Consider the following 72,089-nt stretch of genomic DNA (forward strand, 5'->3'; position numbering starts at 1 on the left):
GGAGGCATTACACTCGGTTTTGCCTTCCATTATTTGCTGGCATATTTGGTTGGCACGGAATTTGGCAATTTTTGATGGGCAGCTCCTGCGGCGACAAACCATTTGTGATCGTATCTTGGCAGATGTCGTAGGGCTATTTTCCAGAAAGTTTGCAGGTGAGTTTACTGGGGTTGGCTCCTGGCCGGCGGTCTACTCCAACATATTTGGGTGGAGGCCTCGATATACCCATAGAGTTGTTTGTTGGGAATTTCCAGCCCAGGGGGTCTTCAAGTTAAATACCGATGGGTGTTCGCTTGGCAACCCGGGCGTTAGTGGCGGGGGTGGTGTGCTTAGGGACTCTTCTAGTGCTTTGTTGTTTGGATTTTCTGTTCCGTTTGGGGAGCTGACTTGTCTTCAAACGGAGATAAAGGCTTTGGTGTTTGGGATTCAGCAATGCTGTCTTCGGGGATTCTCGCGGATTCGGGTGGAGGTGGACTCTCTTGTGTTAGTCAACCTACTGGTAAGACGATGGAGGTGTCCGTGGTTAGTGCGGTCAGATCTGGATGCGTTACTGGCAATGCAGGGTGTGGAGTGGACGGTGGGGCATTGTTATCGGGAAATGAATCAAGTGGCGGATGCCTTAGCCAAGGTGGGGGCACAGTCTGAGGGGATTATTTTGTATACGTCACAGTCTGAGTTGCCAAGATTGGCAAGGGGGGCCTTAGGGTTAGATAGGTCGCAGACTCCTGCTATTCGTTCTCGAGCTGTTTCTCACTGAAGTCTGTGTTCTTTGGTTTTCTTGTTTTTAATAAAAAAAAGTAGCCACATTGGTTGAAAAAAAAAAGAGATATATTAATAATTTTTAACAATTTAAAGGTCAAAACATAATATTAAAAATATTTTGACCTTTCAAAAAAAAAAGAAAAAAAAAAGAGAGTGAATCGGTGCCAAGTTTGGCGGATAAAAAGAAAGTCTATGAGTTAAATGGAGAAGTCGAGGTTGATATAGTCTGTGTCTACGTGTTTTCTTCCATCATTACGTGAAAGAGATCACGGACCACCACCTTGGGGCCCATTTTTGTGGAACACAAGGAGCGTCTTAATAGTCTATGGCTTTTGACATGATGATTCTGCAAGTTTGTCCTTTCCGGACTTTCATTTTTATTCTCTGCTCTGCACGTGGCCCAAAACTTTCCAACCAAACCAAGCAAAAGGCTTTCAACCGACTTCTCCCGATTCTTATTTTTTCGATTTTTGATATGATTTAACTGAATTTTAATATTTCAATTTTTAAGGTTAACTCGAACCAAACAATTGATCGGTTCTTGATTCGATCGATCGAACTGGCCAATCCGATCCGAGTTGAAAAACAGAGATCAGGATAAGATCAACAGTTTTCTTCTTATTATTTTTGTTTCATATATGATAAGGAAATATCGTTTCATGTTAAAAACTTTTATGCCCACAATAGAAAAAAAAAATGCTCATATATGTATATAAATATATATCTGCATGACTCTGACAATAACGCCAGCCAATAGCAAAAGGTCGTAGAAACATACGCTAAGATAAACATATGATAATATCTCCTTGCAAGTAGAAAAAGACTCGTGAAGTCATTGCGGTAGCGGGGCTCCAATGCAGCTCCATGTTTCAAACTTGGCTCACACTTAATTTATCAAAAGGAAAATGAAACAGGATATTTATTTAGAGTAGGGCTCCCCAAGGCATACTCTTTTTTCTTTTTCTTTTTTTCTAAGTTCGGCCACCAAGGCATACTCTTTTTCTTTTTTTCTTTTTTCTTTTTCTTTTACTCTCAAGCCGATTGAGCTTAATCTCAAGGAGACCAAGCTCTGATACCAATTGTAAGGATCGAATACAACCTAAGAGGGGGGTGAATTAGGTTATATAAAAACAAGCCAAGATATGAGTCACTTTTTTCTTTTCGACCTTGCTTTCTTTTTCAAGGGGACCTCACTGAGAAGCAATTGATGGACTAGCACAAGTAATCTGTGAGTAAAAGAGATAATGCAATATATATATATAACAAGACAGTAAATGAAGGGATGGAATTGCAAACCAAGTTTCAAACTTGACTAAGTTTGAATATCACTTTATATATCAAGCTATTTCAATATGATCAACTTTCAACTAATCTCTTGTGTATAAAGGAAGGATCACTTCCTCCTTACCTCAAGTCTCACTTGATCAAGCAAGGAAGTTTTACACTCTCACGGATAACCCTCACAAAGCTACACTATTGAAGAAATTGAATCACACTTGAAAAGCTTAAAGGAGATTACACAACTAAGAGTACAAATCTTCTTTTTGGAGTATTCGTACACTTGAATCACTCAAGATCTGATGTAGACTTAATGTGTAAAAATTGTCTTGAAGAGTTGACTCATCCCAATTTATAGGGGATCAAAAAATTCTTCAATTAATGCTGTCAACGGACAGAAGGCAGCTGAAAAGTCAACTAGCCGTTGGTAGTGTCGGACGTCCGGTATTCTGATTTTCAGCGTCCGAACGAAGACAGTGAGTTCAAAATAATTTCTTGCAATTCTTAGGACGTCCGGTCCCTCCACAGTATACATCCGAAAGTAAACTTGCAAATCCTTCTTCATTTCTTTCGGCCGTCCGATGCTCCAGTGTTTTGCGTCCGAAGTACAGCAACGTTTGTCGGACGTCCGGTATAGAGGTATTGTGTATCCGAACGAGGTCAGTGATGATAGATGTTTTGACACATTACCTTCGGACGTCCGAGTGTGAGTTCTTCATGCGTCCAAAGTTACTCAATGGTTGTCGGCCGTCCGATATGGTCCTTTTGTGCATCCGACAGCAATTTCAGTAATTTGTCAAACCTTGATCCAATTTTGGCTTCAAGTCTTTGGTCTGGTTTTTGTTCCAAATCCTGAAATGAACTCTTCAAAGTATGTTAGTAGCATCTAATTGTTTTGTAATCATCAAAAGTTATGAACTGAGATATACACCAGTTTACTTAGAGTTTTAACTGACTAGTAGAGTAGTTTTAGATTAGGTAGCTTAATCTAAATAGGCAAATTTCATCTTATCCTTTGCTAAATCCAGTTCAAGAGTCCAAGGTTTAGGGAATAACATTTTACTCGTAAATGGCCATGGAGCTTGATCCAACACCTTAGTCTTAGCTTCTTCTGATTCAAAGTGAAATATAAACAGTCCAGAATTCAGAAGAGTACAATCCATCTTACCAAATTGTTGGGGTTTTGATTCAACAAATTTTCGGATAATTTAATAAGGAGGAGTTAATCCCAAAACAAATCCCAATACTGCGCCTTTCCACTTCATGATCTCTTCTTCTACACCAACCATGTCAATTTGGGCATTCATAATTGGTTCCTTTAAAGGAGGAAAGTATGCTAAACCTAATCCATCATGAACATTTGCATGATCACGAAACACTTGTGCCCATGATTTAGCTTTAACATCCGATCCAATGCCATTCTGAAAGCAATCAGCCCATGAAACTTGTTTCGCAGATCCGTCCTGTAATTCCATACTCCTCGAAGTAGATCCAGTCAAGGAATTAGATAAGCCAGCCATAGCTGAGCTTAATCTTGAGAGAACTTAAAAATCTAAGCTCTTGTGAAGGCGTAGGAAGCAATAGAAGTCATCTCTTGAGGATAGAAATTCTGCTACGCCTAAACCCAAGCCAAGCTTTAGCTGAACCAAGTCGAGCTACGAGAACAAGGAAAAAACTTGTGGGATTTCTTTATCTGCTAAGGTATCTTCTATTATTGTTGGTGGCCAGTGGCACGGCCTACTGGGAGGAGGAGAAATATATTAAGAGACTGATTGAAGCCACTCCATCTTCGTTTCTTCCCAAAAGTTCTTATGTTAGATCACGTGCTATGCGTTGCTTCTGGTTCCTTTATTGTGAAACAAGTCTTTAGTGAGCTTCAAATCAAAGGGCCAGAAGTTGTGTGGTCTAATCTAGTATGGGGTGAGCGATCAGTTCCAAGATTTTCTTTTGCTTTGTGATTAGCCTGCAAAGGCAGATCTCTTACAAAGACTAGACTCCTAAATTGGGGGATAATCATTGATAGTAGTTGTGTATTATGTAAGCAGGCACCAGAAACTATTAATCATTATTTTTTGCATGTACATATGCTGCAAATACTTGGAGAGAAGTGCAAACATTTGGCTTAGCTTTTGTGGGGGATAGATTTGTTGATTAATTTTAGCAGCATCTTTGATAAGTTGTTATATCAAGTTATTTGATTTTTAGTTTGATGATAAGTTTTTATCTTTTATAGCTATTATCTTTGTAGGCTAATTCTATATAAACACTCGCAAATATCAATGATATTGGAACACCATGAATAATAGAACTCATTTCTAAATTTTATCGTCTCCGTCCAAGATAACTTCTTTTTATGTGTCTGGGCTTTTCTCTTAACTTTTGGAGTCAAAGTTCGTTCAATTTTTTGATCAATTTTGTCCATTCAAGTTAGTCTTGGCTCAATGATTGAGGCTCAATGATTGACGGTACAATACATTTTTGAAACGTTCAAACTAATATTAATCTTCAACAACCGCTCCTTAAATGTTGATTTTGACAGTCAAATTGTAGGGACCGATGGTGGGCTTTATGAGAGAAGGGTATTTCATTCAAAAAATTTTAACTGCATTCAACATCTATAGATTTAAATAATACCATTTTTGGTGACTGTCATAAATATATGCGACCACTCATAAGCCCACGATGTGACAATCAAGCAAATTTATGAGTGTGACAATCACCTAATATAGTTTGGATGTAGTTATGAGTGATTGTCCACCATTTTCATTGTACGGACTTAATTAATGCATGGAATAATTTTTCATCTACTTCAAAAAATTGATGATAAGCTTGTGCTGAGCCTACACACCCTTGGCCACCTCTTCACCACGTGGTTCCCTTTTTCTTTTTTTGGTTCGGGTCTGTGAAATTGGATTTACAAGTTTGTTTTGATTGGTAACCATTTTTGTCTCACAACCTACAAGCTAAAACCAACATGATTTTACTTGCTTTTATATGCATCATAATTTCATTATAAATTTATTAATTAATACTAGTTTGAAAAGACATAAACTTAAATATCAACTCACAAAAATAGGGGAACACTTAGAGAGAAGCAGTCAATGAGTCTTTAATTAGATTTAGATCACAAAAATAAATAAAATCTAGTAATTGGTACGGTTGATTTTGGCCAGAGCCGATTTTACAACATTAAGAGATTTATTATAGTCATTGAACATGAGTTAATTAATCAAGATTAAAAAATTTTTAAGATTTAGATCACAAAAATAAATAAAATCTAGTAATTGGTACGGTTGATTTTGGCCAGAGCTGATTTTACAACATTAAGAGATTTATTATAGTCATTGAACATGAGTTAATTAATCAAGATAAAAATTTTTTTTAAGATTTAGATCACAAAAATAAATAAAATCTAGCAATTGGTACGGTTGATTTTGGCCAGAGCCGATTTTACAACATTAAGAGATTTATTATAGTCATTGAACATGAGTTAATTAATCAAGATAAAAAAAAATTTTAGGATAATTGAGAAAATCTAAGCTCCGAATCGTTTGTCTTTAATTATTTTTTTGGGCGAGAATTTGGACTTTTATTAATAATTAGCAATTAGCATCCACTTAGCATTAATCCTTTGCACTATACAGCATCCAATATCCATTTCTTTATACATCGGTGAACTATTAGATCTGTACTATTCAGATTTTCGATTTTTAACTTCAATTTTATCAAGGGCATCCTAACCAGCTATAGGCTTGTCAGTGTATAATAGTTTATCAATAAAGCTAGCCAGTTGTAAGGATCGAATACAACCTAAGAGGGGGGTGAATTAGGTTATATAAAAACAAGCCAACATATGAATCATTTTTTTCTTTTCGACCTTGCTTTCTTTTTCAAGGGGACCTCACTGAGAAGCAATTGATGGACTAGCACAAGTAATCTGTGAGTAAAAGAGATAATGCAATATATATATATAACAAGACAGTAAATGAAGGGATGGAATTGCAAACCAAGTTTCAAACTTGACTAAGTTTGAATATCACTTTATATATCAAGCTATTTCAATATGATCAACTTTCAACTAATCTCTTGTGTATAAAGGAAGGATCACTTCCTCCTTACCTCAAGTCTCACTTGATCAAGCAAGGAAGTTTTACACTCTCACGGATAACCCTCACAAAGCTACACTATTGAAGAAATTGAATCACACTTGAAAAGCTTAAAGGAGATTACACAACTAAGAGTACAAATCTTCTTTTTGGAGTATTCGTACACTTGAATCACTCAAGATCTGATGTAGACTTAATGTGTAAAAATTGTCTTGAAGAGTTGACTCATCCCAATTTATAGGGGATCAAAAAATTCTTCAATTAATGCTGTCAACGGACAGAAGGCAGCTGAAAAGTCAACTAGCCGTTGGTAGTGTCGGACGTCCGGTATTCTGATTTTCAGCGTCCGAACGAAGACAGTGAGTTCAAAATAATTTCTTGCAATTCTTAGGACGTCCGGTCCCTCCACAGTATATGTCCGAAAGTAAACTTGCAAATCCTTCTTTATTTCTTTCGGCCGTCCGATGCTCCAGTGTTTTGCGTCCGAAGTACAGCAACGTTTGTCGGACGTCCGGTATAGAGGTATTGTGTGTCCGAACGAGGTCAGTGATGATAGATGTTTTGACATATTACCTTCGGACGTCCGAATGTGAGTTCTTCATGCGTCCGAAGTTACTCAATGGTTGTCGGCTGTCCGATATGGTCCTTTTGTGCGTTCGACAGCAATTTCAGTAATTTGTCAAACCTTGATCCAGTTTTGGCTTCAAGTCTTTGGTCTGATTTTTGTTCCAAATCCTGAAATGAACTCTTCAAAGTATGTTAGTAGCATCCAATTATTTTGTAATCATCAAAAGTTATGAACTGAGATATACAATCTCCTCTTTTTTTATGATGACAAAACATTGGATGGATCAAAAAGAATTCAACTCCCCCTCAACTCGACTCCCCCTTCCTTATAGATTCCGTGACCAGAGTATATACGCAACTCCCCTCACTTATACGATCCATATCCATTTTACAACTCCCCCTCACTTATATGATCCATATTCATTTTCTCCCCCTTTTTGTCATCGTAAAGCAGCCATACCAATTAATTTGTTAGCATTCAATAGACATTATCAATTTGACAAACCAGATCAATATATCAACATTATCAGCAAAGGATAAAGACATTCATTCACAGCAAATGATAAAAGCATCCATTCATAGAAAAAAATATCAGTTAACAGAATAATATCAGTTTTACGGACCAAAAAAGGATTATGATCCTCAATTCATAGCATAACAAAAGTTTTTTAATGCAAAAGATGAACTATTGTCCTAATGATGAAATGCAAAGTCCTAGTAGCGCTTAGATGGTGATTTTCAATGATCCAGGCCTTCTCTTGGTTAGACGAAACTGCTCAGGATACACTTCATCCTCAGTTTCATCATCAACATCTCCAGTTGTCTCCACAGTTACAGGAGCCTTGCCTTTATCTTTGGGCTGAGAGCTGGAAGCATGTGCCTCTGGAGTGGCTTCAATACTAGGAGTATGCTCTGTGGGCTGAGGTCGTGGCTCTTTTTGATGAGCACTTTCATTGAATTCAGGGATTGGAGGCACGAGGAGATTCCTTTTTTCAATAAAGGTGGACTGCTGGGCAGGAGACATGGTCATCATGAGACCATCTTCAATGAGCAGAACATGTTGTTTGAGGTTCTCGAGCAAGAAGATGACCTCAGAATTGGAAAAGGATGACTTGCTAGCTGATTTTCTAGGGTGGATGGTGAATGGAGAGACATACATGGACTGATCACGAGGAGTTCTAGGAGTGACAGGGGTTTCGTGAAGATTTTTTCTCCTAGTTTCTGCAACAGTCTCCTTATAACACCAATGGCCCTCAAAAAATTTCAGATTCTTTCTTTCAAAATACGCTTGTGAGAAAACTGTTGAGGCACTGTCTTTGGGTGATTTTCCAATAAAAGAAATTTTAAAATGGGCAAAGATAGGAGTCAGAAATTTTTCATAAGAGAGCTTCCTACGACTATCAGTGCTAATCTTGAGCAGAAATTTGCACATCACAAAACCAAAGTCAATTCTGACTTTTTCAATAAAACAGTAAAAGAGATAAAGTTCCATTTTGTTTGCATCAGTTCTGTGGCCATCAGTGGGCACCAACAGATTTGAAATGATGGTAAAAATTATCAAGTTCCGAGGGCTAAGATCTTCTAATCTTGCCTCAGCAGGAGTGTTGAAATGTGATCGAAAATAGGTCATGAGTTTAGCAATGTGAAAATGATGATAAGCAGAGGGATATTCTTCATATGAAAAGAAATTTGTAACTTTTCCTTTAAAATCAGATTCAATGCTTGTTTTCAGAATGGAATTCACAATGTCAGGAGTTAACGTGATGTCTACAGAGTTGACCCTAGAGATGAGTTCAGTGTGTGAGTTACCCTTTCTGAGATTTGCAAAGAACTGATAAAGCATATCAAGATAAAAAGTATTGGGAATGGACAGAAGATGAATCCATTTTTGGAACTCAAAGAGCTTAATGATGGGTTCGAGGTCAAGCTTACGAAATTTAGGAAGGGAAATGGTCCTTTGAGTGATGAACCCCTTTTGTGAGACCAACTCAAATCTGTCTCTGGCCTCATCATCAATGAATTTTGGCAGAGGAGAAGGTTCCTTAGCAGGCTGAGTTACTGGTTCCTTTCCAGACCGTTTCCTTTTTGCAGTTTGCTTGGCAGATAACTCAGTACTCTGGACCTCAGGCCTTGTCCGTGGAAATTTTCTGGTAGATGGTTCAGGGGTGTGCTGAACTTCAGCATTTTTCTCTGCATTTGATTGATCAGTGCTTCCCTTTTGGGCAGACATTTTTCTTTTTTCAGGTGATTTTGAGACAATCACTTCAGCATGGGTGGGTTACTCCATTTCTTCTGCATTCCTACCACCTAGATTTTCTTCAGAGTGATGCTCTTCCATCTGCTCATTAGATGGCTCAACAGTTGGAGCATCTCGCTTTTTTTGAGCAGTTTGCTTCACTTTTCCACCTCTACTTGTAGTTTTCTTTTTGGACACTTTGGCAGACGGTTCCACAATTTTAATGTCCTCATCCCTAAGTCTAAAAGAGTGTTCGACCCCCGCAGAACCACCTCTAATCCTAACCATGATGTAATGTAGTTGGATGTTGATGTAGGGAGTAATGCAAAGTGTATAAGATAGATGAAGAGTGTAGTATGAATTAATGGTGATGCACGAACCAACCACAAGGAGTCAGATTTGAAAACTTAGGGTTTCGAATATAATTAGGGAAATATGAGGCAGTTGGAAGAGGTTATTATGTTCAGACAACGGGCAATAGGGATGTAATGGTGTTGATTGAATCAATTTCTTGGAACTTGATTAGAGGAGAGAGTAATTTGAAATTTGAACTTTGAGAGAGAACTGAAAGGTTGTGTCCGAGACAAAGAAAGTAAATGAACTTAATGAGATAGGTGGCTTCCTTATATGAAACAATTTTTGAGTGTCGGAAAGCCGAACGAAGTGATGCGTCCGACGCAATCGTCCGAACCAGAATTTTTCCAGAAAAGAATGAAGAACATTGTCGGACGTCCATTTTAATCTATCGAACGTCCGATAAGAGGTGACCAAAGAGAAATTTAGAGAATTTTTTCTGAGACGCCCAGTTTTGTTCTCAGATACACAAATTGATCCAGTGGAAGGATTTTTGTGAGGATATCAGCAATTTGATCTTTAGAACAAACATATTGAACACAAATTTCTCCCTTGTGGACAAGATCGTGAATGAAGTGATGCTTAATGTCTATATGCTTTGTCCTAGAATGTTGAATGAGATTTTTTGTCAAATTGATGGCACTAGTGTTGTCACAAAACATAGGTACAGAATTATACACTAAACCAAAATCATTCAATGTATTTTTCATCCACAACAATTGAGCACAGCAAGCACCAGCAGCAACATATTCTGTTTCGATTATAGATAATGAAATGGCATTCTGTTTCTTGCTGAACCAGGACACTAAGCAATTTCCAAGAAAATTACATATACCAGTTGTACTTTTTCTATCTACTCTACAGCCACCAAAATCAGCATCAGAGAATCCACACAAGGGAAGTTTATGACACTTAGGATACCAAAGGCCAAAATTCACAGTTCCTTTTAAGTATCTAAAGATTCTTTTTACCGCAGTTAAATGTGATTCCTTTGGACAAGATTGAAAACGAGCACATAAGCACACAACAAACATGATATCAGGTCTACTAACGGTTAAGTAAAGCAAGCTACCAATCATACATCTATACTTTTTTTCATCAACTTTTCTACCTTCTTCATTTTTGTCAAGTTTGGCAGATGTGCACATGGGTGTTCCAACTTGCTTTGAGTCCTCCATTCCAAATCTTTTCAGCAGTTCTTTGGTGTATTTGGTTTGATTGATAAATGTTCCATCTTTGGTTTGTGTCACTTGGAGTCCAAGGAAGAAATTCAGTTCTCCTATCATGCTCATTTCAAACTCTTTTTGCATGATTTTGGAGAAATCCTTGCACAGTCTCTCATTAGTAGCACCAAATATAATATCATCCACATAAATTTGTACAATTAGAAGATCATGCAAACTTTGTTTAGTGAAAAGGGTAGTATCCACTATACCTCTTTTGAAACCATTTTCAATCAAAAAATCACTCAAACGTTCATACCATGCTCTTGGAGCTTGTTTTAAACCATATAGAACTTTTGAGAGTTTAAAAACATGATTTGGATAATTTTCATTTTCAAAACCAGGAGGTTGATCAATATAAATTTCTTGATCTATAAAACCATTTAAAACAGCACTTTTAACATCCATTTGAAATAATTTAAAATTTTTGAAACATGCAAAAGTTAAAAACATTCTAATAGATTCTAGCCTAGCTACGGGTGCAAATGATTCATCAAAATCTATTCATTTTTCTTGAGTGTAACCCTTAACTACCAATCTGGCCTTGTTTCTAACTACTTCACCTTTGTCATTTATTTTGTTTCTAAAAATTCATTTAGTGCCAATAATAGGATGATCTTGTGGTCTAACAACTAATGTCCAAACCTTATTTCTTTCAAATTGATTTAACTCCTCTTCCATGGACAAAATCCAGCTCTCATCATTCAATGCATCAACAACATTTTTGGGCTCAAAATGTGAGACCAATACAAAGTTATCAATTAATTGTCTAGAGGAGGAGCGTGTTCTGACCTTTTCAGATGGATCCCCAATGATAAGTTCCTTAGGATGATTTTGGACAAATTTCCAGACTCTTGGAAGATTATTAGAAATCGCAGTGTCACTATCATTGTCTTCTCTAGCAGGACTGTTTTGATTTTCATCTTCCTTTGAATCATTTTCTGATGGAGCTGTGCCTTGATTGCTGATTGTTAGCTTCTTTAATTCTTCTCGAACACCTGCATCATCATCTTCACCATAACTCATGGAAGTATCACCATTAGATTCATCAAAAGTGATACGTATGGCTTCTTCTATAGAGTTTTACGATTATAAACTCTAAAACCTCTCTTATTTTCACAATATCCCAAGAAGATCCCCTCATCAGATTTTTTTATCAAACTTACCAAGATGTTCCCTAATATTCAGAATGAAACATTTGCAACCAAAAACTTTAAAATAATCAACTACAGGTTTTTTATCAAACAACAACTCATATGAAGTCTTGTTCAAGATTGGTCTTAAGAGAACTCTGTTCATGGTGTACCATGCAGTGTTTATAGTTTCAACCCAAAAGTACTTTGGTAAATTACATTCACTAAGCATGGTTCTAGTAGCTTCTTGAAGAGTTCTATTTTTCCTTTCAACCACTCCATTTTGCTGAGGTATTCTAACAATAGAAAACTCATGTGTAATGCCATTGTTGTCATAAAATTCTGGAAATCCACAAAAATAAAATTTTGTGCCATTGTCACTTCTTATTTTTATGATTTTCAAACCAATCAGATTTTGAACCTTGGCAAACAAGGAAATAAAGTTTTTGAAAGCATCATCTTTATGTGCAAGAAACATCACCCAAGTGTATCTAGAATAATCATCAACAACAACAAAACAGAATCTCTTACCACCAAGGCTTGTGGTTTGAGTTGGACCAAAAAGATCAAGATGTAGGAGTTCTAAGGGCTTTGAGGTAAAAACACATTTCTTTGGTTTAAAAGATACCTTGACTTGTTTTCCAAATTGGCAAGCATCACAGATGCGATCTTTACAAAAATTGAGTTTTGGAAGCCCTCTAACTAGGTCCTTTTTGGAAATTTCTTTTAGCAAATCCATATTGAAGTGACAAAGGCTTCTGTGCCACAACCAGGGATCCTCATTTGCTACTTTGAGACAACTGAGGCTAGAAGTATCAACTTTTTCAAGAATCACCACATAAATGTCATTAACTCTTTTTTCTTTGAAAACAATGTTAAACTTTGAGTCAAGAACAAGGCATTGAAGTTTCTTAAATAACACAAGCAAGTTTCTATCACATAATTAACTAACACTCAGCAAATTGTAACTCAGGTTGTCGACTAAAAGAACATTATGAACAAAAGTCTGAACATTCTTACAAACATCACCAATTCCAATAGTTTTGACTTTATTATCATCTCCAAAAGTAACCTTTCCGCTTGTTTTTTGCTTGAGCTTGATGAACTGTGATGCATCACCAGTCATATGTCTTGAGCATCCACTATTTATGAACCATTTTGATTCTTTAACAGTGTTCACTAGGTTCACCTACACAGTAGTCCACAATATAATGTTTGGTACCCATTACTTTTTGAGTCCTTCATGGTTAGTATTATGTCTAATAACCCACATGCATCTCATTCCATTTCTCATATTTTTCTTAACATAACAGTTGCTATTCATGTGACCAAATTGACAACAAAAGTTGCATACTGTCATTGGATCAATCAAATGAACAGGTTTAATGAATCTGACTTGCCTTCTCTTATGGATAGCAAACTCATTTGCATTTTGATTCAGTCTTATCTGATGAGTGTTAAGGTGAGGTTCAGTGTCATTCTTTTGAAGGCGGTTCTGTTTCATATGATGTAACAATTGACATAAATCATCCATCCTTTTTTTTAGGCTGCATTGTTCACTTCTGAGCATGTCACAGAAATTTGTCTTTTTGTTAAGTTCAGCAAGCACATCAGTTTCAATCCTTTTCAGGTTTTCATTTTCATGCTTAAGACACTTGTTTTGTCGAAAAAGATTTGCATTATCTTGTATTAGAAAGCTAATTTTCTGCTTTAATTCCTTGTTTCTAACATAGGATTTTTTTAAGTTGTTATGCATTTTTTCTAGAAAAGAATTAATATCAACATCAGACTCACAATCACTATCAGTTTGAGAGTCACATTGGGTTACCTCTTCATCTCCAATGGCCATGAAAGTCACTTGGACAGATTTCTCTTCTTCCTCTACTTCTCCTTCTGAATTGCAGTCATTCCAAGTGATCTGAAAATTGTTGAATTTTGATTTTCGTTCACTCTTGTTTTCCTTCTTTTTCTTCATTGGACATTCATTTGCATAGTGACCAGGTTGGCCGCATTCAAAGCACTTATCAGTTTGCTTTTTGTTGAATTCCAGCTTTCCTTTATTTTTGAAGTTGTTGGACTAATTTGGAAGGAATTGCTATGTCCTCCTTTTCTGAATCTTCTCTTATTGAGTATCCTTTTGAATCCTCGTGTGATGAGTGCAATGTCACTATCATTACCTTCCATGTCATCTTCATCCAGAGAGATTGTATCATTTTCTTCTTGTGAAGTCTTCAGAGCAATGCTTTTTCTAACTCTTGTGTCTTCTTCTTCTTGCACCTTAGATTTGAGTTTTAGCTCATAAGACGTTAGTGAATTTATAAGGGATTCAATAGATAAAGTGTTCAGATTTTTGGCTTCCTCAATGGCAGTTACTTTGCTCTCCCAATCTTTTGATACAGCATTCAGAATTTTTCTGTTTTTCTCACCAAGAGAGTAATCTTTCTCAAGAACTTCTAGATCCTTAATAAGATCATTGAATCTGCAATACATCTTGTCGATATTTTCGTGAGGTTCCATTTTAAAGGATTCATACTTTGTGACCAGAATGAACTTCTTCTGTTCTCTCACATTTTCACTACCTTCGTGTATTTCTCGAAGTTTGTCCCAGATTTCTTTTGCAGATTTGCAGCCCTTGACTCTAACAGATTCGTTTGAATCTAAAGCACTGTACAGTACATTCATTGCCTTGGCATTCAGAGTGAGATGAGTTCTATCTTCAGCAGTTAGTTCCCTTCTTGTTTTTGGTCTCGGCCTGTTTGTCTCTGCATCAATAGTAGAGGCATCAAACGGACCTTCATTAACAATAAACCATAACTCAATATCGATAGATTGTAAGAAAATGATCATCCTCTCCTTCCAACTCACATAGTTTGACTCATTGAACATAGGAGGTCTAGTGACAGATTGTCCCTCAAAGAACATGGCATTGTTGGTTGTCATTTTTACTCCCAAGCCGATTGAATTTAATCTCAAGGAGACCAAGTTCTGATACCAATTGTAAGGATCGAATACAACCTAAGAGGGGGGTGAATTAGGTTATATAAAAACAAGCCAAGATATGAGTCACTTTTTTCTTTTCGACCTTGCTTTCTTTTTCAAGGGGACCTCACTGAGAAGCAATTGATGGACTAGTACAAGTAATCTGTGAGTAAAAGAGATAATGCAATATATATATATATAACAAGACAGTAAATGAAGGGATGGAATTGCAAACCAAGTTTCAAAACTTGACTAAGTTTGAATATCACTTTATATATCAAGCTACTTCAATATGATCAACTTTCAACCAATCTCTTGTGTATAAAGGAAGGATCACTTCCTCCTTGCCTCAAGTCTCACTTGATCAAGCAAGGAAGTTTTACACTCGCACGGATAACCCTCACAAAGCTACACTATTGAAGAAATTGAATCACACTTGAAAAGCATAAAGGAGATTACACAACTAAGAGTACAAATCTTCTTTTTGGAGTATTCGTACACTTGAATCACTCAAGATCTGATGTAGACTTAATGTGTAAAAGTTGTCTTGAAGAGTTGACTCATCCCAATTTATAGGGGACCAAAAAATTCTTCAATTAATGCTGTCAACGGATAGAAGGCAGCTGAAAAGTCAACTAGCCGTTGGTAGTGTCGGACGTCCAGTATTCTGATTTTCAGCGTCCGAACGAAGACAGTGAGTTCAAAATAATTTCTTGCAATTCTTAGGACGTCCGGTCCCTCCACAGTATACGTCCGAAAGTAAACTTGCAAATCCTTCTTCATTTCTTTTGGCCGTCTGATGCTCCAGTGTTTTGCGTCCGAAGTACAGCAACGTTTGTCGGACGTCCGGTATAGAGGTATTGTGTATCCGAACGAGGTCAGTGATGATAGATGTTTTGACACATTACCTTCGGACGTCCGAGTGTGAGTTCTTCATGCGTCCAAAGTTACTCAATGGTTGTCGGCCGTCCGATATGGTCCTTTTGTGCATCCGACAGCAATTTCAGTAATTTGTCAAACCTTGATCCAATTTTGGCTTCAAGTCTTTGGTCTGGTTTTTGTTCCAAATCCTGAAATGAACTCTTCAAAGTATGTTAGTAGCATCTAATTGTTTTGTAATCATCAAAAGTTATGAACTGAGATATACACCAGTTTACTTAGAGTTTTAACTGACTAGTAGAGTAGTTTTAGATTAGGTAGCTTAATCTAAATAGGCAAATTTCATCTTATCCTTTGCTAAATCCAGTTCAAGAGTCCAAGGTTTAGGGAATAACATTTTACTCGTAAATGGCCATGGAGCTTGATCCAACACCTTAGTCTTAGCTTCTTCTGATTCAAAGTGAAATATAAACAGTCCAGATTTCAGAAGAGTACAATCCATCTTACCAAATTGTTGGGGTTTTGATTCAACAAATTTTCGGATAATTTAATAAGGAGGAGTTAATCCCAAAACAAATCCCAATACTGCGCCTTTCCACTTCATGATCTCTTCTTCTACACCAACCATGTCAATTTGGGCATTCATAATTGGTTCCTTTAAAGGAGGAAAGTATGCTAAACCTAATCCATCATGAACATTTGCATGATCACGAAACACTTGTGCCCATGATTTAGCTTTAACATCCGATCCAATGCCATTCTGAAAGCAATCAGCCCATGAAACTTGTTTCGCAGATCCGTCCTGTAATTCCATACTCCTCGAAGTAGATCCAGTCAAGGAATTAGATAAGCCAGCCATAGCTGAGCTTAATCTTGAGAGAACTTAAAAATCTAAGCTCTTGTGAAGGCGTAGGAAGCAATAGAAGTCATCTCTTGAGGATAGAAATTCTGCTACGCCTAAACCCAAGCCAAGCTTTAGCTGAACCAAGTCGAGCTACGAGAACAAGGAAAAAACTTGTGGGATTTCTTTATCTGCTAAGGTATCTTCTATTATTGTTGGTGGCCAGTGGCACGGCCTACTGGGAGGAGGAGAAATATATTAAGAGACTGATTGAAGCCACTCCATCTTCGTTTCTTCCCAAAAGTTCTTATGTTAGATCACGTGCTATGCGTTGCTTCTGGTTCCTTTATTGTGAAACAAGTCTTTAGTGAGCTTCAAATCAAAGGGCCAGAAGTTGTGTGGTCTAATCTAGTATGGGGTGAGCGATCAGTTCCAAGATTTTCTTTTGCTTTGTGATTAGCCTGCAAAGGCAGATCTCTTACAAAGACTAGACTCCTAAATTGGGGGATAATCATTGATAGTAGTTGTGTATTATGTAAGCAGGCACCAGAAACTATTAATCATTATTTTTTGCATGTACATATGCTGCAAATACTTGGAGAGAAGTGCAAACATTTGGCTTAGCTTTTGTGGGGGATAGATTTGTTGATTAATTTTAGCAGCATCTTTGATAAGTTGTTATATCAAGTTATTTGATTTTTAGTTTGATGATAAGTTTTTATCTTTTATAGCTATTATCTTTGTAGGCTAATTCTATATAAACACTCGCAAATATCAATGATATTGGAACACCATGAATAATAGAACTCATTTCTAAATTTTATCGTCTCCGTCCAAGATAACTTCTTTTTATGTGTCTGGGCTTTTCTCTTAACTTTTGGAGTCAAAGTTCGTTCAATTTTTTGATCAATTTTGTCCATTCAAGTTAGTCTTGGCTCAATGATTGAGGCTCAATGATTGACGGTACAATACATTTTTGAAACGTTCAAACTAATATTAATCTTCAACAACCGCTCCTTAAATGTTGATTTTGACAGTCAAATTGTAGGGACCGATGGTGGGCTTTATGAGAGAAGGGTATTTCATTCAAAAAATTTTAACTGCATTCAACATCTATAGATTTAAATAATACCATTTTTGGTGACTGTCATAAATATATGCGACCACTCATAAGCCCACGATGTGACAATCAAGCAAATTTATGAGTGTGACAATCACCTAATATAGTTTGGATGTAGTTATGAGTGATTGTCCACCATTTTCATTGTACGGACTTAATTAATGCATGGAATAATTTTTCATCTACTTCAAAAAATTGATGATAAGCTTGTGCTGAGCCTACACACCCTTGGCCACCTCTTCACCACGTGGTTCCCTTTTTCTTTTTTTGGTTCGGGTCTGTGAAATTGGATTTACAAGTTTGTTTTGATTGGTAACCATTTTTGTCTCACAACCTACAAGCTAAAACCAACATGATTTTACTTGCTTTTATATGCATCATAATTTCATTATAAATTTATTAATTAATACTAGTTTGAAAAGACATAAACTTAAATATCAACTCACAAAAATAGGGGAACACTTAGAGAGAAGCAGTCAATGAGTCTTTAATTAGATTTAGATCACAAAAATAAATAAAATCTAGTAATTGGTACGGTTGATTTTGGCCAGAGCCGATTTTACAACATTAAGAGATTTATTATAGTCATTGAACATGAGTTAATTAATCAAGATTAAAAAATTTTTAAGATTTAGATCACAAAAATAAATAAAATCTAGTAATTGGTACGGTTGATTTTGGCCAGAGCTGATTTTACAACATTAAGAGATTTATTATAGTCATTGAACATGAGTTAATTAATCAAGATAAAAATTTTTTTTAAGATTTAGATCACAAAAATAAATAAAATCTAGCAATTGGTACGGTTGATTTTGGCCAGAGCCGATTTTACAACATTAAGAGATTTATTATAGTCATTGAACATGAGTTAATTAATCAAGATAAAAAAAAATTTTAGGATAATTGAGAAAATCTAAGCTCTGAATCGTTTGTCTTTAATTATTTTTTTGGGCGAGAATTTGGACTTTTATTAAAAATTAGCAATTAGCATCCACTTAGCAATAATCCTTTGCACTATACAGCATCCAATATCCATTTCTTTATACATCGGTGAACTATTAGATCTGTACTATTCAGATTTTAGATTTTTAACTTCAATTTTATCAAGCGCATCCTAACCAGCTATAGGCTTGTCAGTGTATAATTGTTTATCAATAAAGCTAGCCAGTTGTAAGGATCGAATACAACCTAAGAGGGGGGGTGAATTAGGTTATATAAAAACAAGCCAAAATATGAATCACTTTTTTCTTTTCGACCTTGCTTTCTTTTTCAAGGGGACCTCACTGAGAAGCAATTGATGGACTAGCACAAGTAATCTGTGAGTAAAAGAGATAATGCAATATATATATATATAACAAGACAGTAAATGAAGGGATGGAATTGCAAACCAAGTTTCAAACTTGACTAAGTTTGAATATCACTTTATATATCAAGCTACTTCAATATGATCAACTTTCAACCAATCTCTTGTGTATAAAGGAAGGATCACTTCCTCCTTGCCTTAAGTCTCACTTGATCAAGTAAGGAAGTTTTACACTTGCACGGATAACCCTCACAAAGCTACACTATTGAAGAAATTGAATTACACTTGAAAAGCTTAAAGGAGATTACACAACTAAGAGTACAAATCTTCTTTTTGGAGTATTCGTACACTTGAATCACTCAAGATCTGATGTAGACTTAATGTGTAAAATTTGTCTTGAAGAGTTGACTCATCCCAATTTATAGGGGACCAAAAAATTCTTCAATTAATGCTATCAACGGATAGAAGGCAGCTGAAAAGTCAACTAGCCGTTGGTAGTGTTGGACGTCCAGTATTCTGATTTTCAGCATTCGAACGAAGACAGTGAGTTCAAAATAATTTCTTGCAATTCTTAGGACGTCCGGTCCCTCCACAGTATACATCCGAAAGTAAACTTGCAAATCCTTCTTCATTTCTTTCGGCCGTCCGATGCTCCAGTGTTTTGCGTCCGAAGTACAGCAACGTTTGTCGGACGTCCGGTATAGAGGTATTGTGTATCCGAACGAGGTCAGTGATGATAGATGTTTTGACACATTACCTTCGGACGTCCGAGTGTGAGTTCTTCATGCGTCCAAAGTTACTCAATGGTTGTCGGCCGTCCGATATGGTCCTTTTGTGCATCCGACAGCAATTTCAGTAATTTGTCAAACCTTGATCCAATTTTGGCTTCAAGTCTTTGGTCTGGTTTTTGTTCCAAATCCTGAAATGAACTCTTCAAAGTATGTTAGTAGCATCTAATTGTTTTGTAATCATCAAAAGTTATGAACTGAGATATACACCAGTTTACTTAGAGTTTTAACTGACTAGTAGAGTAGTTTTAGATTAGGTAGCTTAATCTAAATAGGCAAATTTCATCTTATCCTTTGCTAAATCCAGTTCAAGAGTCCAAGGTTTAGGGAATAACATTTTACTCGTAAATGGCCATGGAGTTTGATCCAACACCTTAGTCTTAGCTTCTTCTGATTCAAAGTGAAATATAAACAGTCCAGATTTCAGAAGAGTACAATCCATCTTACCAAATTGTTGGGGTTTTGATTCAACAAATTTTCGGATAATTTAATAAGGAGGAGTTAATCCCAAAACAAATCCCAATACTGCGCCTTTCCACTTCATGATCTCTTCTTCTACACCAACCATGTCAATTTGGGCATTCATAATTGGTTCCTTTAAAGGAGGAAAGTATGCTAAACCTAATCCATCATGAACATTTGCATGATCACGAAACACTTGTGCCCATGATTTAGCTTTAACATCCGATCCAATGCCATTCTGAAAGCAGTCAGCCCATGAAACTTGTTTCGCAGATCCGTCCTGTAATTCCATACTCCTCGAAGTAGATCCAGTCAAGGAATTAGATAAGCCAGCCATAGCTGAGCTTAATCTTGAGAGAACTTAAAAATCTAAGCTCTTGTGAAGGCGTAGGAAGCAATAGAAGTCATCTCTTGAGGATAGAAATTCTGCTACGCCTAAACCCAAGCCAAGCTTTAGCTGAACCAAGTCGAGCTACGAGAACAAGGAAAAAACTTGTGGGATTTCTTTATCTGCTAAGGTATCTTCTATTATTGTTGGTGGCCAGTGGCACGGCCTACTGGGAGGAGGAGAAATATATTAAGAGACTGATTGAAGCCACTCCATCTTCGTTTCTTCCCAAAAGTTCTTATGTTAGATCACGTGCTATGCGTTGCTTCTGGTTCCTTTATTGTGAAACAAGTCTTTAGTGAGCTTCAAATCAAAGGGCCAGAAGTTGTGTGGTCTAATCTAGTATGGGGTGAGCGATCAGTTCCAAGATTTTCTTTTGCTTTGTGATTAGCCTGCAAAGGCAGATCTCTTACAAAGACTAGACTCCTAAATTGGGGGATAATCATTGATAGTAGTTGTGTATTATGTAAGCAGGCACCAGAAACTATTAATCATTATTTTTTGCATGTACATATGCTGCAAATACTTGGAGAGAAGTGCAAACATTTGGCTTAGCTTTTGTGGGGGATAGATTTGTTGATTAATTTTAGCAGCATCTTTGATAAGTTGTTATATCAAGTTATTTGATTTTTAGTTTGATGATAAGTTTTTATCTTTTATAGCTATTATCTTTGTAGGCTAATTCTATATAAACACTCGCAAATATCAATGATATTGGAACACCATGAATAATAGAACTCATTTCTAAATTTTATCGTCTCCGTCCAAGATAACTTCTTTTTATGTGTCTGGGCTTTTCTCTTAACTTTTGGAGTCAAAGTTCGTTCAATTTTTTGATCAATTTTGTCCATTCAAGTTAGTCTTGGCTCAATGATTGAGGCTCAATGATTGACGGTACAATACATTTTTGAAACGTTCAAACTAATATTAATCTTCAACAACCGCTCCTTAAATGTTGATTTTGACAGTCAAATTGTAGGGACCGATGGTGGGCTTTATGAGAGAAGGGTATTTCATTCAAAAAATTTTAACTGCATTCAACATCTATAGATTTAAATAATACCATTTTTGGTGACTGTCATAAATATATGCGACCACTCATAAGCCCACGATGTGACAATCAAGCAAATTTATGAGTGTGACAATCACCTAATATAGTTTGGATGTAGTTATGAGTGATTGTCCACCATTTTCATTGTACGGACTTAATTAATGCATGGAATAATTTTTCATCTACTTCAAAAAATTGATGATAAGCTTGTGCTGAGCCTACACACCCTTGGCCACCTCTTCACCACGTGGTTCCCTTTTTCTTTTTTTGGTTCGGGTCTGTGAAATTGGATTTACAAGTTTGTTTTGATTGGTAACCATTTTTGTCTCACAACCTACAAGCTAAAACCAACATGATTTTACTTGCTTTTATATGCATCATAATTTCATTATAAATTTATTAATTAATACTAGTTTGAAAAGACATAAACTTAAATATCAACTCACAAAAATAGGGGAACACTTAGAGAGAAGCAGTCAATGAGTCTTTAATTAGATTTAGATCACAAAAATAAATAAAATCTAGTAATTGGTACGGTTGATTTTGGCCAGAGCCGATTTTACAACATTAAGAGATTTATTATAGTCATTGAACATGAGTTAATTAATCAAGATTAAAAAATTTTTAAGATTTAGATCACAAAAATAAATAAAATCTAGTAATTGGTACGGTTGATTTTGGCCAGAGCTGATTTTACAACATTAAGAGATTTATTATAGTCATTGAACATGAGTTAATTAATCAAGATAAAAATTTTTTTTAAGATTTAGATCACAAAAATAAATAAAATCTAGCAATTGGTACGGTTGATTTTGGCCAGAGCCGATTTTACAACATTAAGAGATTTATTATAGTCATTGAACATGAGTTAATTAATCAAGATAAAAAAAAATTTTAGGATAATTGAGAAAATCTAAGCTCTGAATCGTTTGTCTTTAATTATTTTTTTGGGCGAGAATTTGGACTTTTATTAAAAATTAGCAATTAGCATCCACTTAGCAATAATCCTTTGCACTATACAGCATCCAATATCCATTTCTTTATACATCGGTGAACTATTAGATCTGTACTATTCAGATTTTAGATTTTTAACTTCAATTTTATCAAGCGCATCCTAACCAGCTATAGGCTTGTCAGTGTATAATTGTTTATCAATAAAGCTAGCCAGTTGTAAGGATCGAATACAACCTAAGAGGGGGGGGGGTGAATTAGGTTATATAAAAACAAGCCAAAATATGAATCACTTTTTTCTTTTCGACCTTGCTTTCTTTTTCAAGGGGACCTCACTGAGAAGCAATTGATGGACTAGCACAAGTAATCTGTGAGTAAAAGAGATAATGCAATATATATATATATAACAAGACAGTAAATGAAGGGATGGAATTGCAAACCAAGTTTCAAACTTGACTAAGTTTGAATATCACTTTATATATCAAGCTACTTCAATATGATCAACTTTCAACCAATCTCTTGTGTATAAAGGAAGGATCACTTCCTCCTTGCCTTAAGTCTCACTTGATCAAGTAAGGAAGTTTTACACTTGCACGGATAACCCTCACAAAGCTACACTATTGAAGAAATTGAATTACACTTGAAAAGCTTAAAGGAGATTACACAACTAAGAGTACAAATCTTCTTTTTGGAGTATTCGTACACTTGAATCACTCAAGATCTGATGTAGACTTAATGTGTAAAATTTGTCTTGAAGAGTTGACTCATCCCAATTTATAGGGGACCAAAAAATTCTTCAATTAATGCTATCAACGGATAGAAGGCAGCTGAAAAGTCAACTAGCCGTTGGTAGTGTTGGACGTCCAGTATTCTGATTTTCAGCATCCGAACGAAGACAGTGAGTTCAAAATAATTTCTTGCAATTCTTAGGACGTCCGGTCCCTCCACAGTATACATCCGAAAGTAAACTTGCAAATCCTTCTTCATTTCTTTCGGCCGTCCGATGCTCCAGTGTTTTGCGTCCGAAGTACAGCAACGTTTGTCGGACGTCCGGTATAGAGGTATTGTGTATCCGAACGAGGTCAGTGATGATAGATGTTTTGACACATTACCTTCGGACGTCCGAGTGTGAGTTCTTCATGCGTCCAAAGTTACTCAATGGTTGTCGGCCGTCCGATATGGTCCTTTTGTGCATCCGACAGCAATTTCAGTAATTTGTCAAACCTTGATCCAATTTTGGCTTCAAGTCTTTGGTCTGGTTTTTGTTCCAAATCCTGAAATGAACTCTTCAAAGTATGTTAGTAGCATCTAATTGTTTTGTAATCATCAAAAGTTATGAACTGAGATATACACCAGTTTACTTAGAGTTTTAACTGACTAGTAGAGTAGTTTTAGATTAGGTAGCTTAATCTAAATAGGCAAATTTCATCTTATCCTTTGCTAAATCCAGTTCAAGAGTCCAAGGTTTAGGGAATAACATTTTACTCGTAAATGGCCATGGAGCTTGATCCAACACCTTAGTCTTAGCTTCTTCTGATTCAAAGTGAAATATAAACAGTCCAGATTTCAGAAGAGTACAATCCATCTTACCAAATTGTTGGGGTTTTGATTCAACAAATTTTCGGATAATTTAATAAGGAGGAGTTAATCCCAAAACAAATCCCAATACTGCGCCTTTCCACTTCATGATCTCTTCTTCTACACCAACCATGTCAATTTGGGCATTCATAATTGGTTCCTTTAAAGGAGGAAAGTATGCTAAACCTAATCCATCATGAACATTTGCATGATCACGAAACACTTGTGCCCATGATTTAGCTTTAACATCCGATCCAATGCCATTCTGAAAGCAATCAGCCCATGAAACTTGTTTCGCAGATCCGTCCTGTAATTCCATACTCCTCGAAGTAGATCCAGTCAAGGAATTAGATAAGCCAGCCATAGCTGAGCTTAATCTTGAGAGAACTTAAAAATCTAAGCTCTTGTGAAGGCGTAGGAAGCAATAGAAGTCATCTCTTGAGGATAGAAATTCTGCTACGCCTAAACCCAAGCCAAGCTTTAGCTGAACCAAGTCGAGCTACGAGAACAAGGAAAAAACTTGTGGGATTTCTTTATCTGCTAAGGTATCTTCTATTATTGTTGGTGGCCAGTGGCACGGCCTACTGGGAGGAGGAGAAATATATTAAGAGACTGATTGAAGCCACTCCATCTTCGTTTCTTCCCAAAAGTTCTTATGTTAGATCACGTGCTATGCGTTGCTTCTGGTTCCTTTATTGTGAAACAAGTCTTTAGTGAGCTTCAAATCAAAGGGCCAGAAGTTGTGTGGTCTAATCTAGTATGGGGTGAGCGATCAGTTCCAAGATTTTCTTTTGCTTTGTGATTAGCCTGCAAAGGCAGATCTCTTACAAAGACTAGACTCCTAAATTGGGGGATAATCATTGATAGTAGTTGTGTATTATGTAAGCAGGCACCAGAAACTATTAATCATTATTTTTTGCATGTACATATGCTGCAAATACTTGGAGAGAAGTGCAAACATTTGGCTTAGCTTTTGTGGGGGATAGATTTGTTGATTAATTTTAGCAGCATCTTTGATAAGTTGTTATATCAAGTTATTTGATTTTTAGTTTGATGATAAGTTTTTATCTTTTATAGCTATTATCTTTGTAGGCTAATTCTATATAAACACTCGCAAATATCAATGATATTGGAACACCATGAATAATAGAACTCATTTCTAAATTTTATCGTCTCCGTCCAAGATAACTTCTTTTTATGTGTCTGGGCTTTTCTCTTAACTTTTGGAGTCAAAGTTCGTTCAATTTTTTGATCAATTTTGTCCATTCAAGTTAGTCTTGGCTCAATGATTGAGGCTCAATGATTGACGGTACAATACATTTTTGAAACGTTCAAACTAATATTAATCTTCAACAACCGCTCCTTAAATGTTGATTTTGACAGTCAAATTGTAGGGACCGATGGTGGGCTTTATGAGAGAAGGGTATTTCATTCAAAAAATTTTAACTGCATTCAACATCTATAGATTTAAATAATACCATTTTTGGTGACTGTCATAAATATATGCGACCACTCATAAGCCCACGATGTGACAATCAAGCAAATTTATGAGTGTGACAATCACCTAATATAGTTTGGATGTAGTTATGAGTGATTGTCCACCATTTTCATTGTACGGACTTAATTAATGCATGGAATAATTTTTCATCTACTTCAAAAAATTGATGATAAGCTTGTGCTGAGCCTACACACCCTTGGCCACCTCTTCACCACGTGGTTCCCTTTTTCTTTTTTTGGTTCGGGTCTGTGAAATTGGATTTACAAGTTTGTTTTGATTGGTAACCATTTTTGTCTCACAACCTACAAGCTAAAACCAACATGATTTTACTTGCTTTTATATGCATCATAATTTCATTATAAATTTATTAATTAATACTAGTTTGAAAAGACATAAACTTAAATATCAACTCACAAAAATAGGGGAACACTTAGAGAGAAGCAGTCAATGAGTCTTTAATTAGATTTAGATCACAAAAATAAATAAAATCTAGTAATTGGTACGGTTGATTTTGGCCAGAGCCGATTTTACAACATTAAGAGATTTATTATAGTCATTGAACATGAGTTAATTAATCAAGATTAAAAAATTTTTAAGATTTAGATCACAAAAATAAATAAAATCTAGTAATTGGTACGGTTGATTTTGGCCAGAGCTGATTTTACAACATTAAGAGATTTATTATAGTCATTGAACATGAGTTAATTAATCAAGATAAAAATTTTTTTTAAGATTTAGATCACAAAAATAAATAAAATCTAGCAATTGGTACGGTTGATTTTGGCCAGAGCCGATTTTACAACATTAAGAGATTTATTATAGTCATTGAACATGAGTTAATTAATCAAGATAAAAAAAAATTTTAGGATAATTGAGAAAATCTAAGCTCTGAATCGTTTGTCTTTAATTATTTTTTTGGGCGAGAATTTGGACTTTTATTAAAAATTAGCAATTAGCATCCACTTAGCAATAATCCTTTGCACTATACAGCATCCAATATCCATTTCTTTATACATCGGTGAACTATTAGATCTGTACTATTCAGATTTTAGATTTTTAACTTCAATTTTATCAAGCGCATCCTAACCAGCTATAGGCTTGTCAGTGTATAATTGTTTATCAATAAAGCTAGCCAGTTGTAAGGATCGAATACAACCTAAGAGGGGGGGTGAATTAGGTTATATAAAAACAAGCCAAAATATGAATCACTTTTTTCTTTTCGACCTTGCTTTCTTTTTCAAGGGGACCTCACTGAGAAGCAATTGATGGACTAGCACAAGTAATCTGTGAGTAAAAGAGATAATGCAATATATATATATATAACAAGACAGTAAATGAAGGGATGGAATTGCAAACCAAGTTTCAAACTTGACTAAGTTTGAATATCACTTTATATATCAAGCTACTTCAATATGATCAACTTTCAACCAATCTCTTGTGTATAAAGGAAGGATCACTTCCTCCTTGCCTTAAGTCTCACTTGATCAAGTAAGGAAGTTTTACACTTGCACGGATAACCCTCACAAAGCTACACTATTGAAGAAATTGAATTACACTTGAAAAGCTTAAAGGAGATTACACAACTAAGAGTACAAATCTTCTTTTTGGAGTATTCGTACACTTGAATCACTCAAGATCTGATGTAGACTTAATGTGTAAAATTTGTCTTGAAGAGTTGACTCATCCCAATTTATAGGGGACCAAAAAATTCTTCAATTAATGCTATCAACGGATAGAAGGCAGCTGAAAAGTCAACTAGCCGTTGGTAGTGTTGGACGTCCAGTATTCTGATTTTCAGCATCCGAACGAAGACAGTGAGTTCAAAATAATTTCTTGCAATTCTTAGGACGTCCGGTCCCTCCACAGTATACATCCGAAAGTAAACTTGCAAATCCTTCTTCATTTCTTTCGGCCGTCCGATGCTCCAGTGTTTTGCGTCCGAAGTACAGCAACGTTTGTCGGACGTCCGGTATAGAGGTATTGTGTATCCGAACGAGGTCAGTGATGATAGATGTTTTGACACATTACCTTCGGACGTCCGAGTGTGAGTTCTTCATGCGTCCAAAGTTACTCAATGGTTGTCGGCCGTCCGATATGGTCCTTTTGTGCATCCGACAGCAATTTCAGTAATTTGTCAAACCTTGATCCAATTTTGGCTTCAAGTCTTTGGTCTGGTTTTTGTTCCAAATCCTGAAATGAACTCTTCAAAGTATGTTAGTAGCATCTAATTGTTTTGTAATCATCAAAAGTTATGAACTGAGATATACACCAGTTTACTTAGAGTTTTAACTGACTAGTAGAGTAGTTTTAGATTAGGTAGCTTAATCTAAATAGGCAAATTTCATCTTATCCTTTGCTAAATCCAGTTCAAGAGTCCAAGGTTTAGGGAATAACATTTTACTCGTAAATGGCCATGGAGCTTGATCCAACACCTTAGTCTTAGCTTCTTCTGATTCAAAGTGAAATATAAACAGTCCAGATTTCAGAAGAGTACAATCCATCTTACCAAATTGTTGGGGTTTTGATTCAACAAATTTTCGGATAATTTAATAAGGAGGAGTTAATCCCAAAACAAATCCCAATACTGCGCCTTTCCACTTCATGATCTCTTCTTCTACACCAACCATGTCAATTTGGGCATTCATAATTGGTTCCTTTAAAGGAGGAAAGTATGCTAAACCTAATCCATCATGAACATTTGCATGATCACGAAACACTTGTGCCCATGATTTAGCTTTAACATCCGATCCAATGCCATTCTGAAAGCAATCAGCCCATGAAACTTGTTTCGCAGATCCATCCTGTAATTCCACACTCCTCGAAGTTGGTCCAGTCAAGGAATTAGATAAACCAGCCATAGCTGAACTTAATCTTGAGAGAACTTAAAAATCTAAGCTCTTGTGAAGGCGTAGGAAGCAATAGAAGTAATCTCGAGGATAGAAATTCTGCTACGCCTAAACCCAAGCCAAGCTTTAGCTGAACCAAGTCGAGCTACGAGAACAAGGAAAAAACTAAAGGAACAAAAGAGAAAAGCATAAAAACTACTAGATATCTACTGGAGAGCTGTTACACTATATTTACTTGTCATTGGGCTGATCAATTTCAAGTAATTTCCTCCACAGATCTCACAATCTGCATCTATGGAGAAAAAGAAGAAAAGCGCACATTAACTCCCAGATTCTCTCGGTGCACATTAGCACAAGTAACGAGCTCCCCTCCAATATTCTGAAAAACCCGCTTGTCTTTAATTATTTTAGTTTTAATTGAATTCTGTTTATTATTTTAAATTGTTGAATTAATTTATAATCTAAATAATAGAGAAGTTCAATAAACATTAATAGTTGCTTAATCTTCTCTGTGGGATACGGCACTTGAATACTCGTTATATCTGCTTATGATCCATACGTAAAAATAGGATTTAATTTAACTTCACATCAAAGTTATTCCAAAATTTCAATCCTGCTGCATATCTGCCGTGGGGCACATCTTTAAATCGTAGTATGGCGAAACATCAAATGCTGATGCAGAAACCACCAATGCTGTCAACAAACTTTTGCAGGTGTGGTGCTGGGGAAAGATGAAGCTGGGGATGCTACAGAAACCACCAATGCTGTCAAAACTATTGCATCAAGAAAATGCTGCCAATTGGAGGACAGATTATAAAAACGCTTGGGGTTGGAGTTGATGATGGTCTAGAAGAGAGATGTCTACATGTCGGCAAATCCTGCTTGGACAGTCTGCTGAGCTGCTGTCGTGACTGTATCTGTGTATGGCCTTCGTTCAAGTGTCTTGTGACGGGATTTTAATATACGTACAAGTTAAAAAATCCGAAATACATCAGTATACAGGTTAATTAATAGTTTAGGGTATATATCGAGTCGATTTCACGAGAAAGATTGAACAATTACCGATGTTACTAAAGCTTCTCTATTATTTAGACTATCAATGAATTATAAGAAATTAAACCGACTGAACTTATATAAAATAATAAATGAAAACTCCTTAGATTATGGTATCCCTAACTACTCATGCAAGTGTTATATTTAAATCATTGAATACTACTATCTAGGCTAGTTATTGTGTACTTTCCTTATGCATTTGAATCCTACCTTCGTAGTGAATTAATTATACTCATAACTAATAAATACATATTCTCATGGTTATGAAATTAGCTACAAGTTCATTTTTTCAATGAAATTACATGAAATTAATCACCAAAACCACATAGGTGCACCTCTACTCTCGTAATTGTACTTCCTATGTTTAGCACTTCTTGAACCAATATTAAATCTCAATTTTCATTGCAGAAATAATACCTTAGATAATCACAATTAATAGTACCAGATTAATTATGATTTAAAGAGCCAAAGTGCTAAATAACTTGTTCAAATAATAGCAATCAAATAGCCAAATAATATACATTAACAATCATAGAGAGTTCAACCAAACCCAAGACATAAACTTTAAAGACACATAATAAACACAAAATCCAGAACTTGCATATTAATCATACTTAAAAATCCAATACAAAAGATAAAGAGTTGGAGAAGAGATAACCCATGTCACTTGAGTTTCAACTTCTCTTTCTTCATCTCTATCTTCATCCTAATCTAACCATTATACCAGAATGGATGAACTAACTAGCTAAACTATCCTACACTAAGGAAATGGAAGAACTACATTTCTGCACTCCAAGCTTTCCTTTGTATGATTCTCAGACCTCCCAAATGTCTTTGCATATAAACTGATGAAAAGCTCCTCTCCTTACCAGTCCAAATTTGCTACTATGATTCTCCAATCTCCTTTTGTTAAGATAGCCAAAAACAAAGGTTTTTGACTTGACAATAAGCCATATTTTCTACCCTTTTGTCTTCTAAAGCATGTGCACCGAATTCCCTTGCAAACTTATAGCTGGAAACTAGTATGAACACAAGAGAAATGGCTGAGCAAATTGCAGAATTTCAGCTACAAAACACGAAACACAAAATGCGACATCAACTCGCGTTTTCAACTTGGCTTCATTTCAACTGCGATTTTCTTTATTATGGAGGCCGAACTAGCTTTTGTACAAAACACAAAGGTTGTAGCTCTTTGAGTTAGTTTTACAGTGCTTCAAGAATCATCTAAATCGAAGTTTTGTAGACTGAGATATGACCAAAATACCAAAACCTGGTCAAACCCATGTTTTCAACTTCGTCCATAGAGTGCAGCTTCTGTATTTCGACTTTTTGTCCATGAAAACAGTAGAATTGAATTTCGATGTCTTCATACCAAATATACATCTGTCTCTTAGCTTCTAAAATGTATAAAGATCACCTCAATCTGATATGTGTAGCTCCAGATATAATTGAAATACAACAATATGTTAGAATTGTTTTCACTTGCATTTCTTCAATTCACTTCATTTCTTCTTTATCACTTAAATTCATCACCAATTATCCACTTTTCTCCTCAATTGACATCCTTTGGTGATTGAATCATTAATCCTGCATGAAAATGAAGTTTTTACGATTAAAATCAATAGAAATGCAATGTTAGCCCCTTTAACATAAAATGTAGATTTTTACCAAAACTTTAGTTATTTTAGTTATAAAACTAAATAATCAAACCAAAATTAACTAATAAGAAGTACTTAAAAATACGTAAACTAAACCCTTATCATCTTGGAGGCTGCAGAATCATGCTAAAATGCTGCTAGCATCTAAGGAAACAAACAGCAAATTGTTCTAGCTGTTACATAAATAAATGGAAGCGTAATTCTAGTGTAGTATGCTATCTCCTGCTATTGAATAAATTATGGTAAATGGATTTTCAGTTGGAAATCCATTGCTGTTTGGACTTTTCGTGGTAATGGATTTTGAGTTCAAACTCCCTGGAGCTTGGAATTCCTTGCAAACGGCATGTATTTTGTCTATAATATATTAATTTTGCTGTATATAATTGCCATGAAAGGAGAAATTACCTTCTTGTCATATTTTGGCACGTTCAATAGTCATGTTTTATCACGAGGTTTCTGAGAAATACGTGTGAGTGTGTATATTTACTAGGCTGTGCTGCCGTGCCATGGCCCATGATATATAATTCACATGTTTTTGCATAGTTGTTTTAAGAGGTAAAATGTAGATAGATAAATACATACTAAAAAGTCATAACTGTATGTTAAAGTGTCAATTCTTTACAAACCAATCAGGAAACCAAACTGGCAAGCCATAGGAGACTTTTAGAAATATGTGGAAAAGTCTCAAGAGTCCGGTATTATCAAGATGGCAAAACAGAAGGAAAATGTAATTAGGTTAGGTTACACTCAGTTTTCATTACCTAAAAGCAATATTAGCATGCCAACGTATAAAGTTTAAATAAGACAATTAGTTACTTCAATGCTAAAAAAAAAAGAAAATACTGAAAAAAGGGAGAAGACCCTAAAGTTAACGTAAGCTTGGAAAGTTAGCAGTGAATTCAGTGCAAAGAAGTTGAAGAACCTGGACAGCAAGTTGAGTGACAATGTTGAACCACTTAGGTCTAGAATATATCAAAGGGTCAAAATTTGAATTATAATAAAGCTAATTTATTAGTTTTAGATATCAATAGAAACAATAATGAGCAATTCTTTTGTTCAAAGAACCTTCCCAAAAGATCCCGAAAGCACCATTTAGATTTAATGTAGCATTTGCAATCAACCTAAGAACTCAATATCCCAAGTTTTACATAGTCATTTCATCAAACACTTGATAGCCATTGGTCTATGACATTTCACAAATTCAACCCTCTTCTTATCAGTCTTATAAATCGAGGGCAATGTCACACTAAAACCATGTTTCAGGATAATGAAGCAAACATAGCAATTACTGTAAGGGATCATGAGAAACTTGAAATATGTTATAAGTAGTGTTTTAAAAGGTGAAGGTGTTGGACAGGGCATTTTGTGTTCGTCCAGATAGGCAAAAGCCCCAGGATGTGGGATGTAAGCCCCACAAATTTTTATTTTTTAGATATTTTAAAAATATAAAAATACAAAAATATTGTATTATATGTGTGTGTGTGTGTTTGTATATATAATATTAAAAATACCAAAAATGGATTAGATAAAATAAAGAAAAATTATAACCTTATGTCTGCATAAGAAAAGTAAAACTTGTTTGTGTAACTAAAGTAAAACCTACTTGTGTGACTAATGCTATGCTATAAGTAGAAACCCAACAAACTACTGTAAACTTTAATGACTATTTGCAAAAAAAACTTGATGTCATCCTGCAAATTAATGATCACAGTTGCAATAATTCTTTTCCTGGGCACTATCAAATGATATTTATTATATTAATCTAATCGACCAAAAACTTTTCCATAATCATGTGTAGGTTGCATGTTGGTTTTAAAATTTGCACCAATTTCACTATTCTTATTATTACTGGTAAAAGTACTCCTAATTAAAACACAATAAAATCAAGTTTTTTTTTCTTTTTTGATGTAATAGTTATATTTACTGGAAAATTAGTAAACCATTTTACAATACAAAGTTTCTTCTAAAAGTATTAAAATTTTGTAAATAAATTGGAATAATTTTGTAAGAGATTTATGCAATTTCACTAATACAATCAAAAGAACTTTGCATCCTTAAAATATAAATAGAAAGAAAGGACAATGGCAAGAGTACAAAGGTGACCAAATGCAATACTTATGACATCATGAATTTAGGTACGATTTGTTTAGGTAATCAGTAATTTAGTCCTAATCAATATACGATGCATATTGATTTCCTACAAATGAAAATAAAATTTAGCAATTATGCATTAACGGAATTCATAGTTTGAACATAATCAATTGAGCACCTATTTTCATTTTTTAAGTAGTTATTGTTTATTTTGTTACTTAGGTTAAATATTTATATGTAAAATAACAGTAATAGCATGCTAATTCTCGAACCAACAAAACTTCAATTGTGTTAATCACACTAATTTTACATTGATAAAAATTAGTCTGAAATATGAAATGTCAATGGAAACTATTGCTAAAAAATAACAATACTTTAATTTTGGAAAAATCAAAAACCAGTTCCCAAAATATTTCACATTTTTTTAAAAAAAATCTCAACTTGTTAATTAAATTCAAAGTAGTTCTATGATAAAAAATATTCTTTCTCAAATATGGGGAAAAAAAGATTCAAATATGGTAAAAATATCTCTCATACATGTGTTAGGGATATTTGAGACTTTCGGATAAAAAAATTTTGTTGTTAAAAAAAATGGTATTATAGTGTGCTAATTATTTTTTGATCATTTTATACATGAACTGAATTTAATTTAAATTATACAATAGATTATATGCGCATGTGATTTTCGTTTAGTGGTTGAATCTCATTTTTATGAACAATTTCCTAAACAAATTCCAGATTATATTAATTTTGTTCTACTAATCCTGTCATTTTTATTATTATATTAATTGTTGTAATATTTCTCTCATTTTTAGGTATATATTAATACAAGTTTAACTCTTATTAATTTTTGTATCCTAGACAATAAATTTATTAAAACTTTATCATATTATTATATTCATAGGTATTAAATTATAGAAATTATATAGACAAGTGATATGCTGTATATAACTAGGAAGAAATGTTGTTATTGTTATCCAAACGTTCAAAATTTTCAAAATTTGAAAATAATTAAAAAATTATAACATGACAAAATTTTGTTGCATATTTTATAATGTTATATGAAAAATCAAAATATTTTTCTTGGTATTTTAAAATATATAAATATAAAATATTTTTAAATTATATATACAATTATGTATTATACAGGTGTATTACGAGTACTTACTAATTAGAATACTAAGTTTCAATCATTAATCAAAAATATTATTATTATTTCAAAAAAAACTTTCTAATACTGGTTTGATATAATTTTGTAACAAAAATAGTACATTTGTGCCATAAATTAGTAAGTTTCGATCATTAATCAAATTTATTCTCTTATCAATAAGAATTACTCTTTATGTATAAAACTTACTTTTTCTTGAACTAAACTTACTCTCTAAAAAGTAAGTTTGGGATATAAAGCAGTAATTTATTCTTTTATAAAAGAAGTTTCATATTTATGCCAATTTATCTTTTGAAGCATAAAATTTACTAATTTATTATGTTAACTTACTATTTCAAACGAGAAATTTACTTACTTGTTTTCAGACATTATCCTATTTAGGTGGATAGATTCAACAGATAATCAAATAGTTGCTAAAAGTTTGATAATATATTATATCGGAAAAAAACTGTTTCATTATCGTGACTATCATTACTGTAGCATTTTCCTAGAATGATTTAGCAACAAAAAGTCCGCTGAGCCTTAGAGTAATAGGATCGGATAGAGTTTGGGCCTAATTATATGCCCAAATTCAATATGAGCCAAGTCTGGGTTTTACTAGGCTAGAGGAGCATGATTAAGAATAGACTACTAAGCAACTCCCAATATTAACCTCTTTAAAAAAAAAAAGTAAACTATGCGCCCATTGGAACATACATAATATAACTGGTGTATGTATCCAAGTTCTGCACATCTACATAATGTATTTTGCAATGCAGTCGTCCACGTTCTCTTAAGAGGCTTATAGTTTGCTAAATTTTACGAATACTTTTCAATAAATTTATCCTTCCAAAGGCAAAGGCTTAATTTCAAGGGGGAAAGAGTAAAGAATGCCATAAGAGAAAATGAAGATAGGTACTATTCCAACTGAAAAAGGTTCAAAAAATAGACATGTAAAGAAGCACATAAGAAGTCCATTGCATTAGTATGGATCAACTTAACGTGCAATTGATTCTAGAGCTAACAAATATTAATTACAAGGCATTCAAGCAATGCATGAAAAATTCATCCCAATTGAGGCATCTAAAAAGCTTAGCTTAATTTTAATTCATTCTAGGTATTAGAGGTTCTGGGTTCAAATCCCCTTGTCCCCTCACTACTTCTTAAGTCTCACCCCTCTCCTGCTGGAAAATTTTTTTTTTTTTTTTTAAAAAGTAGATGCTCACGTTAATATCAGCTAAGAAGCTGGTAGTTGGAGAACAATACTTATTTTGTGCTCACGTAACATGTGGTGTTAATTTATAAATTCTACTCATATTTGGTGTTTATTGCTATTTTTAGGAATTTTGAAAATAAAAGAAGTTTAAAAGCTGAATATCCAGAAGACTACACTTTGTTTGGCTTGGGCATGCTCTAAGAAACTTGCGAGTGATGTGGGATTGCTTCTGCCTTCTCTTGGTTGTCTACATTAGTCAGGGATTTGGAAATCTACACATATATATATATATACATATAATATTAAAGTGTTTCTCACTCCTATATGGTATGCTTAATTGAAGAGAATTAATGGATTATGGGTCATTGAATTTTACCTATATTGAATATTATATTATATGTTTAAAAATTATTCCTAATTTAAAATAAATTTAAAAAATAGCTAATCTTATCGTAATGATATCTGCTTTCTATCAAATTACATAGAACTATAGTAAAACCTTTTTTAAATCACAATTATTAAAATCTTACGTATTCCATAAATTACTTTCTTCCACCACCATATTGTTGATTAATATTCAAATTGTTCATCATCTCTTCCCTTAATTTTGAATTAACTTAGTACAGAAAAAGAAAATTAACTGTTACACCGACAGAATTACCAATATTGTTAGAAACTAAATATTTATTGATGAGAAAAGTGGATTGCTGGATCTTTTCTACTTAATTAAATGTGAATATATAGTTCTAGGTTTGTGGTCATTATAAAAATTTAAATTATCTAAAAGAATATTTATAAAAAAAATATCTACCAAATTTTTGATATGGGATACGTTATTTGATATATACTATCATATTATAGTGAAAAGTATGTAAACAAATTTTTAAAAATTAGTAAATAATTGAGCATTTAGAATACATTAATTTTTAAAATTAATATGAATGAACATGTAGGATTGTTGTTAATTTTTGTATTTAAATTATTCATATTTGTATAAATTCACAATATATAAAAATAGACCGTGCTAAGGCACTGGCAAAATTCTAGTACTTATTGGTCATTACTTGATGTAATTTTATTTGGAAACCAATTGATATTGTGTATTTTTTTTGATAGAAAAGATCATTTCATTCAAATAAATCTGTATTAATGACAGAAAATACATCAAACAAATATGACGTTGGAAATCAATAGATATATTAGATCTAAGAAGACAATATAAATAAAGATAACATTGATGCATATATATCTTCCATCCAGATGAATCACTATAACTCAATACATCAGTGCATGTCTGTTGACAATCAGGTCTGATTAAAATTGGTTCAAGTCCAAAGAGAAATTTAGATCTAACAATAATGGAGAAATTGCATATCTAAAAACCTTGATTCTAAATTTACAAACTTTCAAATTTCACAAAGATAAAAACCTAAAAAACTCTCATAAGAAAAATCCAAAAGAGAATAAAATTCTCCCTAAAACAATTTCGGAGAGAAGAAACTCTCACTATGAGATCTTAGGAGAGAAGAATCTCTCATTAGAAAATCTAAGAAGAAAATTTATTCAAATAAGGGAAATGAAAAACTATAAAGGATACTTCTTCCTACGGGGAAAGACCAGATTTGGGCTCTCTTCCATGGGAGAGACGAAGAAGATCTTGATTGAAAGAGTTCTAAAGAAAAGGGAGAGAAGAGTTTTAGTTTTTTAAAGAGAAGGAAGAGAAAACTAAATTAAAGTTGGGTTAAATTGCTAAAATGTGGAAGTCAAATCGGAAAGGAAATATTTTCCTTCGGAGATTTTGGAAAGCCACATGTTTAGAAGGAAAAGAGTATTCCTTCTCACGAGTGAACAAAAGGGACGGACAACTCGTTAATTGTTCTCTTAGGTTTTTTCTTTCTTTTCTTTTTCTCTTTTCTCCTAGCAATCCCTAGTTTTCAGCAACGGATCTTTTGTTCCGTTCCTAAACTATTTTCTGTTCCACTTTTTATTATATATATATGTGTGTGTGTGTGTGTGTGTGTATGTGTATATTATATCTCCTTCATAAATATCGTATTTCAATTCCTTTTCGTTGTGACTCAGTAACAACGGAACTTGTTATGATTATAGATACAGCGAGGAGTTGTTAGAACATATTGACAATCATAACTAATTTATTTATAAATGGATAAATTTTATCATTGTATTAATGATTAGTTAAGTGAATTAAAATATAGATTAATCCTAGAAGCTTGTCTCTTGTTGAATTATTTGTATTTAATTTATTGTCTTTATTTAATTGAGCTGTTTAAGTTAATTTCTCACAACCCCATCTTATTTATTATTTTCTTTCAAGAAAATAAATCCTCCAGTCCCTATAAATATGATCCTACTCACTACTACACTCAATTTTATACTTTTAGAGTAGGAATTTATTTTTGGTGGTCTTGACGTAATCAAATTTTGATATTAGTATTAGGGACCGGTGCCTAATTGATTTATTTGCTTTACCTTAGTATCTTTTCTTTCTTTTTTTTTTCTTTTTATTACTTTTTTTACCCCCTCTTATTTATTGTTTCCTTTCAAGAAAATACATCCTTCAATCCTTATGGATACGACTCTACTTCCACTATATTTTAATTTATCCTTTTAGGATTCATTTGGTTTAGGGACTGAATGAGATGGGATGACTCATTTTTTAATTATTAATCTTGAGTTAAGTCATCATCGGATTAATAATCCAAATGATCTAGTATTTGGTTGGTTCTAATTTGGATAGAATGTATTGGAAAATAATCCTATCCAGTGTTTGGCTAGAAATTGGATGAGATAGGATTACTATTTTAATGTCTAAAGTACTCCTTAATTTGTAGGGTTATTTTAAAAAATAATTTAATAATTTATAACATTTATTGAAATAAAGTAATTTGAAATTTTAGAATTATAAAGTAAATTAAGGGTTTTGATATACAAAAATTTGCATTCGCTCAAACTCAACCCATTCAGGCCCTTAAAAATAAGTTTTAACCTCATTTTTAATCTAAATTTGAAATTCAATTAAATATGGATCAAATTTTGGTTAAATTGAATAAAATCCAACCCATTTAAGAGTTTAACTGATCCAAGTTCAAGGCAATATAGAAGATTTTTCTTTAGGCCGACCTTGATGATAAGTGACTAATTTACATAATAATTGTATGGCATTTTATGTTATTTTTAGTCACTTTGGTTATATTATTGAAAGAAAAAGAATCATTTTGGCTATAATTGGTGAAAAATACTTTTAAGTGATTCAATGAGATTTTTATCACTTTTTACTTGAATTTTGTGCATTTTGACAGTTTTGATATATTTTCGTATTTTGGCTATAACTTGAGTTACAGTGATCGGATTGAGATGATTCTTAAGTTAATTTGAAGATAAGAGATAGATCTACAATTTGGTGGAGACATCTAGATCCAGTTTGAAGGTTTTTCAAGTAAAAAAGCCGAATTACAGTGGCTAATTTTCTATGGTCAAAGCTGAAATAGGGTAGTGAGTAGGCAAGGGTATTTTGGTCATTTATCAGCCTACACAAATCCAAATGAGGTAATTCTTGATGCATTGGAAATTAACTCAAAGGGCTACAATTTTTATATTTTGGTCAAGAGTTATTTCAGTCTCCATCATCAAGAAAAGTTTGGTTGAAGTTGAGGCAAAATCGAAGCAGAGCTAGAAATTGAACAAAAGTGCACAAAAGTGTCACTGTAGCAATTCGGCCAGAACTTGGCCGGATTTGTGGCCGGATTGTGGTCAGAGAAGGCTGCTCTTTATGCGAAAAATTCAATTTCACCTCCACTAAGTCACATGCAATGCTAGACTTGTGAGAAACATCACCAGCTGTAAAAGAAAGGTGGAGGTCTCATTTCTTGACCACCTTTCATCTTTATATAGTCAAAATTTGCAAGATTGAAAAAAATATAGAGAGACATATGGGAGAATTTGGAGAGTGCAGAAATGTAGCTCTTTCATCTTCTGAGTGTTAGATTAGTTTAGGTTTAGCTAGTTAGTTCATCCTTCTTGTTTATTAGCTAGATAAAGAAGAGGTTGGAGGATGAAGAAGGCAAGGAGATGAACTCATGGGACAAGGGTTACATTCTTTTCTAACTCTTTATCTTTTGTACTTGATTCCCAGTTTAGTTAATATACAAGTTCTGGATTTTGTTTTTATGATGTGTTTCTAAAGGTTATGCCTTGGGTTTGGTTGAACTTCCTGTGATTGTTAGTGTTTATTATTTGGCTATTTGATTGCTATTATTTGAGCAACTTATTTAGCACTTTAACTCTTTAAATTATGATTAATCTGGTACCATTAATTGTGATTATCTAAGGTGTTGTTTCTGCATTGAAAATTGAGATTTAACACTGGTTCAAGAAGTGCTAAACATAGGGAGTACACTCATGAAAATAGAGGTGCACTTATGTGATTTTAGTGATTAATTTCATGTAATTTCATTGAAGAAATGAACTTGTAGCTAATTTCATAACCATGAGAATAGGTATGAATTAGTTATGAGTATAGGTTATTCACTACGAAAGTAGGATTCATATGCATAAGGAAATTACACCATACTAGCCAAAATAGTGGTAATCAATGATCCAAAAATAGCATTTGCAAGAAGAGTTAGGGATACCACAACCTAAGTAGCTTTCATTTGTTATTTTCTTATATAAGTTCAGTAGGTTTTACTTGTTATAATTCATTGATAGTGTAAATAATAGAGAAGATTTAGTAGTGCCGATAATTGCAATCTTTCTCGTGGGATCGACCTGATATATACCCTAAACTACTAGTTGACCTGTATACTTGCAGTGAAACGAGTATATTTTGATTTTTTTTAACTTGTACATATAGCAAAAACTCGTCATATTTTTGGCGCCATTACCGGGGATCGAACCCGGGTCGTCCGCATGACAGACAAAAATACTTACCACTATACTACAACGACCCTTAATATCCTAAACTTACTCACAATTCATATACTTGCAATAAATCGCACGTGGGGGTATTGAGAAATTTATAAGTGTAAAACTTGATTGTGAATCAGCTAAATTGATATGTATACCCTGCGCACGTCAAGTTTTTGGTGCCGTAGCCGGGGAAGATTTGGCAATATCGTTGTGAAAAATAATTTTATTAGTTTAGGCATTATATGAGTTATAATGTGAATGTTATTTTTTGTTATTTTTGTGTTCTATATTTATTTGTGTTTTATCATCTATTCTTCTTACTAATCTTTCTCTTAAGTTATTTAAAAGAAAATTTAGGTGATGAGGAGAACAGGTCAATTTGGAGGACAATGCTTGAGAAGTGGAAGATTGGCAATGGATGGTTACCAAGTGCAAAGCTCCTTCAATAGAGGTAACCAAGAATTTACTGAATGTATGTCTTTTGAAGATGGTTTAAGATGCTTAAAGGCTAAAATTGATGTTATGATGCTACAAGTTCAAATGGACACAATTATGCATGAAATTGAGCAAGGGAGGAATATTAATGTTTTTAATTCTTACCATGTAATTTGTGACTTGTGTGGAGGATATCATGCTACTAATTCATGTATGCAAGCACAAAATATGGATTATTATGATGAATTAGAGCATTACAATCCTTATTTTGATCGATATAGTGCTAATTGGAGCAATTCTCCGGCTTATGGTTGAGATAATGAATGTGCATATAGTGATTATCCGTATTTTTATGATTACCAATCTGAAAGTGTCCAATGTGAATCAAAACCATCTTGGGAGTTGGCAATAGAGAAGTTAGCTAATATACCTCTACCTTGGGAGTTAGAAAGTGAACCATTAGCTAATGATTCTAATGCATCTTGGGAGCTAGTTGCAGAAAATTTTTCTAATCAATTTGATTTAGCAATAGAAAAGCTATCAAATGCAACTTTCTATCGTTTTGATAGGATTGAGGAAAGAATAGATGAATTAACTTCTCACTTTGATAGAATACATGAGCAATTGAATGCATTGTGTGAAGTTATTTCTTCTAATAATTTGTAAAATGATCCTAACATGAATGGTGGGAATGTTATATGTGAAAATGGATTGTATTTGGATGAAAATGATTAATCTCAATTGTATTTTAATGAGCAACTATCCATTTCATATGATAATACCTTTGGAGCTAACTTTGAACCTCAAGAGGTGAGTTGTAATGATTCATTTTTCACTTTTCTTGAGGAATGTATAAAAAGTATAGGTTTTAAAGGTATTCCTGCCCAAGATACTCTCATGGCATTTCTTTTGGTGAATTCTCAAGTGGTGCTTATTTAAGATAATATTTATGAAACACTTGGGATAGGTAAGTCATTTTCATCTCTCACATCATTAGATCATGTGACTTTGGCTATAAAGTCACCATTTAATGATCCACCACTACCTATAATGGTGGATTATTCGTTAACTAAACCTCCTTGAAAAATGAAGTGAAATAGTCAAGCTAATGACTATAAAGAAGTGCTAGTTGGGAGGCAACCCAACGATTTCTTAGTTTTAGTAAGTTTTAGTTATTTAACTAGTGTTTTTGTGTGTTTCATAGGTGGCAATGGGAATGGTTTATCCAAATTGTCCAAGTGCAAAAGAGATTTGAGGAAAGCAAAAAGGGAGTTTTTATATTCATTTGATGCAATTCATGTATTTAAGGTGCTTTACTCTAAAGATATATTGATGCATGAGTTCATGTTTCAAAGTGCAATTGATTGAGAAACACATTTTTCTTGAAAAAAATGAAAAATGTTTGAAAATTAGATGAGTTAAGAGCTTGATTAAATGGAAAACGGAAGGAAAAAGTGCAGAAATAAAAAATTTTCTGCACTAAATCTGGCCTAATATCTGGCCATAAAACGGCCGGATACATGGCCGGATTAACAGGGGAAGAAAACGAAAATTTTTCAAGCTACTAGCGTGAATCCGGCCGAAACTCCGACCATATTTCGGCCGGATATGCAGAAAAAAAATCTATCTGGCCAGAAATCCGGCCGAAATCCGGACTGATTATCGGCCGGATTGATCTGCAAATTTGAAAAAATTTTCTTGGCTCATTGGCCAGAATCCGGCCTATAATTCGGCTGGAAACCGGCCGGATTTTGGCCAGTTTTACGTAACAAAGTGGAATTCGCGCACGGATTCCCCAATTTCCTCCTTCCTTTCTTCTTCAATACACACACTCACACCTAAAACACACACTACTCCTAAAATCCATCTTTTCACTATCTAATCTCCAAACTAAACAAACCAAAACATTCTCCTTTCCCTTGTGAGTTGATTTTATAGCTTAAAATCCTTCAAAAATAAGTTTTAATTCGGATTTGAGTTTGAAAAGAACAAGGTTTCAAATTTTTGAACTCTTAATTTGGGGCCAAATTGGAGTGAAATTTTTGGGGGGTTCTTCACCATTTGCATCCATAATCATCAAAAAATAAGTTTGAGGTATCAAATCTTCATCAAATGTTGTCATTTGAATTTTGCCAATTTTCACTTTTTTCTAATTTTTGGGCAATTTTGAATTTTTTTCATTTTGTGAAGTTTGATGCTTTTTATTGAGCTTATTGATGATTATTGGTGAAGTTTAACTCATGAGTTTGTGATTATTTGGTGAATTTAGCAATTTTTACCTAATTTTGAGTATTAATTTGACTTGATAATTATTAATTAAATTCTTGAGCTAATTGGATTAAAGAAAAGTGTAAAAGATTGATGGATTGCTCTAGGATATTTACATGCTAAATTTAGGTTTAATTGGCCTATTTTTTTAATTTTGGCATGTTTATTCCAGAAATTTTGGTGAAAAGAAGAATTAATGACCTTTTAAATTTAAAATTCATGATTAAGGTGTTATTAACACTTAATTATGCTTATTTAGGTCATTCGGAAGTAAGTTGTGCATTTGTTTAATTGCTTCCTCTAATGGGTTTTATATACTTAAATGTTTAATTGAAAAAAAAATGGAGCATCTGTTGTTGATTGTGATTCTTACTTATGGTGTTAATTGCACTTATTATGTAAGTAAGTTGATAAGTTTGTCTCTTTAAAGATAAAAATAAACGTGAACAAGTGTTCGTTTTCTTTATTTAGCAATGTAGCTATTAAATGAAATTAACGTCTAATAATTTTTAGGTACAATGGCTCGCACTAAGAAAGTTGGGGTGAAATCTCCCCCTCCCAATAGGAGAGGAGAAGCTTCGACGGCTAGACCACCACGTATATATGAAAAGGAAAGCAAATAGACATCTTGTGCTTCGAGATGAACCATCATCCGAAGAGGAGACTCAACAACAAATGGAGCAAGAAGAGGAACAAGAAAAGGAAGTTCCTTATGATAAGTTGCGCTTCACCTCCGCCGAAAATGAAGTTTGGTACAATGCTAGAAAAGGAGCTAAGGTATTGGTGGAGAAAGATGTCACTCCGGATGTTGAGGAGGTCTACCATCTCAAGGCCTCCTTTGCCAAATTGGAATGGAAAAACTTCTTTAACATCCCAAACTTCTATTATGAGGAGCTTGTCCGAGAATTTTATGCAAATGTGGAGGACAAGAAAGTTTTTCACTACAACACGGAAGTCATTACCAGTACAGTGCGAAGGAGAAAAGTTCAAGTCCATAGAGCTGATTTGGAGAGCTATCTTCATTTTTCGGATATGGGGTATAAGGTAGATTTGAAAAAAGCTTTCAAACCCTGTGATTTGGACTCTTGGAACATGCTAGAGGCACTTGTACGTTTGGGGGTTGAGTACAAGGCTACTCAGAAGATTGGGAGATATTTTGTATTGACCTCATCCTTTCTGGAGTCGCAATGTCTTCTTATTTACCTGTTTGCCTCCAACATTATTCCGAGGGCAAGTGGAACCAATGAAGCGCGCACAAGTGACATCTATTTCTTGAATAAAATGGAGCATGGTCTAGGCAACATTCGAGACATTCCTTTGGGAAGCATTATCACCAACCACGTGCAGACAGTGTTTCGCAGTAACGACATTAAACATGCTTTCCCATATCCTCGCTTCTTGACCTTGGAGTTTCAAAGGGTTGGAGTGGATTTTTCTAACGCTATCCCTACAGGTCTCAAGAAGAAGGATGTCTTTACACTAGATTTTTGCAGGTTTATTTTGAAAAGTAAATATGCAGGTGGTTCTTCGACTCAAGAAGGTGCTCAAGGAGACATTAGACAAGAGGAAGAAACTGAAATTGAACGAATTGAAAAACCTCAAGGGGTTGGACAACTACCTCACCGGTCTCAAATGACCCGTCTTCCTCCCGTCATCCAACCTCACCTCAAGACACTCAGTCGTTTCTGAAAAAGATAATGGATAAGCTGCTTTGTGTCGAGACTAAGGTGAAGAAAAGTCGACAAGAGAACAAACGGAACTCCGAGCGTCTTCGTTGCATTGAGACCAAGTTGGGTATTGAAACTCCTCCAACTTCACCCTCTTCACCTGACCAAGCGACTACTTGAGGGAGTGCTCGTCACCATTTGACATTGCCGCTAGCTTTTCTTTTATTTTCTATAGCATTTAGGATGTTGACTTTTAAGTGGTTTTCTTTATTTCTTTTGTGAGAACTAATCCAAGTGATCTACGTCTCTATTGTGGTTTTAATGATTTCAGAGATTTAAGATTGGAAATTCATCACTCGGCCATGGATTTGGATAGCGCAAGTTCATATGAGTAATATTTTCTTTACTCTTTATTTATTTTCCTTTTTCCACATTGAGGACAGTGTGAAGTTTAAGTGTGGGGGAGGAAATATTTGAACTTGCATTTAATGCTATATGATAATATTTTGTGGATTTAAATGTTTAGAAATGTTGGAATTGTGTTTGAAATACTTGCCATGTGAATAATTTACTTGAAATTAGGTTTATTGGCAGAGAGTTTCGTCCATTTATAAGGAGAAACTCTGTCAAAATTTTTCTCCACATCCTTTCCAATATTTCATTATGGCCCAAAAACTCTTCAAATTTTTGCATTTTTATTCAAAAAGGGCTAATTTGTTCCAACTTTAAATGTCTAATTCTTCCATTTGTTGAAACGTTATATGTATTTTGGAAAGCTTAGTCCTCATTTAACTTGGAAATAGTTATTATCCAATTAGGATTTTTACATTTTAGAAAGTATATTCGGTAAAGTGAGGAAAATTATGCCTATAATTTTGCATTTTGAATGAGATTTCTCCTCTTTACTTAATTTTCCAAGTAAGTGATTGATATAGTCGATAAAGGCTATACTCCTCCTTTGATTATTCTTATATATTTTCAATGAGGAAAAATTTATTGTCTTAAAAAAAGAAAAAAAAGAAAAAAAGGAAAGTAAATAAAAATTATTCTACGCCAATGATTCTCGTATCAAATAATCGGAGGTTGGCATCTACAAATATCGACTTTCGCGTAAAAAGGTATTTGAATTAAGAGTATGCATGGCAACTTGAATAGTGAAATGTTGAGTAACTGAGGATTTTCATCTAAAAGTGTCGATTTTCACGAAAAAAAACATTTTCACTATTTAAGTAAAATTAGCGTGAATAAGTCCCTCTTAGTTGTAAAAAAAAAGATGAAGATAGGAGGAGTAATGCTATAAATTGACTATATCATTTCCTTATTTGTGAAATTAGATTAGGGTGAGAGATTAAGTTTAACTTGTTAAAATTAGGATATAATTATCTTTCCTTTACTTGATATTATAAGTATTTAGTGTAATTTGAATAATTGTATAATGATTATTTTTCAAATCTTGAGGAATTAAATTTGACAAAAGTGCATATATTGTTTCACCTATTGAAACATTATAGTTGATTATGTGTGAACTACTTGAGGACAAGCAATGATTTAAGTGTGGGGGAATTTGATAAGTGATTAATTTACGCAATAATTGTATGACTTTTTATGTTGTTTTTAGTCACTTTAGTTATATTATTGGAAGAAAAAGAATCATTTTGGTTATAATTAGTGAAAAATACTTTTGAGTGATTAAATAAGGTTTTTATCACCTTTTACTTGGATTTTGTGCATTTTGACAGTTTTGACATATTTTCGTATTTCGACTATAATTTGAGGTACAGTGATCGGATTGAGATAATTCTTCAATTTGAAGATAAGAGATAGATCTACAACTTTGGTGAAGACATTTGGATCCAGTTTGAAAGTTTTCCAAGTCAAAAAGCCGAATTACAGTGGTTAATTTTCTATGGTTAAAACTGAAATCGGGCAGTGAGCAGGCAAGGGTATTTCGGTCATTTATCAGCCTACACAAATCCAAATGAGGTGATTCTTGATGCATTGGAAAGCTAATTCAAAGAACTACAATTTGTATGGTTTGGTCAAGAGCTAGTTCAGTCTCTGTCATCAAGAAAAGTTCGGTTGAAGTTGAGGTAAAATCGGAGTAGAGCTGGAAATTGAACAAAAGTGCACAAAAGTGTCACTGTAGCAATCCGGCCGGAGCTTGACCGGATTTGTAGCCGGATTGTGGTTAGAGAAGGCTGCCCTTTACGTCGAAAACTCAATTTCACCTCCACTAAATCACATGTAATGCTAGACTTGTGAGAAACATCACCAGCTGTAAAAGAAAGGTGGAGGTCTCATTTCTTGACCACCTTTCATCTTTATATAGTCAAAATTTGCAAGATTGAAAAAATATAGAGAGACATACGGGAGAATTTGGAGAGTGCAGAAATGTAGCTCTTTCATCTTCTGAGTGTTAGATTAGTTTAGGTTTAGCTAGTTAGTTCATCCTTCTTGTTTATTAGCTAGATAAAGAAGATGTTGGAGGATGAAAAAGGCAAGGAGATGAACTCATGGGACAAGGGTAACATTCCTTTCCAACTCTTTATCTTTTGTACTTGATTCCCAGTTTAGTTAATATACAAGTTCTGGATTTTGTTTTTATGATGTTTTTCTAAAGTTTATGCCTTGAGTTTGGTTGAACTTCCTATGATTGTTAGTGTTTATTATTTGGCTATTTGATTGCTATTATTTGAGCAAGTTATTTAGCACTTTAGCTCTTTAAATCATGATTAATTTGGTACCATTAATTGTGATTATCTAAGGTGTTGTTTCTGCAATGAAAATTGAAATTTAACACTGGTTCAAGTAGCGCTAAACATAGGGAGTACACTCATGGGAATAGAGGTGCACCTATGTGATTTTGGTGATTAATTTCATGTAATTTCATTGAAGAAATGAACTTGTAGCTAATTTCATAACCATAAGAATAGGTATGGATTAGTTATGAATATAGGTTATTCACTACGAAAGTAAGATTCATATGCATAAGGAAATTACACCATAACTAGCCAAAATAGTGGTAATCAATGATCCAAAAATAGCATTTGCAAGAATAGTTAAGGATACCATAACCTAAGTAGCTTTCATTTGTTATTTTCTTGTATAAGTTCAGTAGGTTTTACTTGTTATAATTCATTGATAGTATAAATAATAGAGAAGATTTAGTAGTGCCGGTAATTGCAATCTTCCTCGTGGGATCGACCCGATATATACCCTAAACTACTAGTTCACCTGTATACTTGCAGTGAAACGGGTGTGTTTTGATTTTTTTAACTTGTACGTATAGCAAAAACTCATCATATTTTTGGCGCCATTACCGGGGATCGAACCCGGGTCGTCCGCATGACAGGTAAAAATACTTACCACTATACTACAACAACCCTTAATATTCTATACTTGCTCACAATTCATATACTTGCAATAAATCGCGCGTGTAGGTGTTTAGAAATTTATAAATGTAAAACTTGATTGTGAATGAGTTAAATTGATATATATACCTTGCACACGTCAAGTTTTTGGCGCCGTAGCCGGGGAAGATTTGGCAATATCGGTGTGAAAAATAATTTTATTAGTTTAGGCATTATATGAGTTATAATGTGAATGTTATTTTTTGTTATTTTTGTGTTTTATATTTGTTTGTGTTTTATCATCTATTCTTCTTACTAATTTTTCTCTTAAGTTATTTGAAAGAAAATTTTGGTGATGAGGAGAACAGGTCAATTTGGAGGACAATGCTTGAGAAGTGGAAGATTGACAATGAATGGTTACCAAGTGCAAAACTCCTTCAATAGAGGTAACCAAGAATTTACTGAATGTATGTCTTTTGAAGATGGTTTAAGATGCTTAAAGGCTAAAATTGATGTTATGATGCTACAAGTTCAAATGGACACAATTATGCATGAAATTGAGTAAGGGAGGAATATTAATGTTTTTAATTCTTACCGTGTAATTTGTGACTTGTGTGTAGGATATCATGCTACTAATACATGTATGTAAACACAAAATATGGATTATTATGATGAATTAGAGCATTACAATCCTTGTTTTGATCGATATAGTGCTAATTGGAGCAATTCTCCAGCTTATGGTTGAGATAATCAATGTGCATATAGTGATTATTCGTATTTTTATGATTACCAATCTGAAAGTGTCCAATGTGAATCAAAACCATCTTGGGAGTTGGCAATAGAGAAGTTAGCTAATACACCTCTACCTTGGGAGTTAGAAAGTGAACCATTAGCTAATGATTCTAATGCATCTTGGGAGCTAGTTGCAGAAAATTTTTCTAATCAATTTGATTTAGCAATAGAAAAGCTAGCAAATACAACTTTCGATCGTTTTGATAGGATTGAGGAAAGAATAGATGAATTAACTTCTCACTTTGATAGAATACATGAGCAATTGAATGCATTGTGTGAAGTTATTTCTTCTAATAATTTGCAAAATGATCCTAACATGAATGGTGGGAATGTTATATGTGAAAATAGATTATATTTGGATGAAAATGATTAATTTCAATTGTATTTCAATGAGCAACTATCCATTTCATATGATAATACCTTTGAAACTAACTTTGAACCTCAAGAGGTGAGTTGTAATGACTCATTTTTCACTTTTCTTGAGGAATGTATAAAAAGTATAGGTTTTAAAGGTATTCCTGCCCAAGATACTCTCATGGCATTTCCTTTGGTGAATTCTCAAGTGGTGCTTATTTAAGATAATATTTATGAAACACTTGGGATAGTTAAGTCATTTTCATCTCTCACATCATTAGATCATGTGGCTTTGGCTATAAAGTCAACATTTAATGATCCACCACGACCTATAATGATGGATTATTCGTTAACTAAACCTCCTTGAAAAATGAGGTGAAATAGTCAAGCTAATGACTATAAAGAAGTGCTAGTTGGGAGGCAACCCAACGATTTCTTAGTTTTAGTAAGTTTTAGTTGTTTAACTAGTGTTTTTGTATGTTTCATAGGTGGCAATGGGAATGGTTTATCCAAATTGTCCAAGTGCAAAAGAGATTTGAAGGAAGCAAAAAGGGAGTTTTTATATTCATTTGATGCAATTCATGTATTTAAGGTGCTTTACTCTAAAGATATATTGTGCAAAAGAGATTTGAAGGAAGCAAAAAGGGAGTTTTAATATTCATTTAATGCAATTCATATATTTAAGGTGCTTTACTCTAAAGATATATTGATGCATGAGTTCATGTTTCAAAGTGCAATTGATTGAGAAAGCACATTTTTCATGCTTAAGGTGAATTTTTCTTGAAAAAAATGAAAAAAGTCGAAAATTGAGAGTGTTAAAAGCTTGATTAATTGGAAAACGGAAGGAAAAAGTGCATAAATAAAAAATTTTCTGCACTAAATTCGGCCTAATATCCGGCCATAAAATAGTCGGATACATGGCCGGATTAACAGGGAAAGAAAACGAAAATTTTTCAAGCTACTAGCTTGTATCTGTCCGAAAATCCGGCCATATTTCGGCCGGATATGCAGAAATGTAAAAAAAAAAAAAAAAAATCTATCCGGCCGGATTGACCTACGAATTTGAAAAAATTTTCCTGGCTTACTGGCCAGAATTCGGCCTATAATCCGGCTAGAAACCGGCCAGATTCTAGCCAGTTTTACGTAACTGTGAGAACTCAAACCAACACATGAATAAATAAAGATATGTATTTTAGGTGTTACACCATTCGTTAAAACTATTTTTTTTATAGCCTTACTTTGAAATTTAGTAGTCAGTGGATGACTTTGCTTTCTTTGTTTTTGGAAATGAATGTGAGTTGCACTTGTATAACCAAGTTTATTTTGATAAGTTAGTGGGGTAAATTATAGAGATAAGGAAATTAAAGGGGCTAGGTATCAATAATTTCATAGTTGGGAGATTTTTTGATTAAGAAGTAATCCTAGCAAGACAAGTGTTGCACATCCCTTAAGTCTTGACCAAGACATTAGCTAGTGTATATCTTATAACTTGGTCTCTTGAAGAGTTGAAGAGAAAGGGAGAGGGCCGTGGATAAGGAGAGAAAAAGGAGAGGGAAAGCTTCATTGTTTTCATCTTGAGTTATAGCAAAGAACTTGGAGGAATCAAGAGGGGAAAGCCATAGCACTTCAATCTTTCACTAAAACTTGAACAAGGAGGTGGTTTGCTCCAGGACGAACTAAGTTTTTCTTGCTTCTAAGTTCCACCTTTGGTCAAGAGGTAAAACTAGAAACTCAAGCTTTCTTTTATGAACTTGAAGGGCCTTTGATTATTGATGTGATTAGAAGACTAAAGATATGATTTTTATGAAGTTCTATGGACTTGAAGTTGGGTTACCTTGGCTGAAATTGAGGGTTTCATTTGTTCATGTCACTAGTCGTTTGATTCGTAAGTAATACTTGTTAATTGATGGACCTCTTGTACAAGGGGAGAAGTATGGTTAACTTTTAGATGATTCATGACTAATCTTTCTATTTTGGTTGATGATTGATTGCTGAAATTTAGGGCTTCATTGATACGAGTGATTGAATGGTTAGTTTGCAAGTTCGAATTGGAGCAGGTACCTTGGAACAGTTTCGGGAGAATAACCATAACTTGGTGTAGGAAGGTCAGAATTGAGTTCCGTTTGTTGCGTTGGAAACTAGATTCATGGGTATAGAAACCATGAAAATTTTAGACCTTGATTCTATTTGTGAGAATTATGGTAAATTTCCAAAGTTTGCTGATTTTCGAGACTGCTCTGCTTTAATTTTATAGCTGCTGGACTGTATAGCTAAAATTTGATTTGGTTGTGATCCGAAGCTCTTAAAGTGACCTTCTAAACATATTTAGATCTTTGAATGCAGTTTTTTGTGTCAAAATTTGGTGAAGTTTGGACCAATGTAACCCCTGTTTCAAATTTTGTCAAGAATGTTGCCGGTGTGAAGGGTTTGGGTAAGTTTCTTTAACAGTTTAATTCTGCCCTGTTTTGTGACTAAATCTGAGCTGCGAATTGCTCCATGTTGTAGATCGAAACAGCTTTTGTCCAAAACATAAAAGTGGCAGAAAATTGAGTTATCTTTCTACCTAAAAAATTTCAGATCAATCGGATCATTGTAACCTGAGTTACGGCCAGAATCCTAGTGTCCGCGCAAAGCCTTATTTCTGGTCATGATTTTGCGGAAGCCTCTGACCATGACTGTTCGACCCTAAAAACGTGAGAACTGGGTGTTGATGTCTTCATAAGAAATGTATTTCTATGTCTTAGCTTTGAAACGGCACAAAATTCGCCTGAATATGAGATGTGTAGCCACAGTAGTGCTCAAAACACCGTAGGGTGTCGAAACTGCCATTGTTTTTACGTCTTGATTACCTTTCTTTTACCCCCTTTTCCTTGGTCCGACTTTGCATGTACCTTATAAGTATCATAACCCTGGTTTCTTATGACCTAACTAAGTGTTCAAAACATGATTACTAGTTGCACCTATTGACTTTCAAATAGTGACCAAAAACAAAAACAAAAAAAAAAACTAGAAAACTAGTTACGCTATATTTTTTTTCCTAAAGGATCTTTTTGTTTTGATCCAAAGTGGCTTGTATGTTCTTAGAATGTGTTTAGGTATCTCACATATTTCTGGGATTTTGAATCAAGTGTTCTTGCATATGACTTTTCAATTTGATTGACTAAACCCTTAAATGTGGACGTTTTCTTCCTTAGTGTTTAAGTTGAGCTTGATGGCTATGGCTATCTTCTTATACGAGTATTGTGATTTGAATTTGATAAATTCTTGATATAATATCTATGTACTTTAACCACAGAGTTCAAGGGCGAGCCGAGGGACGATTCGGTGATTAGCTCCGATTACCTTCGCTAGTGGTGAGTGTTCCTTGCATGCATGTATGCTATGTGACTTTCTTGTATAATACTGGATAACTGTCATACCATTATTAGACGGGTGTGTACTTTATCGCACTCGACCTACTCAAAACTGAATTTCAGTGTTTTCACTGATACTGACTGCTACTGACCTACTGCACTAACTGCTACTGACCTACTGCACTGTCCTTCTAGTCCGAGACACTCGAGCAGGTCCTCCAAATGAGCACCTATCTCCTGGACACTCGAGACACTGTTCAGTTGAGAGGCTCGAGCAGTTCTTCTCGAGAACACCATCTCCTAGTTGAAAGTGCCACTACACATGTGATTAAATTATGTGTTACAATGTCTGTGTATTCATTTCATCCAATGATCTCTTATTAATTTTAAGTGTTTGGAACTGGCGGTCATGACGGACTGGAGTAGCTTCAAGAGTATCCTTTGACATAAATTGACTTATTTTGTCCTTGTTCAACTGATTATATTGTGCAACTGGTTCTTGTTGTAACTGAAATTGTTTAACTGTTGTCTACTTCTTTCTCAAAATTGTGATATTTGCGTGACTGTTAGGGGCCTCACTGAGTTTTAGCTCACTCCTTTAGTTTGTTTTCCTTAACAGGGGGCGGAGGACCCTGAGGAGCAAGTTGCAGGTCCTGAACTTTCGATACTTTTGTATAAATGATTTAGAGAGCATTTTGTAGCTTTAGTTTTTGTTACACTCAAGGTCGGGTAGTTAACATGAACATAAATTTTGACGGTATATACTAAGGTGATTGTAAATTAGAATTTTGTACTTTGGAATTGTAAGTGGAGAGTTTGGTTGTAATGCAAGTACTTTGTTTATGTATGTTTATCTTTTGACTTAAACTCTAAGTTTGGAATGTTATTTGGTTTATTAATATCCCTGTGGAGTTTGAGATGTAATTTATCTGAGGACTATAGTGAGTCCCGACGAGAGTTGGGCAGGCGGTCCGCCAAACCCTTTAGTTTGCCTTAGGGGGAGGTGGGGCTGTTACAGTAACAAAGGGGAATCCGCGAACGGATTCCCCAATTTCCTCCTTCCTTTCTTCTTCAATACACACACACTCACATTTAAAACACACACTACTCATAAAATTCATCTTTTCGCCATTTAATCTCTAAACTAAATGAACCAAAACACTCCCATTTCCCTTTTGAGTTGATTTTATAGTTTAAAACCCTTCAAAAATAAGTTTTAATTCGGATTTGAGTTTGAAAAGAACAAGGGTTTCAAATTTTTGAACTCTTGATTTGGAGCTAAATTGGAGTGAAATTTTTGGGGGTTCTTCACCATTTGCATCCATAATCATCAACAAACAAGTTTGAGATAACAAATCTTCACCAAATGTTGTCATTTGAATTTTGCCAATTTTCACTTTTTTCTAATTTTTGGGCAATTTCGAATTTTTTTCATTTTGTGAAGTTTGATACTTTTTATTGTGCTTATTGAGCTTATTGATGATTATTGGTGAAGTTTAACTGATAGGTTTGTGATTATTTGGTGAATTTAGCAATTGTTATCTAATTTTGAGTATTAATTTGACTTGATAATTATTAACTAAATTCTTAAGCTAATTGGATTAAAGAAAAATGTAGAAGATTGATGGATTGCTCTAGGATATTTACATGCTAAATTTAGGCTTAATTGGCCTATTCTTTGAATTTTGACATGTTTATTCTAGAAATTTTCGTGAAAAGAAAAATTAATGACCTTTTTAAATTTAAAATTCATAGTTAAGGTGTTATTAACACTTAATTAAGCTTATTTAGGTCATTCGGGAGTAAGTTGTGCATTTGTTTAATTGCTTCCTCTAATGGGATTTATATACTTAAATGTTTAATTGAAAAAAAATGGGGCATTTGTTGTTGATTGTGATTCTTACTTATGGTGTTAATTGCTACTTATTATGTAAGTAAGTTGATAAGTTTGTCTCTTTAAAGATAAAGGTAAACGTGAACAAGTATTCGTTTTCTTTATTTAGCAATGTAGCTATTAAATGAAGTTAACGTCTAATAATTTTTAGGTACAATGGCTCGCACTAAGAAAGTTGGGGTGAAATCTCCCCCTCCCAATAGGAGAGGAGAAGTTTCGACGTCTAGACCACCACGTATGAAAAGGAAAGCAAATAGACATCTTGTGCTTCGAGATGAACCATCATCCGAAGAGGAGACTCAAAAACAAATGGAGCAAGAAGAGGAACAAGAAGAAGAAGTTTCTTATGATAAGTTGCGCTTCACCTCCGCCGAAAATGAAGCTTGGTACAATACTAGAAAGGGAGCTAAGGTATTGGTGGAGAAAGATGTCACTCCGGATGTTGAGTAGGTCTACCATCTCAAGGCCTCCTTTGCCAAATTGGGATGGGAAAACTTCTTTAACATCCTAAACTTCTATTATGAGACATCCGAGTCATAGTCTAGGCAACATTCGAGACATTCTATTAGGAAGCATTATCACCAACCACATGCGGATAGTCTTTCGCAGTAACGACATTAAACATGCTTTCCCATATCCTCGCTTCTCGACCTTGGAATTTCAAAGGGTTGGAGTGGATTTTTCTAACGCTATCCCTACAAGTCTCAAGAAGAAAGATGTCTTTACACTGAGTTTTTGCACGTTTATTTTGAAGAGTAAATATGCAGGTGGTTCTTCGACTCAAGAAGGTGCTCAAGGAGACATTAGACAAGAGTAAGAAGCTGAAATTGAACGAATTGAAGAACCTCAAGGGGTTGAACAACTACTCCACCGGTCTCAAATGACCCGTCTTCCTCCCGTCGTCCAACCTCACCTCAAGACACTCGGTCGTTTCTGAAAAAGATAATGGATAAGCTGCTTTGTGTCGAGATTGAGGTGAAGAAAAGTCGACAAGAGAACAAACGGAACTCCGAACGTCTTCGTTGCATTGAGACCAAGTTGGGTATTGAAACTCCTCAAACTTCACCCTCTTCAACTGACCAAGCAACTAATTGAGGGAGTGCTCGTCACCATTTGACATTGCCGCTAGCTTTTCTTTTATTTTCTATAGTACTTGGGATGTTGACTTTTAAGTGGTTTTCTTTATTTCTTTTGTGAGAACTAATCCAAGTGATCTACGTCTCTATTGTGGTTTTAATGATTTCAGAGATTTAAGGTTGGAAATTCATCACTCGACCATGGATTTGGATAGCGCAAGTTCATATGAGTAGTATTTTCTTTACTCTTTATTTATTTTTCTTTTCCCCACATTGAGGACAGTGTGAAGTTTAAGTGTGGAGGAGGAAATATTTGAACTTGCATTTAATGCTATGTGATGATATTTTGTGGATTTAAATGTTTAGAAATGTTGGAATTGTGTTTGAAATACTTGCCATGTGAATAATTTACTTGAAATTGGGTTTGTTGGCAGAGAGTTTCGTCCATTTATAAGGGGAAACTCTGTCAAAATTTTTCTTCAAATTTTTTTCAATATTTCATTATGGCCCAAAAACTCTTCAAATTTTTGCATTTTTATTCAAAAAGAGCTAATTTGTTCCAATTTTAAATGTCTAATTCTTCCATTTGTTGAAACGTTATATGTATTTTAGAAAGCTTAGTCCTCATTTAACTTGGAAATGGTTATTATCCAATTAGGATTTTTAAATTTTAGAAAGTATATTCGGTAAAGTGAGGAAAATTATGCCTATAATTTTGCATTTTAAATGTGATTTCTCCTCTTTACTTAATTTTTCAAATAAGTGATTGATATAGTCGATAAAGGCTATACTCCTCCTTTGATTATTCTTATATATTTTCGATGAGGGAAAATTTATTGTCTTAAAAAAAGAAAAAAAGAAAGTAAATAAAAATTATTCTACGCCAATGATTCTCGTATCAAATAACCGGGGGTTGGCATCTACAAATGTCGACTTTCGCGTAAAAAGGTATTTGAATTAAGAGTATGCATAGCAACTTGAATAAGTGAAATATTGAGTAACTGGGGATCTTCACCTAAAAGTGTCGATTTTCGCGTAAAAAGACATTTTCACTATTTAAGTAAAATTAGCGTGAATAAGTCCCTCTTAGTTGTAAAAAAAAAAAAGAAGATGAAGATAGGAGGAGTAATGCTATAAATTGACTATATCATTTCCTTATTTGTGAAATTAGATTAGGGTGAGAGATTAAGTTTAACTTGTTAAAATTAGGATATAATTATCTGTCATTTACTTGATATTATGAGTATTTAGTGTAATTTGAATAATTGTATAATGATTATTTTTCAAGTCTTGAGGAATTAAATTTGACAAAAGTGCATATATTGTTTCACCTCTTGAATCATTATAGTTGATTATGTGTGAATTGCTTGAGAACAAACAATGATTTAAGTGTAGGAGAATTTGATAAGTAACTAATTTACGTAATAATTGTATGACTTTTTATGTTATTTTTAGTCATTTTGGTTATATTATTAGTAGAAAAAGAATCATTTTGGCTATAATTAGTGAAAAATGCTTTTAAGTGATTAAATGAGGTTTTATCACATTTTACTTGGATTTTGTGCATTTTGACAGTTTTGACATATTTTCGTATTTCGACTATAATTTGAGCTACAGTGATCGGATTGAGATAAATCTTCAATTTGAAGATATGAGATAGAGCTACAACTTTGGTGAAGACATCTGGATTTAGTTTGAAAGTTTTCCAAGTCAAAAAGTCGAATTACAGTGGCTAATTTTCAATGGTCAAAGTTGAAACAGGGCAGTGAGCAGGCAAGGGTATTTCGGTCATTTCTCAGCCTACACAAATCCAAATGAGGTGATTCTTGATGCATTGGAAAACTAATTCAAAGGGCTACAATTTTTATGCTTCGTCGAGAGCTAGTTCAGTCTCCAACATTAAGAAAAGTTTGGTTGCAATTGAGGCAAAATTGGAGCAGAGCTGGAAATTGAACAAAAGTACACAAAAGTGTCACTGTAGAAATCCGGCTGGAACTTGGTCGGATTTCTGGCCGGATTGTGGTCAGAGAAGGTTGTTCTTTACGTTGAAAACTCAATTTTACCTCCACTAACTCACATGCAATGCTAGACATGTGAGAAACATCACCAGCTGTAAAAAGAATGTGGAGGCCTCATTTTTTGACCACCTTTCATCTTTATATAGCCAAGATTTTCAAGATTGAAAAAAATATAGAGAGACATACGAGAGAACTTGGAGAGTGCAGAAATGTAGCTCTTTCATCTTCTGAGTGTTAGATTAGTTTTGGTTTAGCTAGTTAGTTCATCCTAGGGGTGAAATCGAGCCGAGTCGAGCTCGAGCAGTGGCGCACTCGAGCTCGAGCTCGACACAGATCACTAGAGCTCGAGCTCGAGCGAGCTCGACAACCAAAGATCGAGATCGACTCGATGAGAGTGTATGCAGACTCGAACTCGACTTGATCGAGCTCGGCATGTCATTCGAGCTCGATATCAAGTCGAGTACTCGAGCTCGAATGAGCTCGATTGAGCTCGAATTGATCCTGGTTCCTGCGCAAATCTAAAGAATCTAGTCTTTGTATCTTAAATGCAACACTACTAATTTGTACTAAACAATAAACTAAGTTGCACTAATCATTCGAATGAAAGTACATTAATATCAATTCAAAGAAACAAAACTTAGAAGCCAATTAAAGTCTTGGAGCCACATGGACAAAACTTAGAAGCATGCCATTGCATACAGAGGACAGACAACCTTCGGCAGAGGTTTCAAACCTTCAACAAGCTTGGGGAATCAGATGCAACCTTCCACGGCACTCTGCCCAGCAACACGCAGACAGGGGAGACAGCAACTATAGCAATGATAGCAACTGTGATGAATTGATCCAAACCAACCATAGCAACTGTGTTACCCCATGGCACATCCTCAACTGTTTCCTGCTTCTTACCTATCCAAATAACTATTCTTTAGACATTCTTAAGTCTTAACATTATAACATACAAGTCCTTTTTCTCTCCCGGAACATAGTTGGGACCCATGATTCTAACCTTCATGCCAGTGGCACTTTTTCCAGAAAACACACGGCCAAAAGTAAAGAAAACACACAGACACACACATCCTCAATACAATCAACCACCACCAATGCACCATCAGTAATACGAAGGGCAGCAGTCACCTCAGATGAGAAATCAACATGCCCAGGGGAATCTTCATGCCAGTGGCAGTTTTTCCAGAAAACACACAGTCAAAAGCAAAGAAAACACATGAACACACACCCACAATACAATCAACCAGCACCAATGCACCATCAGTAATACGAAGGGCAGCAGTCACCTCAGATGAGAAATCAACATGCCAGGGGAATCAATAAGATTAATAAGGATTGAAGATTCAAGAATTCTAGCTTCCAAAATTCAGAAATTCCGCAAACGAGAAACCAATGACAAACAAAAGGACAAACACAATGGCTAAAGAAACACCATACGCATGCAGAAACTAAGTGGCCATGATCCACATTAACATTTCAGCATTAAACATAAGCAACAACCTGTTCTCAAACTCATCAGAATTTCACGAAAATACAAAAAGGAGTGCTGCAGCCAATTGAAAGGAAGAACTTAGGGAAATTTTCTGGAGTCTAATGAGCATTTAGAAGCTCTTGTTTGTAATCTGGTAAATGAAACAGCTTGTTTGCTCCTTATGCATCTTCAAACTTCGGTGTACAATCTACAACACCTAGCCATACACAAATGACAAATCAACCAACTTATGTACAATTTAAATTTTAAATTTGAACACAACTTATGGCAAATTAAGAATAAGAAAATGAGAATTCACAAAAAGATGGACCTGATTTTCAGCAAAGTACTAGCTCCTTACACAACTTCAAGCATTGGGCAGCTCATATTCTTTGAGAGCTTTCTGTGGCTGCATTTAGGCAGTGGAAATGCAAATAATGTAATACTTTAAAATCAATAAACAAACTAATAAATACTAATTTATCTCTGCAATAACAAATTCATATAGATATAACTTACTTTCAATTTCTTTTTGACCCCGTGTAAATTTCTACACCAATCGCCTGCACACATTAACGTCTGGACTGTCTCCGGAGCAAGTGAAGCACGGTATGAATCAATCACCCTAGTTCCAGCACTAAAGGTGGCCTCAGATGCGACGGTAGTGATAGGAATGGCCAATACATCAGCCGCTAACTGAGAGAGTACCGGGTATGCTGATCGGTTGATTTTCCACCAATCTAAACAGTTGAAATCCTTCGGATTTTGTCCAGGAAGTTGGCGAGGCTTGTCTAGGTAATCCACCAACTCGCTCTTATGGGGTTCATCGGATTCGAGTTCACCACAATACTCATCCAAATCATCCCAATAGTCAGCACTTGCTCGAGGTGGACACACTATTTCGGATGTAGGATTTAATGAACAACCTGTCCCTGCACTTCCACTTGTAGCCATAGCAACGTACTCGTCATAAAGCTCAAAGATGGCTTTTCGAACATATGTGATATTCTCTTGAGCTTCATATGCGGAATACATCTTAGGGAAGGCAAACTCTATTGCTCGCATTTTCTGTCTGGGATCCAAGATAGCTGCAATGGACATCAATAAATTACACTCTTTCCAGTATTTGTCAAACTTGAGCTTCATTCTTGTAATCATACCCCGGACAAAATCATCTTCATCATTCACTCGTGCATCCAAGAGTTTTTTCACCTTTAGAATCTCAGGGAGGAATAGATTGCTAGTTGGATACTCACTCCCCGAAATTATGTGTGTGGCTGTGTAGAACTTCTCTAAAATGGTGCAAACTTTCTCAACCTTCTCCCAATCCTCTGAAGATGGACAAGACTCATAAAGGGGCTCTCGAACTTGAAAACGAGGAAAAACCTCTTTATATTTTATAGCACAATTCAACATTTCATATGTTGAATTCCATCTCGTCCTACAATCATGGAGCAATTTTTTTCCAGGAATTTGTAGGTGTTGAGCAATTTCTGCAAATAGCAATGCCCTACCATCAGACTTGTTCACAAAATCCACACTATCTCGGATATTTTCACAAATATCTACTATATCCTTCAAGCCATCTTGAACCATAAGGTTCAAGATATGGGCGCAACAACGAACATGAAACAGTTTTCCTCCACCCAAAAGCTTCTTGCATCTCCCGAAATCATCTTTCAACAATCTCACGGCCACATCATTGTTTGAGGCATTGTCCACAGAAATAGTGTGAATTTTTCCCTCAATTCCCCATTCCTTTGCACACTTGAAAACTGCATCCGAAATCTCAACTCCTCGACGTGGTGGTCGAATATGAACAAAATTTAACACTCTCTTCTGAAGCTTCCAATTTCCATCAATCCAATGTCCGGTCACCACCATGTATTCAATTTTTTGATTCTTTGATTTCCACATATCGGTGGTCAAGCTAACTTTTTGTACATGCCTCAACAAGTTCTTCAACTTCTTTTTCTCTATCTCGTACACCTGTGTACAATCTTTTTTAGCTGTCATGCGTGAAATCTTTTGCCACTCCGGCCAGCCGCGTTTCATCATTATGTTGAACCTCTCTTCCTCCAAAATTGTGAAAGCATGCTCGTGCATCAAGATCCAATGTGCAGCAGCCTCTCTCATTGATTCCATATCGAATTTGCCAGTGTGCAATGATGGTACAGTTGGAAAACGCTCATTCGCTTGCTGAAAGTTTATCTTTGTTTGCTGCTCGGCCTTTCTAAGCTTGGCTTTTCTAACGGAACAGTTTTCTCGATGCCTCCACATACTACTGGTTTGTTTAGTTTTTCCCCGATTCAGTTTCTTACTACAATGTTTACAAATGGCATAATATATGCCATTTTCTTCCAAATCATCGAAGTCTTCCCATGCCTCAGATGTTTTATTCCTTTTAGGCAATCGAAATTTACCATCATCTTCAGCTTCATCTCCTTGCTGCCTATTGGTGTCTTCAGTTCCCTCTTGTTGTGTTTCACCACCCTCTTGTGTGGGATCACAGGCATCACGGCTTACAAATACTGGGCTGTTAATCATGACTGGTGTGGATGAATCAGTCCCAGACACATGTGGTATTGAAGAAACCTCGGGAGGACTAATAGACATGCCTTTAATAGAAAAATAAACATTTACATTAAAATGAGTTACACTTCAAAAATTTTGACACGGAGCATTAAATTCAAGTCAAACAGACATTAGAAGAAATAGAAAATGACACACAAGCACCCAAATCTGGAAAACAGCTCCCAAAAAAATTGAAAATGACACACAAGCACCCAAATCTGGAAAACAGCTTCCAAAAAACATTCATATCAGGGCTAAAGTTCATAGCAAATTCAGATCTGATGTTGAGAAGAAGAAAACATAAAAAAGAGTTATGGATTCTGTTAAGGAAATTTAGATCTGAACTTAGCAAATTGAAACTCAAAATGTTAAGGGCTGGCTGACATTAAACTTAAATGCATTTATTATTATTGGTAAGAGAAAGAAGTTGACGCCTCCCTAATCCCTATCATCAAGGCTTCAACAACTGCTGATAACTATTGAAAGCATCCATCATGGCTTTTATAGTTTATGGTTAGATGCATAAATTTTCTAAGTAGTAGTCCTCTGCCATTTTACCAACCTCCTTGTTGACTATCCTTTGCCTGATTTATTGGAGTACTAATATGAAGAGCTGAAAGATGGAGCTTGGCTACTTTTCAGTCCTATATATAGATAGGCATGGGAATAAGTTGACGATTCAAACCAGCAGGAAAAAGGAGCAAAAGAAATCCAAAGACATATCAACACACAATACTTTTGGTAAGAAAGATAGATAAGCTGAGAGGCAGATCAACATATATAACGAGAAGAATTTGTATGAAACTTCAAGCACTATTGTAGCAATAAAGCCTGAAAGTTTTGATAAGATTTCATATATATTCGGCTGGGAATCATAAAGGGGGCTATTAGAAGCTTTGATATGTCTTCAGATTGAGAAACTTTTGTACTTTATGACGTATCCCCTTTTCTACAGTTTCCTATTCCATGCAGTGTTTTGTTTTCCAGGAAAGGCTAGTTTTAGTTCCGATTGAGAAACTCTTGTTTTGATGCTGTTATTGACCCAAGTAAAAGATCTTTTAGTTTAACTGCATAAGCTAGCATCAAAATTATTCTCCAGAGAACATAATTGAATATTCTCATTAATCTCATTAATATACTAGCTAATTAACACTTAATAATCCAACTTAAAGCAAATTTCTGAAATCAGTGCATTTTCACATCAAAGAAAAACCCATAAACATGTTAGAGCCAATGTCAAGAAACTTACCAATTCTTGGAGCTGTGGCGCCAACCACCGAATCACTTGTTGAAGGAATCGAGCTGCCCTCCATCTCCTCAAAATTCCAGTACAGCAATGGAGAAGGAATGGGATACGGAAATTGAATGGAAATTGAATGTAATATTGAATCGCAGGCTGCAGCCCCCAATTTTTTTGGTTAGGGTTTGGAGATTAAAAATTAATATTACATTTATAAAATTTAACCTCATAATGGACATAATTACTACACAAATGCACAATAAGTACCTTAATTTGTCAAATGCAGCTGTTGAAATTGATGAGTTTTGATTTGATTTGAAACCCCCACTCAAAGGTCGGCTGCTCAGTGCTCACGCTGCTACCTACTCCATGTTGAGCTAAACTGCTGAAGTGTTTAAAGCCTTAGATGATCGACTGCCTTGTGAGTTGTGAGTTGTGACAATTGAGGAGATGAGCCAAAGAATAAGAGATTGAGATTTGAGAGAGGCTGAAGAGGAAGGAACGGCCGAACGAAGAAGAAGAAAGAACTGTGAAGGATGAATTCGACGGAAGCTTTTTCATTTTTCGTTTTTAGTTTTCCTCATTTCATCAGAATTCTCGAGCCAAAATTACTTATTCACCCTTGTTTACTAATTGGTAGGGAACTGCTTAAGCCCGTAAATATTCTAGCTAACAAACCTAAAAGAGTAAATTGATATATAAACTAAAATACAATATATATGTGCTACCGAGCTCGAGCTACTCGTCGATCTCGAATTTCTGATTCCTAAATACTCGAGATCGGCTCGTTTACTGTAGCAAGTAGATCGAGATTGACTCGAACTCGAATTTGCTCGAGATCGATTCGAGTAGCTAATCAAGCCACTCGCGAGCTCGATTCAAGCTACTCGAATTCTCTGCACCCCTAGTTCATCCTTCTTGTTTATTAGTTAGATGAAGAAGAGATTGGAGGATGAAAAAGGCAAGGATATGAACTCATGGGACAAGGGTTACATTCCTTTCCAACTCTTTATCTTTTGTACTTGATTCCCAGTTTAGTTAATATACAAGTTCTGGATTTTATTTTTATGATGTGTTTCTAAACTTTTTGCCTTGGGTTTAGTTGAACTTCCTATGATTGTTAGTGTTTATTATTTGGTTATTTGATTGCTATTATTTGAGTAAGTTATTTAGCACTTTAGCTCTTTAAATCATGATTAATCTGGTACCATTAATTGTGATTATCTAAGGTGTTGCTTCCATAATGAAAATTGAGATTTAATGACATGCGCAGGGTATACATATACAATTAGTTCATTCACAATCAAGTTTTACATTTATAAACTTCTAAATACCTCGCACGTAATTTATCACAAGTATACGAATCGTGAGCGAGTATAGGGTATTAAGAGTCGATCCCACAGGGAAAATTACAATTACCGGTGTTTTTCAAACTCCTTTATTATCTAAACTACCACAAATATAAAATTTATGAAAGTAACACTAGAAATCTTCTAGAGATATGGAATTTCTTACTACTCTTGCAAATGAGAATACCGGTTAAATGAATATTATTATCTTGACTAGTTATGGCGTAATTTCCTTATATATGTGAAACCTACTTTCGTAGTGAATCAACTATACTTGTAAATAAGTCATACCTACTCTCATGATTATGAATTAAATACAAGTTTATTTCTTCTATGAAATTACATGAACAAGTCACTTAAGCCACATAGATGCACCTCTACTTTCGTGAGTGTACTCCCTAGATTTATCACTTCTTTGAACTAGTGTTAAATTCCAATTCTCATTGCAAACTTAACACCTTTAGATAATTACAATTAATGACCAGTCAATTATGATTAGAAAATCAAAAGTGATAAATAACTTTCTCAAAATAATATCACCAAATAACCAAGTAAAACTCATAAACAAAAAGATATAGAAAATTCATCCATACTCTAGGCATAAACTTTAACTAAACATGAGAAAAACACAAAGCTAACTTGTATTATAATTAAACATGAAATCCAATACAAGAGAGAAAGTAGTAGAAGAGATATCACCCTTGTCACATGAGATCAACCTTTTCATCTTTGCTCTTCAATCTTCATCCAAATCTAACTACAAATACAAGATGGATAAACTACTCTACCTATACTATACAAATGAACTAAGGAAACTCTAGTGAAAACTACATTTCTGGTAAGTTTCTCTAGCTTTTCCCAAGTTATCTTGAATCTTGCAAGTCCATGGCTATATATAGATGAATGCAATCAAAAAATGAGGCTTGAAACATCCCTTTTACAGCTGCTAATTGGTTGTCATACGTTTATCCATAGCTGTAAATTGTTGAAGGATAAAACAGGTTGTACCAGCAGCTATTTCTGACCATAATCTAGCTAATTCAACTGCCATTTTCTCTATGATGGAGGCTAAATTGGCTCTTATGCAAAACATAGAAGTTGTAGTCCTTTGAAATAGCTGTCCAATGCTTCAAGAATTATCCAATTTGGAGCTCTGTGGACTAAGATATGACCAAAATACTAAAGACTGGTCAGAACTCTGTTTTCAACTTTGGACAGCTGAGTTGAATTTTGGTATTTCGACCATTTGACTGAGAAAACGGCTAAATTGGACTCTGATGTCTTCATGCCAAATATAGATATGTCTCTTAGTTTCAAATTGGTTTAACAATCATCCCAATAAAATGTTTGTAGCTCAAGGTATAGTCAAAATACCAACAGCTACCAAGTCTGACTTTTTCTTGCATTCTTTTGACTTTAATTGCATTTATTCTTTCATACTTCATATTCTATTTTTATCACTTTAATCTATCATCAATCATCCAAATATCTTCTCAATATACTCCATTTGATGATTGAATCATTAAACCTATAAAATATGGAATTTTCACTGTAAAAATCCATAAAAATGTAATTTTTACCACTTAAATCATAAAATGCATATTTTCACTAGAAACTTAGTTTATTAGCTATAAAATTAAATAAAACACACCAAAACTAATTAATAAAGTACACTAAAAATACGTAAAATATATTCTTATTATTTAACACTGGTTCAAGAAGTGCTAAACATAGGGAGTACACTCATGAGAATAGAGGTGCACCTATGTGGTTTTAGTGATTAATTTCATGTAATTTCATTGAAAAAATGAACTTGTAACTAATTTTATAACCATGAGAATAGGTATGGATTAGTTATGAGTATAGTTGATTCACTACGAAAGTAGAATTTATATGCATAAGGAAATTACATCATAACTAGCCAAGATAGTGGTAATCAATGATCCAAAAATAACATTTGCAAGAGCAGTTAGGGATACCACAACCTAAGGAGTTTTCAATTGTTATTTTCTTGTATAAGTTCAGTAGGTTTTACTTGTTATAATTCATTGATAGTGTAAATAATAGAGAAACTTTAGTAGTGCCGGTAATTGCAATCTTCCTCTTGGGATTGACCCGATATATACCCTAAACTACTAGTTGACCTGTATACTTACAGTGAAACGGGTGTATTTTGATTTTTTTTAACTTGTACGTATAGCAAAAACTCGTCACTTGAACTTATTGAATCCCTCATTCGCAAAACCCAATTAATAAGGTTATGCATTTATATAGAGTTTGGTTGAGAAAATAAAGTTAGTAAAGGTAATTTAGTCCAAGGGCAATATAGTCCTTTTATTATGATGTAGGTAGGGGCAAATTAGTTTAAAAAAATTTAAATTAATTAATAGGAGTAAATTTGTCAAAAAATTCAAAATAACGAATATGGGTAAATTAGTCAAAATTTTTAATATAATTAATCGGGAAAAATTAGTTCGTTTATTATGATATTATTATGTGAGAGTATGGCTATTTAATATTTAGCATGAATTTGTATCATTAGCAAGGGTTAATTAGTCTAATAAATTTTAGTCCAATCATGTGTCGTCTCATGGGTAAAATGCAACCAAACATGGATGACACAGGAGATTAATCCAATCCTATATCATTCTATGTACCAGATGGACCTTTAGCGTAGGAACTTTATTTTTGGTGGTTTAAACACCCATCACTTGACCAATTTATATTGGTCAAGTGATGACACTTGTTAATAAATACAAATTACTATCTAAAACAAAAAAAAATTTATATTAATCAAAGTTACAAATAAAAGATGAAGAAAAATGCAAAAATTCACTTTGTAATGTCACATGAGTCGAAGCCGTCACGGTTAACATGGTACACGGCCCTGATTCCTAATCTAACAAATGCCCCAAGTACGATAAAGGTAAACAATGGAGTAATATAATCAGGACAAATAAAAGATGTATGCAAATTATAATCTGGGATGAATTTTGTTGTTCTTGTGCAATTTATCGTCACGCAAGGCTGAAATGCTACCAGTCCACAAGGAAGAATCCTCAAGGCAATGGGCATGTTAAGTGCCCAACTGGAAGTTGCAATAACTAAGATGAGGAAGAAACATATCAATTTAGCTGCAAAACTAGTTGCCATTTCAATTGGTAATATTTTCTGCTTACTGGTAGATTACTGCTTTACTTGAATAAGTTTCAAGTCCTATACATAAATATATGGACACTGGACATAATTGTAAATGCTTGTTAGTCTCAAATATATAAAATTGCTTGCTTTATGTGTCACCTGGCTTTTATTTTATTCTCCTATACATTCCTCCCCTCCTCTTCTTTTGTTGAAAATAAAAAGGGTATCTTAGTTTGGCTGATTCAAATACTTGTCCATAAATCAGCTTCTGCAGATTGAAATTGAATGAGTCAAATTTGAATTGCTAATCATTAGTCACCGGTAGGTAGCTAGGACTGGTTAGCAACGTGAATTCGACAAATCCAATCCTATTCAGTAGCAGCTATTTTTTCACTATTTATATATATCAGCTATAAGTTATTCTTGTTATTTAAAAAAAAAAGAAAAAAAGGGTATTGTGCTGGAGACAGAAAACAAAAAGGCTGGTCACCTGCAAGCAATTTCATGTTTTGTGACTTACCTGTATTATTTACACCATACTTGTGCGGTAACTTTTCCATTGCAAAAATTTTTAGATTTAAATGTAGTTTCATTACTTACGTATTCAGTTCCTTTACTTACGATCCTAGAATACAATGGGTGATTATTATTATGATTCACTCTATACACTTACATGATTTTGTAGATAAAAAACATGATAAAAGATATGCTTAATAAAGAGACGGAATTACCAAGGAAAGCAGTTTTATTCGTTTAAGAGATCAGATCACGTACAATACAAAGCATCTGTTAGGAAAATCGGGTAATTTTTCAATCAAAATTTAACTAGTGATTTGAATCGATTCAATAATTCTCAAGAAATATCGTTAAAACAATCTCATTTAAATAGAATTACTATTCCAAGTAAATTCTCGGAAAGGTTGGAGAAGTCACAAGCGGCCCCACTTAAAATCCAGTCTCCTAGATAGAATTTATGTGCACAGTGTATTATCACAATTAGATCCATGTATGCATAAATAATACGTACACACGAATAAGAAAATACATCCAAATGAACCATATAAAACACTACAAATAAACCTGACAAATATATTGAATACTATACTACAATAGAACAGAAACTACTAAATTAATGCGGAATAAATAAAAAAGATAAGAAAAGAATGCACCCGAAAAATTGATAACAAAGTTTGGTCAATTTTGCCTAATCTCGAAGTACCGCTCAAACGACCGGCTCTTAATAATTTTTGGGAGAAGAAAGAATTACAAATAAATTCTTTTTCTTTTTCTTTGGTACAATTCTATTAGAAAGCTTGAGAGTTTGAGAGTTCTTTTATAACTTTCAAGCAATCCTACAACTTTTAAAATAGCCGATGTGGGATTAAATGTTTGTCAAAAAATGTCAACAATTGTGGGCTTGAATTACTGCTATCAAAGTCAACAAATCACCACCTTGACATAATTTCTAGTCCTACCAAAAATACAAACCTTCTCACAAACAAAATAACAAACGATCCTTGCGGTGCTTCCAAATTTGCACCCTCAGGCGCCAATTCAAATGTGCAGAATATTGACCAAGTCTAAACAACATTCAAACTTGGATCTTGTAACCACCTTGATCAGTATATCTGCAGGATTCTTCGTAGTCCGAATCTTCTGGAGAAAAATCTCCTCTTCATCGAGAATTTCTCGCACAAAGTAATAGTGAACATCAATATGCTTTGTTCTTGCATGCAAGACCTGGTTCTTTGTTAAGTGAATAATACTTTGACTATCACAAAACACGTCAATATATTTTTGACCAATTTTCAAGTCTTCAAGCAATCTTTGATGTCAAATTGCCTCCTTTATAGCTTCTATAATCGCCATATACTCTGCCTCTGTTGCAAACAAAGCCACAATTGACTGCAAAGTAGAATTTCAATTAATTGGCACTTTAGCAAACGTGACCAAGTAGCCAGTCGTAGAATGTCACTTATCCAAGTCACCTACATAGTCAGAATCACAATATCCAACTGCACATTGACCAAGTGATTTATCCTACTCGAATACTAATCCAACATCTACAGTATTTTGGATATACCGTAAAATCCATTTCACAGTTTGCCAATGACCCTTACCCGGATCATGCATAAACCTGCTTACCATATCAATTGCTTATGAAATGTCGGGTCTAGTACACACCATTGCATACATCAAGCTACCAACTGCATTAGCATACGGGACTTTTATCATGTAGGCTAATAAGTTTCAAATGAGGAGCAAGTGGAGTACTTACAGGTTTTGAATCTCCATTCATGCCAAAACGTTGTAGCATCTTTTCCAAATATTGCTTTTGTGTCAGACAAAGCTTATTTTTTGTTCTATCCCTACTTATCTCCATGCCGAGAATCTTCTTGGTTTCTCCCAAATCCTTCATCTCGAACTCTTTACTCAACTGAGTCTTCATTTTGTCAATTTCAATTTGACTCTTTGACGCTATCAGAATATCATCAACGTATAAGAGTAAGTAGATATATGAATCATCTCGTAACTTGCATAAATACACACAGTGATCATATTTGTTTCTTGTGTACTTCTGACCCATCATGAATTGGTCAAATTATTTGTACCGTTGCCTCGGTGATTGCTTCAATCTGTACAACGATTTGCTCAGCTTATAAACCCAATCTTCTTTACTAGCAACTTTGAATTCATCAGACTGAGACATATAGATTTCCTCCTTCAAGTCATCGTGAAGGAATGCGGTCTTCACATCATGTTGAGCTAACTCCAAATTCAATTGTGCTATCAAGACCAACAAAATTCTAATACAGGAATGTTTAATAATTGGAGAAAATACCTTATTATAATCAACTCTCTCCTTCTAAGCGTAGCCTTTAGCCACCAATCTTGTCTTGTAGTGGACATAATTTTTGTCAGAAAATCCTTCTTTATTTGCAAATATTTATTTGTATCCAATTACCTTCTTACCCGCAGGTTTTTGAGTTTCTCGTCTTGTCCTATTGATGGCAATTAACTCTTCCTATTATTAAGGTTCTTGGGTTGAAAATTCTTCCTTATCTGACTCCTCTTCTGCTATGGGAGACTCACTGATGGTGCTATTTGCTTGATTCACTATTTGGTCAAATTCCACCTGATTCGGCGTACACTCCACCTATTGCGGAGTATCACTGGTCCCATCTTGTATTACCTTATTCAACATAGCAGATTCATCAAAGGTAACACCCCGATTGATAATGATTTTCTTTGCTTCTAGACACCACAGATAGTATCCCTTAACTCCGGCATTAAAATCCATAAAGAGAGCCTTCTTTGCACGTGGATCCAATTTTGATTCATTTACATGATAATATGCAGTAGAATAAAAAATACGCAAAGAATCATAATCTGTTGCAGGTTTTTCAAACCATACCTCTAATGAAGTCTTGCCACCGATTGCAGATGATGACAAGCGATTAACAAGACGTTTAGCGTATGTTACAACCTCAGTAAAAAATTTTCTGTCGAACCCAGCATTAGACAACATGCAACGAACTTTCTCCAATAGTGTCTTGTTCATACATTCTGACACCCCATTCTGCTGCCGTGTTTTTCTAACTGCGAAATGCCGAACTATGCCACACTTTTGGCATATCTTCTAGAAGAGATCACTCTTATATTTCATCTGGTTTCAACCTGAGCTTTCCATTTAAGAAAAATCCCTAACACTTTATCCTTGTTTTTCATTGTAAACACCCAAATTCTTCTGAAAAAATCATTAACAAAAGTGACAAAATAGTATCTGCCTCTAAGAGATGGAGTCTTGGCAGGCTCCCACACATCTGAGTGCATATAATCCAAAATACCCTTAGTATTATGGATGCCAGTGTCAAATTTCACTCTTCTTTATTTTTCCAGAACACAATGCTCACAAAATTCTAATTTGCAAGCTTTCGTACCTTTCAACAATCCTTACTTGGCAAGATTTTGCAAGGATTTTTCACCAGCATGTTCCAATCGCATGTGTCACAATTTTGTTGCCTCTGCATCCTTCTTGCTACTGAAAGATGTTGCTACTGCTACTGTCCTAACAACTGTACTACCTTGGTAGTAATACAAATTATTTTTCCTCACGTCTTTCAGCATCACAAGTGCTTTCGAAGTTACTTTAAGAATTCCATCTCACATCTTCACTTCCAAAGCTTTTGACTCCAAGAGGCCCAAGGAGATGAGATTCCTCTTCAAATTCGGAACGCATAGAACATCTTTCAAGATTCTGATGGATCTATCATGACAATGTAGTTTGATTGAACTTATCCCAACTGTTTTACATGGATTGTCATTTTTCATGTAAACAACTCCACTATCAAGTTTTTCAAATTCAAAGAACCACTCCCGCATGAAAGACATATGATAGGAACAACCTAAATTCAAAATCCATTCATCTGGATGGGATGTTGAAGGTGATACAGCCAAAGAGAGATCTGATTTCGCATCACTTTTGTACTCTGTAATATTTACGTCTTACGGAGTTTTCTCTTTCTTCTTTAATTTTGGATAGTTTTTCTTTCAATGCCCTTTCTCACGACAGAAAGCACACTCATTTTTGACAACTCTGCCTTTTGATTTGGACCTTCCTCTTCTTCCCTTTGATTGGCTTTGTTGATGACCTCTTGTCACTA

At 34.5% G+C, this 72,089-nt stretch overlaps 2 protein-coding genes and 4 long non-coding RNA genes across 7 annotated transcripts; all 6 read right to left on the reverse strand.

Moving 5' to 3' along the window:
* Positions 1–2,531: 2,531 nt before the first annotated feature.
* On the reverse strand, positions 2,532–4,094 carry LOC140038292 (uncharacterized). Its single transcript, XR_011842124.1, has 2 exons — positions 3,209–4,094; positions 2,532–2,892 (listed from the first exon to the last, which is right to left on the reverse strand). It is a non-coding gene; the product is annotated as an uncharacterized lncRNA (long non-coding RNA).
* A 14,764-nt stretch (positions 4,095–18,858) lies between these two features.
* Positions 18,859–20,902, reverse strand: LOC140038293 (uncharacterized). Its single transcript, XR_011842125.1, has 2 exons — positions 20,017–20,902; positions 18,859–19,700 (listed from the first exon to the last, which is right to left on the reverse strand). It is a non-coding gene; the product is annotated as an uncharacterized lncRNA (long non-coding RNA).
* A 1,951-nt stretch (positions 20,903–22,853) lies between these two features.
* Positions 22,854–24,897, reverse strand: LOC140038294 (uncharacterized). The gene is made up of 2 exons (XR_011842126.1): positions 24,012–24,897; positions 22,854–23,695 (listed from the first exon to the last, which is right to left on the reverse strand). It is a non-coding gene; the product is annotated as an uncharacterized lncRNA (long non-coding RNA).
* A 1,948-nt stretch (positions 24,898–26,845) lies between these two features.
* Positions 26,846–28,284, reverse strand: LOC113737855 (uncharacterized). The gene is made up of 2 exons (XR_003459999.2): positions 28,004–28,284; positions 26,846–27,687 (listed from the first exon to the last, which is right to left on the reverse strand). It is a non-coding gene; the product is annotated as an uncharacterized lncRNA (long non-coding RNA).
* A 30,804-nt stretch (positions 28,285–59,088) lies between these two features.
* LOC113737692 (zinc finger BED domain-containing protein RICESLEEPER 2-like) lies at positions 59,089–63,476 on the reverse strand. Of its 2 annotated transcripts, none has more exons than XM_072083531.1 (5): positions 63,203–63,476; positions 62,945–63,091; positions 59,641–61,739; positions 59,453–59,530; positions 59,089–59,329 (listed from the first exon to the last, which is right to left on the reverse strand). In XM_072083531.1, exons 2-4 carry the CDS (start codon positions 63,006–63,008, stop codon positions 59,489–59,491), a joined length of 2,205 nt encoding a protein of 734 aa, XP_071939632.1. In that variant the 5' UTR covers positions 63,009–63,091; positions 63,203–63,476; the 3' UTR covers positions 59,089–59,329; positions 59,453–59,488. The 2 variants fall into 2 exon arrangements, with proteins under 2 accessions (XP_071939632.1, XP_071939631.1); XM_072083530.1 differs by having other exon boundaries at positions 59,089–59,338.
* A 5,782-nt stretch (positions 63,477–69,258) lies between these two features.
* On the reverse strand, positions 69,259–70,987 carry LOC140038559 (uncharacterized mitochondrial protein AtMg00710-like). The gene is made up of 2 exons (XM_072083941.1): positions 70,619–70,987; positions 69,259–69,330 (listed from the first exon to the last, which is right to left on the reverse strand). Exons 1-2 carry the CDS (start codon positions 70,985–70,987, stop codon positions 69,259–69,261), a joined length of 441 nt encoding a protein of 146 aa, XP_071940042.1.
* Between the last annotated feature and the right edge of the window lie 1,102 nt (positions 70,988–72,089).

The sequence above is a fragment of the Coffea arabica genome, chromosome 3e (assembly GCF_036785885.1).
Source record: "Coffea arabica cultivar ET-39 chromosome 3e, Coffea Arabica ET-39 HiFi, whole genome shotgun sequence".
NCBI classification, from domain to species: Eukaryota; Viridiplantae; Streptophyta; class Magnoliopsida; order Gentianales; family Rubiaceae; genus Coffea; species Coffea arabica.

Coding starts and splice junctions, on each gene's coding strand:
- LOC113737692 (XM_072083531.1), bottom strand. CDS start 63,008: ATGGAGGGCAGCTCGATTCCTTCAACAAGTGATTCGGTGGTTGGCGCC. Junction 61,740..62,944: donor CGCCACAGCTCCAAGAATTG/GTAAGTTTCTTG, acceptor TTTCTATTAAAG/GCATGTCTATTAGTCCTCCC. Junction 59,531..59,640: donor GGGTCAAAAAGAAATTGAAA/GTAAGTTATATC, acceptor GCCTAAATGCAG/CCACAGAAAGCTCTCAAAGA.
- LOC140038559 (XM_072083941.1), bottom strand. CDS start 70,987: ATGAACAAGACACTATTGGAGAAAGTTCGTTGCATGTTGTCTAATGCT. Junction 69,331..70,618: donor AATCTGCTATGTTGAATAAG/GTAATACAAGAT, acceptor TCTACTTTGCAG/TCAATTGTGGCTTTGTTTGC.